At 51.5% G+C, this 60,948-nt stretch overlaps 2 protein-coding genes across 3 annotated transcripts; one reads left to right on the top strand and one right to left on the bottom strand.

The window, feature by feature from the left end:
- The first annotated feature begins 10,429 nt into the window (after positions 1-10,429).
- Positions 10,430-16,434, top strand: SLC3A2 (solute carrier family 3 member 2). Of its 2 annotated transcripts, none has more exons than XM_079708865.1 (9): positions 10,430-10,867; positions 11,276-11,449; positions 12,036-12,130; positions 13,749-13,817; positions 13,923-13,981; positions 14,134-14,314; positions 14,427-14,570; positions 15,711-15,794; positions 15,921-16,434. In XM_079708865.1, exons 1-9 carry the CDS (start codon positions 10,435-10,437, stop codon positions 16,281-16,283), a joined length of 1,602 nt encoding a protein of 533 aa, XP_079564991.1. In that variant the 5' UTR covers positions 10,430-10,434; the 3' UTR covers positions 16,284-16,434. The 2 variants fall into 2 exon arrangements, with proteins under 2 accessions (XP_079564991.1, XP_079564992.1); XM_079708866.1 differs by having other exon boundaries at positions 10,431-10,867; positions 14,469-14,570.
- Positions 16,435-33,647: 17,213 nt separating this feature from the next.
- CHRM1 (cholinergic receptor muscarinic 1) lies at positions 33,648-35,030 on the bottom strand (the record flags this gene model as incomplete). Its single annotated transcript, XM_079709096.1, has 1 exon — positions 33,648-35,030. One exon carries the CDS (start codon positions 35,028-35,030, stop codon positions 33,648-33,650), a length of 1,383 nt encoding a protein of 460 aa, XP_079565222.1.
- Between the last annotated feature and the right edge of the window lie 25,918 nt (positions 35,031-60,948).

The raw sequence follows: 60,948 nt of genomic DNA, 5'->3' as shown, positions 1-60,948 counted from the left end.
AAAAAAAAAAAGACATTTTCTAGTTGTTTGCTACTGGTTTACAGAACAGAATTGTTTTTGTATATTATTTTATGTCTAGTATTTTATTGAACTCTTATTCTAATAATTTGTCTAGATTCAGTTTGATTTTTCTGTACAGAATTTTATTTTCTATAAGTAAGAAAAACATTTAGGTATCAGTTTTATTCCCCAAATCAAATTTTAGTTACCTATACAAGTGTTTTGTAAATTATTGATATTACTATTTTAAAGAAACTTGCTATATGGTAATTCAATTCTAATGCTGCTTTCTAAGTTGAGGATGAAAAAGGACTCCCCTTTCCAAACTTGCTATAAGATCCATTTTTCTTAGACTTTTGAGTTTTAATTTTCTCTCTAGTCAGCACCTTTAATAGTACAATTTTTTTTCTTTTTTTCTTTTTTTTTTTTGTGGTACGCGGGCCTCTCACTGTTGTGGCCTCTCCCGTTGCGGAGCACAGGCTCCGGACGTGCAGGCTCAGTGGCCATGGCTCACGGGCCCGGCTGCTCCGCGGCATGTGGGATCTTCCCAGACTGGGGCACGAACCCACGTCCCCTGCATCGGCAGGCAGACTCAACCACTGCACCAACAGGGAAGCCCAATAGTACAAATTTTTGTTTGAGATCATTTACTCTTTTCATGGAAGTGTGATAACCAGAATCTAGATTTCTGCTATTTAAAAATAACTCTCTAAATGTCTACATTTCCGTAGATATTTTGTACCTTTTCTGTTGAGTGAAATGAGTAAGAAAAAAGCTTCCTTAAATAACATTTCCAGATTTGAGTGCAAGGGTCTGTGAAAAGAATCTGCTTTAATGGCCTGTTTACTGCTAACTACCATGATGTTTTCTGCACAGAGTACTTCTGACACAATGTGTGGGTTTTCCACCAAGCAATTCTCCAGTGCTGTGGGGACACCAACTGGATGTCCTACAATTTCATTCAGTTCTAGAATTACCTGGGGTCGCACAGACCCCACAGGTTAAGTAAGGGCTCAGTCTCACAGACTGTCCCCCACTTCACACAACAATCTCAAGTAGTGGATCCGCAAGTTACCCACACTTCTGAGTTGGCTAAAGATTGGGGGTTCCCACAACCCCCTCCTCAGGTTTGAATTTGCAATAACAGCTCATAGAACTCAGGGAAATACTTTACATACTATTATCAGTTCATTATAAAGGATATTGTAAAGGATACAAATGAACAGCCAGATGAAGAGGTATGTAGGGTGAGGTTCCAAGCGCAGGATCTTATGACCCTGTGGACTTGAGGTGTGACATCTGCTTGGCAAATGGATGTGTTCATCAGCCTGGAAGCTCTCCAAACCCTGTTGATTAGGATTTGTATGGAGTTTCCATTATATAGGCATGGTCACTGGCCATTGATGATTACTCAGCCTTCAGCTCCTCTCCCCTCTGGAGGCCGAGGGGTGGCACTGAAAGTTCCAAACTCCTAATTACTCAGGTTCTTCTGGCAACAAGTCTTCATCCTGGAACCCACCCACCCCCGCCCAGGTCACCTTGTTAATATACAAAATGACACTCTTTACTCTAGAGATTCCAAAGGTTTTAGAAGCTCTTGTGCCAGGAAAGAGGGATGAAGACCAAATTCCTTCCTTCCTTCCTTCCTTCTGTTGGCCGCACCGTATATGGGTTCTTAGTTCCCTGACGAGGGGATTGAACCTGTGCTCCCTGAAGGGGAAGTGCGGAGTCATAGCCACTGGACCACCCGGGAAGTCCCAAATACATATTTCTTATATCGCAATATCACAGCCTGGTATTGCAGCACCTCTGGGAACATGTGTTATTGGGGACTTACAATGGTTCAAAAGAAGCTGTGAAAATCAGGCTGTGGTAATCACTGATTGTAAGGAAAAAGTTTATTTCCTTTCTCAGATTGGTTACATTCTAGTTAGCATTTCATTAGTGTAGCAGTTTCTATTTTGAAATAGAAAAGAGGGTTTCCCTTCTTAGTGATGTATTTTAATTTTTTTAAATTTGTCTTTAGTTTATCTGTAGTCCAAATTATTTTACAGAGTTGTTGAAATTAACCACTTTAGGTCCAGAGTGAGTGGTTATTTCAAATTTTAGTTTCTATTATATTCCATACTTGTCCCTAAATGTCTACTTCTCAACACTATATACCCCTTTTTCACCTTACTGAATATAAAAAATTTTTTTAAAATGTAGTCAGGCATCTATTTCCCTGCATGGAGCCCTAAGAGGATTTTTCCTATAATTGACCCAAAAAGGAACATAGGTAGGAGCAGGGGCAGATGTGGGCGGAGCTATTCAAATACCGAGTCACTTGCCTTGAGGGAATGAAGGAAGAGTTTATGTTCAGGAAGTGCGTATTGAAATCTAAGATCCCAATGTCTCATTATGTGTCTTTAGGATTGTAATTTTGGAAAGCTCTGGTAACATTTAGCCATTTTGAATGCCTGTGAAAATCAAAAGGGCTTGAGAGCTTCATTTATTTATTAATACATTTGCTTATGCACATATATTAATACATTGTCTTATATTAAATACAAATGTATTTATTTGTATGAATACATTTATAAGACAGGATTTGAAATACTAAATGCAGGAGCAAGAACTGGCACATTTTAAGTCTGGATGGGGACTTGGAACCATTTCCAACTTGTTTAGAGAATTGTGTGCTAGCAGGCAGCAGAAGTTTCTGTTTTTCTTTAAGTGGAGATACTGTAATTATATGAATCAGGCTACAGAGTTTATACCAGCATCTAGCTGGACAGGGAGGATAGGGAGATGTAAGAGCTAAGAAAATTGCCCAAGTGCTTCTGGCCTAGAAAACTGGAAGAATGCCAGTGTCACTCACTGAACTGTGATACTGAGCAGGGGGGTTGAGGAGGAGAGGCTATAGGGGATTGTGGGAATGGCAAGATAAGATTAATTTTGAATAAGTAGAAATATAGAACTAACTAAAGATGAACAAAGATTTGGGGGTCATTTAGTAGATTTGAGAATAAATGGGGTCCTTGAGGGACTGAGGACATGTACAGCGTTTTACTATTACCAGTTTATTATAAAGGATACAACTCAGGAGCAGGCAAATGGAAGAATGCACAGGGCAAGGAGTGGGGGTGTTTGTGCCACCTCACCCGCACCCTGATGTGTTCACCAACTCGGAAACTGTGAACCCTGTCATTTAGGGGTTTTTAATGGAGGTTTCATTATGCAGGTATGAGTGATTACGTCATTGCCATTGGTGATTAACCCAATCTCTAGCCCCTCTCCCCTTCCCAGAGGTTGGGGGGTGTGACTGAAAGTTCCAACCTTTCAATCATGCCTTTATGATAACCAACTCCCATCCTCAAGCTTTCTAGAAGTCCACCAAGAGTGGCCTCATTAAAACAAAAGACATTCCTATCACCCACGAGATTCTAAGGGATTTAGGAGCTCTCTGTTAGGAACTAGGGACAAAGATTGAATATATATATGTGTTTTAATTGTGTTACAGTTATCCATGTGGAAAAAAAATGAGATAGCCTCTCTACCTTATGCCATAAGTAAACATAAACTAAAGATTGATTAAGGATTGCAATGTCAAAAATAAAACCTTCCTTTTTTGTGTGTAGAAAATATAGATGAGTATTTTTCAGGCCTTGAAGTAAGGAAAGATTTAAAAAATAGGACATTAAAGTCCATCGACAGATGAATGGATAAAGAAGATATGGCACATATATACAATAGAATATTACTCAGCCATAAAAAGAAACGAAATTGAGTTATTTGTAGTGAGGTGGCTGGACCTAGAATCTGTCATACAGAGTGAAGTAAGTCAGAAAGAGAAAAACAAATACCGTATGCTAACACATATATATGGAATCTAAAAAAAAAAATGGTTCTGAAGAACCTAGGGGGAGGACAGGAGTAAAGACGCAGACATAGAGAATGGACTTGAGGACACGGGGAGGGGGAAGGGTAAGCTGGGACAAAGTGAGAGTGTGGCATTGATATATATACACTACCAAGTGTAATATAGCTAGTGGGAAGCAGCCTCATAGCACAGGGAGATCAGCTCGGTGCTTTGTGACCACCTAGAGGGGTGGGGTAGGGAGGGTGGGAGGGAGATGCAAGAGGGAGGGGATATGGGGATATAAGTATACATGTAGCTGATTCACTTGGTTATACAGCAGAAACTAACACAACAATATAAAGCAATTATACTCCAATAAAGATGTTTAAAAAAAAAAGGACACTAAAAACCCCCAAAGAAAAGACTGATATATATATATATATTTAAAAAAAAAATTTTTTTTTTGGCCGCACTGCGTATCTTGTGGGGTCTTAGTTCCTTGACTAGGGATCACACTCACACCGTCAGCAGTGAAAGTGCAGAGTCCTAACCACTGGACTGCCAGGGAATTCCCAAGACTGATATACATGTATATATTTAATAATATATAAATATATAACTGATATATATATATTTAATATATACATATATTTATTAAATAATACAGGCCTTTTATTTATTTGCTTTTTTAATATTTTATTTATTTATTTATTTGGCTGCTCCGGGTCTTAGTTGTAGCATGTGGGATCTTTTAGTTGTGGCATGCGGGATCTTTTAGTTGCAGCATGCAGGATCTTTAGTTGCGGCATGTGGGATCTTTAGTTGTGGCATGTGGGATCTTTTAGTTGCAGCATGCAGGATCTTTAGTTGTGGCACGCAGGATCTAGTTCACTGAGCAGGGATCGAACCTGGGCCCCCTGCATTGGGAGTGTGGAGTCTTAACCACTGGATCACCAGGTAAGTCCCAAGACTGATATATATATATTTTTTAAATTTTTATTTTATTTTATTGATTTATTTTTGGCTGTGTTGGGTCTTCGTTGCTACACATAGGCTTTCTCTGGTTGCGGCAAGTGGGGGCTACTCTTCGTTGAGGTGCAGGGGCTTCTCATTGCAGTGGCCTCTCGTTGTGGAGCACGGGCTCTAGGCGCATGGGCTTCAGAAGTTGTGGCTCGTGGGCTCAGTAGTTGTGGCTCGCAGGCTCTAGAGCACAGGCTCAGTAGTTGTGGCACACGGGCTTAGTTGCTTCGTGGCATGTGGGATCTTCTGGGACCAGGGCTTGAACCTGTGTCCCCTGCATTGGCAGGCGGATTACTGAGACTGATATATTTTTGATGGATAACTTTTGTTCATCAAAGGACACCTGAGGGACTTTCGTGGTGGCGCAGCGGTTAAGAATCTGCCTGCCATGCAGGGGATACGGTTTGAGCCCTGGTCCCGGAAGATCCCACATGCGCAGCAACGAAGACCCAACGCAGCCAATAAATGAATAAATAAATAAATTTATTAAAAAAAAAAAGACACCTGAGTGCCCATATCTTGATTTCTAATACCATTCTCCAATAAAAGGGACCAGGGCTCCTTGGAGAAATGGCTGATTCTAGGGCTGGGGCCCTAGAGAATATACAAGATGAACCTGGAGCATCTTGCAGTGCCAGAAAGCAGAGAAATGCTACAAAAAAGGGGGGGCGGGGAAGGGGGAATGTATTAAAAGGACACAGTGGCCAGACTGAAAGAGCTCACAGTGGCCAAAGCTGGAATAATTTGAGCAGCAAAGCAATATGGTGTTGGATTCTAACCCAAAGTATAAAATAAGTATCCAAGAATACATACATATGTTGACTTATACTGATATAAATAAATAAATAGATAAATAAATAAATGAGGGAAAATAGATAAATCTTCCATATAGAAAAATCCAAGATAATTTATGAAGATACTCCCAGCTCTGGGAGGCAGAGCTTAACTTCATACCTCTTGAGTGTGGCTACACTTAGTGTCTTTCTTCCAAAGAATGTGATGGTAGAAAGTTTTGAGGAGCACTGGAGATGGGGAAGATGACAATACCCACCAGTATTGTGTGACTAGGACTGCAGAAGGAGCTGACGTTGGAGTACTTTGGTGATCATTTAAGGAATCATTTAATCTCTTATTACCAATTAGCCTTTTGATGAGATCAGTATTCTGTCTCTGATCAGTTGAATCTTTTTTTTTTTTTAAGTTGAGATTTATTTTTTTTTAAAGTTGAGTTTGTTTTTTTGTTTGTTTTTTGGCTGCGTTGGGTCTTTGTTGCTGCGTGTGGGCTTTCTCTAGTTGCGGTGGGCGGGGGCTACTCTTTGTTGCGGTGCACGGGCTTCTCATTGTGGTGGCTTCTCTTGTTGCGGAGCACGGGCTCTAGGAGCGCGGGCTTCAGTAGTTGTGGCTCGTGGGCTCTAGAGTGCAGGCTCAGTAGTTGTGGCGCCAGGCTTAGTTGCTCCACGGCATGTGGGATCTTCCTGGACCAGGGCTGGAACCCGCGTCCCCTGCATTGTCAGGCAGATTCTTAACCACTGCGCCACCAGTGGTTAAGAAACTGATCAGGGAAGTCCTGATCAATTGAATATATGATGTCATCTATCCAAGGGTAATATGTTAAAAGTACTTCTCTAACTCTTCCATAACTTGATCTGCTGTATCTCTGGTGTTTCTCTTTTAATACTTGGTTGCATTAGAGAGAATGGCTTGCTGCAGTGTTGTTCATTTGTCCATTGTGAGTATGAGATACTTTTCAGATGTTTTCATTTCTCTTCTTCTAAGAGAAGGCTTTGGTTGCGTTTCCTTTACTCTTTCTGGCTTTTATCCCCCCTCACGCTCCTCACCCTTCACTAAGACAGCTCTGACAGTTCTCTTCAGCAGCCAGTGTCCCTTCTGCAGGATTTGTAGTAAAGTAATACTTCAACATCGCTTCTTCTAATAACAGCTGCCAAGTGGGCCCCTTTGGTTGGGGTAAGCCTCCTTCTCTGCTTTCATCTCAGCTGCACTTTGGCTTCCAAATTCTTGGTTCCTTAACTTCAGCCGTCATCCATTTTTCAAATGGCTAAACTTAAGGCTGATGGGTAGTTTAGAGGCAGAGCCTGAATGCTTTTTTTCTGGGTTTTTTGGAATTATGCCTTCAACTTTGGCAGCGTTGCCGTGTCTGTTGGACAGTCTCCTAAGTTTCTAACTATCCTCCCATCTTTGCTCTGTCTTTGGAATTCTTTCTTTTACACACTGAGGGGAAAAAACTTCCATATCTTTTGGCTAAGATCAAGTAATCCTTGCTTGTTGGGAAACAGGTGACATGAATTTTTTCAGCAGGGGATTAGAAAGGAACTTTCTCTGTACACTTGGCCCTCTGAACTTCAGGGCCCCACCCCCATCTTCTGAGTGAGTGTAAAGTCCTGAAGACTTGTGGCCTCATTATTTGTCCTTATTGGCCTCTGGACTCTTGAACTGCTTTTTTCTTTGCTTTGTCCCAGCCTTCTCTTGAAGGCTAAATTCTTCTTGAACACATTATATACTTTGAATTCTGTAGTAAATACTAAGATTTATATTTAGCAACATACATTGTAGGATCTGAGGATCTCTAGTCACCTTCAGCCCTCTTTCTCTTCAGTCTTGCCCTGTTGCTTTTCTGTCCTCTCCTTCACCCAGATTTATTCTTTGTTTTATTTGGTTGAACAGTTACAAGTTTTGGTTTGTTTTCCTACATAAACAGCTTCATCTTGATACCATACAGTGTTGTTTCAATTCCTTTTCACTTTTATCCCTTTACCTTCACATGCTACTTTTGTTTTTGCATTTTATTTTTTTAATTAAAAAATTTAAATACAATTTTAAAGGTTACTTTCCATTTTGGTTATTACAAAATATTGGCTATATTCCCCATGTTGTATAGTACATCCTGGAGCCTACCTTATGCCCAGTAGTTTGTATCTCCTGCTCCCTCACCCCTATATTGCCCCTCCCCGCCACTGGTAACCACGTTTGTTTTCTATATCTGTGAGTCTGCTTCTTTTTTGTTGTATATTTACTAGTTTGTATATATTTTAGATTCCACATATAAGTGATATCATACAGTATTTTTCTTTTTCTGACTTATTTCACGTAGCATAATGCCCTCCAAGTTCCATCCACGTTGCTGCAAATGGCAAAATTTCCTTCTTTCTTATGGCTGAGTAGTATTCCATTATGTGTGTATATATGTATATGTGTGTATATATGTATATATCACATCTTCTTTATCCATTTATCTGTTGATGACACTTAGGTTGCTTCCATATCTTTGCAATTGTAAATAATGCTGCTATGAACACTGAGGTGCACATTTCTTTTCAAATACATGCTACTTCTGTTGAACTGTTTCTAAGAAGGGAGCACTTTGGGTTTGATTGATAATAGTTCATCCACTCGTTTACCAAACACTTACAAAGTGCCTACTATGTGCTACCCCTGAGCAGGCACGTCCATCAACAAATAGCACAAGGCCCCTGCCACTTGTCTTGAAGTGCCGACACTCAGACAAGGAAATGTAATGAACAAATGAGACATGAATTGTAGAAGAGATAGGTGCACGGTGGATGGAAAGTAATCCTTTCGGGGGAGTTGAGAAAAGCTATCATTTGAGCTAGGTCTGGAAGGAATTGGGGCTTAGGAGGCAGAGTGGCAGAACACAGGGAATGGCACGTACAAAGATGCAGAGGCCTGACAAAGCTGGGTGTGTTGTGGGACTGACAGGGTGTTTGAAGGCTGATGTTGCTGGAGGGTGGTCCCTGTGGCAGGCGTGGTGGGTGATAAACTTGGGGAGGTAAGTTGTTAGCTTATTTACCGCATGCAGGAGGGATTTATTTCATCTTTCTGGAGCCATGGGGGGCTGTGAGTGAGATACTATGTGTATGTATGGGGGTGTTATGTTGGACTATCTCAAGGAGAGTGTCTGACCCCACAGTTCTTAACTTTGAGCTTTCATGCTGGTGATAAAGTCTTTTCACAGCCTTGCCACTTACTGGCATGCCCAGGGCACCCTGGACTTCTTATCATCATTGAGCACAGGTCTGAACTCCAACCTCTGCCCGCTTGCCTGGGGTGAGGGATGGGGATGGGCTCTGGTATGAAGAAGGCAAGGGGAATGGCACGGGATGAGCCTTTTCACTCTCTTGGCTCTCCTTTGGTACCTTTTCTATTTCTTCAGATCTTGGCTTCTGCTTTCTTCCAAATACACAGCTATCTTGGCTTCCAGCCCAGGTGGGAGAGGGAGAAAGAACTTATTTCCTTCAGCGCCTCTCTGAAAATAACCCAGCTGGCACTGCTCAGGAACAAGAAGTTCCTGAGAGTGTTGGCACCTCATGGTGTTGATGTCTGGCAGTCCCTGCCGTGAATTGTCTCACTCTCAATCCAAGGACCTCTGTGGGGAGAAGTTGGGTGGTTTTCAAGGCCTCTGCAGTACCAGCTGCCTCCAAGGCCTAGCATAGTGAAGGGGTAAGGGAGGTAAGGGAACCATGGCACCCTGGGGAGATTGGGCTAATGTGTGGGAGGCCCTGCAAGGTGGGGGAGATTCTGGCCATGGCAATCTTCTGATCTGGTGTAAGGAAAAGGTGGGTGCCTCTAACTGAGGCCCAGTCCCAGAATGTTGTCAGCCCCGAGGTTGTCCATCCGTCTCTTCTGGATGTCAGATTCCTAGCTGCCCGACATCCTGGGGCCAGAAAGTGGGGGTGGGGTAGGGTAAGATGGGGAGTGTCAGCAACTGTCCTGTCCAAACAGATTTATCATAAAATATCATGGGGAAGACTAGATTAGGGTTAATTCACTAAAGTTAATAAAGCACAGTACTGTAGTGGGCACTCAGTAAATAGTTGCCGCATGATGAATTAATTGAACTAAATTCAAGATATCTTGAAAGAGTGGGAGTAGCCCTGCGGGGAATCGGAGGTCTAGCGCCAAGTCCCAGAGGCCTGAGAAGACAAGGTCTGGTGGGGGAAAGGGCTGAGTTGAGTTTGATTGGCTCTGAGAGGACAAGTGGCCATGCGAAGTTGGGAAGACCAGGCGGTGGCCTGAGCCCTGGGTGGTGTCCAGGGAAGTCACAAACCTTCGGAGTGGGCAAAGAAGGGCCTGGGGACCCCCCCCCGCAGTGCTGGATATCCCCTTTACTCCCACTTTCCGGCAGCGCGAGGGACCAGCGGGGACCTGAGGCGGGACAAAGCACAGACCCCCGCCCACCTAAAGGTGGCTCCGTGCTCAGCCTTCTTTGTGTCCGAACCTTAGGGCTAGACTGTTCGAGGTGAGGAATTGGACCACACGGCCGTCGGAAGCGAGTTCCCAACATTATTCCCTCGGCCGCCGCCCACACTTTCAGTCCCTGGAAGAGCAATCCAGGATGTTCCACTTTAAGGGGCGGGCCGGGGCGGGGCTTCCGTGCCCAGTCCCAGAGACCGCGCCCGCCCGGCCGCAGACGCGGTCGCGGAAGCTGAGCGGAGTCACGGAAACCTGGGAGAGTGTTCAGGGGCCGGGAGGTCCGGGCAGCTGTCCAGCCACCAGCTGACCGCAGGCTGCATCGTGTTGCCGGTTTCGCAGGCACCATGAGCCAGGACGCCGAGGTGGACATGAAGGAAGTGGAGCTGAACGAGCTGGAACCCGAGAAGCAGCCGATGAACGCGGCGTCGGGGGCGGCTGTGGCTGTGGCCGTGGCGGGCGGCACCGAGAAGAATGGTCTGGTGAAGATCAAGGTGGCCGACGACGAGGCGGACGCGGCGGCCGCGGCCAAGTTCACAGGCCTGTCTAAAGAGGAGCTGCTGAAGGTGGCAGGCAGGCCCGGCTGGGTACGCACCCGCTGGGCGCTGCTGCTGCTCTTCTGGCTCGGCTGGCTGGGCATGCTGGCGGGCGCCGTGGTCATCATCGTTCGGGCGCCGCGCTGCCGCGAGCTGCCCGCAATGAGCTGGTGGCACAAGGGCGCCCTCTACCGCATTGGCGACCTTCAGGCCTTCCAGGGCCGCGACGCAGGCGACCTCGTGGGTGAGTCCGGGGCTCCCCCAGGGGCTCCCCCACCCCCACCCCCACCCCGCGCTCCCCCGGTTTTACTGGTCACCGGCTTCGACCCCTGTGCCCAGATTGACCCAGGTGGTTCTCCACCCTTCCTGGTACTGGTGACCGCCCCCTGGGACGTAGCCCCTCCTTCTTTCTTCGAAGGAAACCGCCCTCCACTCCCTCTTTCCTGAGGGTGGCTGACTCAGCATCCTCCCTTCCCCCTCCCGGCGCCAGTAGCCTATCGCTGCAGGTTTCTGAAGCAATGTGCTAGTCTCCTTACAACAGCTTCTCTCGTGATCCAGCCAAACCGCCCCCCCCCCACTTCGTCTCGGGGAGAATAGGGGCGATCAGGGGCCTCAGGGAGGCGTCACTTTAAACTCTGCTTCTCCATTTCAGGCCTGAAGGGGCGGCTTGATTACTTGAGCACCCTGAAGGTAAAAGGTTTTGTGTTGGGCCCAATTCACGAGAACCAGAAGGATGACCTCACAGGGACCAACTTGGAACAGATCGACCCCACTTTTGGCTCCAAGGAAGATTTTGACAGTCTCCTGCAGTCGGCCAAGAAAAAGAGTGGGTGTCCTAGAGCTCGGAAGGGCTTGGCTAGGAAGGGCTTGGCCTTCTGGCCAGAGGAAAGGCCGGGTAGCTTTATTGTCTGGTTTATTGCTGAGTGGCTCAGAGTTTTCCTAGGGCGGGTACAGGGGAGGTTTGTTAGGCTTCAGCCTCAAATGGACTTGTCAGGTGGTTCAGAGACTTTCTATACCTGGACGTGCAGTTATTTAACTTCTGGGCTTCAGTGCCCTTATTTGCAAGATGTAGGTTTTTGCTAAATCAGTGGTTTTAAAACTTGTAAAAGAGTGGGTCCTTTTGAAAAAAAACCCAAGTAACATCTTTTCTTGCATTGAACAGGGTTTGCTTTGGGGGTGAGGGGCCCAGGGCCTCATAAGCTCAGCCTTCGCTGTTACACTACCCTCCTCCCGCCTCCCGCCCCGCCACTTGCTCATATCTCTGTTTCAATGGAATGAGTTTTGCCAGGGTTCAAATCTAAGCTTTTGTACCAATACGTAGGAAATACTCTGCCGACTTATATTTGTTGATTTCCTCCTTTCCCCTCCCCCCAGAGTCTTTGTATCAACTGCCTCCTCCTCCATTGTTCTAGGCATCCGGGTCATCCTAGACCTCACTCCCAACTACAAGGGCCAGAACTTGTGGTTCCGCTCCACTCAGATTGACACTGTGGCCACCAAAGTGAAGGTGAGTGTGTTGGTGCTTGTGGCATGTGGGAGCGGGATGCTGGGGCTGTTTGGTCCTTTCATAGCAAGTTCTATAAACGTAGCCCGGTGCCAGCCAAGGGGCCCCTTGCTCCTTGGAGCCAAGCAGGCATGCTCCTCCCACAGGCAGAAGGATAGGCAAGCATTGCACCCTTATTTTTGTTTGTTCCTTTTCTGACCACTCATTTTCCTTGTTTCCCTGACTCTGAGGGTGACAGTGCCAGGAAGGGAATTTCTCAGATGTGAATTTTCTTCCTTTTGGGAGAGGAAGCCCTTTCTCTATGGGAATTCTGTCCTGTCTGGTTTCCCTTTTCTTATTTGATGTGTTTCGGAGTGGAGCCCAGTCTGAAATTGTAAGCACTGGGGTCTTCCTATGTGTCTGGGAGTATGCTGAGTACTTTATATACCTTCTTTAATCCCCTGTATAACCAAACAAGGTCCCTGTCAGTATCCCTAATCTGTAAATGAGGAAGCTGAGGTTCACAGGTCTTTAATGTGCCCTGGGATTTGATGTTCCAACTAGTCTTATCTCTCTAACCTGCCTACTCTGAAGGCCTAGGCTCAAACTCTGTACCCTGCAGGCTGGGAGTGGGGCTTTGAATGTCATTCCAGCCCCTAATGCCTGGGTTCTAGGAAACTGACCAGTTCAGAAAGGGTAGAACAAAAATGGAGGCAGACTCTGACACTTTGCTGGCAGCTGTGATTCTGAGGTAGAATTCTGTAGTCCCAGTTGACTGATTTCAGTTGACTCTTGGGGTCATTCGGTTCACTCCTTGCTACTTGCTGGAAGACCCTTTAAAAGTTACTGAGAAGGGAATGTTTTCAGATGGTGTGGCATGAGGTGTGGTAGCCTCAGATGAAGATGGAGACTAGAGGAGAGAACACATGGATCAGAGAGAGAAAGAGGAAGAGAGGGGCAGCAGGAGTGGGGTTCTATGTCATGTGCCCCATGAATGCCAGGGCTTCAGGCCTGGGCCTGTTCTGCAGAGCTGGCTTCTCTTTTCAAATCTTTGGCTAAACTGCCCTGGGGCTGTGCTTTGAATTTCACTTTTTTATCTTTGGTCTTGGCTCTGACTAGCTCTTTTACTTACACCCTCCGCAGGCTCCAGGAAACTGGGAGTGGAGTAAGTATACTCTTCTTGGGATCTTGGTTAGCATTTTAGGTCCCATCTCTGCTGCTCTCTGATTGTGGCCTTGGGCACGCCTTCTTGCTTCTCTGACATTGTTTCCTTATCTGTAAAATGAGTATACCAGCATTCCATACATGCTAAGTGTTAAATGAAGTTACATGTATGAACATGAACACACTTTTCTCATAGGTCTTTTCTGTAGGGGTCAAAGGTAAAGCTTTGTGATTCATCATGAGGAGGAGTAGAGAAGTAGAGCGCTATATCACTAAGAAGATCAGTGATAGGTTAGAATGGAAGGGAACTAAAGGCTACCTACAGGTTTCTAATAGAGGCAAGAAAGTGAGACCGTTCAAGGCAAGTGACTCTCCAGAGGCCACGGGAGAGTGCATGGTAGGCAAGATTTAGTGTGGGCTGAGCCTTTGCATCAGAGCGTTGATATCTTTCCTCTATTCTTTTGCCTCCCTCCTATAGGAAGCTCTGAGGTTTTGGCTGCAGGCTGGTGTGGATGGGTTCCAGGTCCGGGATGTGGGGAATCTGACAGTGAGTACCCTTTCCATGCGAGAAGCAGAGCCTGGGTGAGAACAGAAGCACCCGCCAGGGCCTGACAGTGTTCCCTGCTTCTTGCCTCTGCTCTTTTCCTTCTAGGATGCGTCTTCATTCTTGGCTGAGTGGCGGAACATCACTAAGAGCTTCAGTGAAGACAGGTGGGTCCCAGACCCTGGCTTCCCTAACTCGGCTCCTTTGTGGGAACCCCTCAGTGGAGTACTAGCCCCAGGAAGCAGAGTGTTCCTAGTCCAAAACACCTTCTTCCTTTCTTGTCCGGTACTAACCTTGACTCCTGCTCTGCTCTGTGCAGGCTCTTGATTGCAGGCACAGACTCCTCCGACCTTCAGCAGATCCTCAGCCTGTTCGAATCCACCGAGGACCTGTTGTTGACCAGCTCTTACCTGTCAACCTCCAGTTTCACTGGGAAGCATACAAATTTCCTGGTCACCCAGTATTTGGACGCCTTTGGCAGCCGCTGGTGCAGCTGGAGTGTGAGTACCACCGTGGTAGGAGAGGGAGCAGGTGGCCTTTTGGAAAAAAGGAGTGTTGGTGGGTGGAGGCAGAGGCGGGCCTTGGGGCTCACCAGTGCTGCCATTCCTGCAGTTGTCTCAGTCGGGGCTCCTGACTTCCTTCGTGCCACCTCAGCTCCTCCGACTCTACCAGCTGATGCTCTTCACCCTGCCAGGGACCCCAGTTTTCAGCTACGGAGACGAGATTGGCCTAGAGGAAGCTGCCCTTCCTGGACAGGTACCGCTTGCTGCCTGCCCAGCACAGTGGGGGAGGCTGCATTCGTCCGTCAACGGTGGTTCTGTGGCTGGCGGTGGACAGGCAAGGGCCTTGGGGAGGAGCCTGCGCTGGATTGCTAGTCAGCCAGCTGGTCAGTCGCTGTGCGGCCTTGGCAGGTTATTTCACTTCTCTGACTCTTGGTCATCTCTGCCGTGATACTACCTTTTTTATAGGGTAGTTAGGACTGAATGAGGGCGTATTTTAAAATGCAGTACCTGGCTCCTGGTAGGAGTTCAGCATGGTAGCCATCCCTCGGTAATTCGTTCGTTCACTGGACAGCGGGTACTCTGTGTTAGGCTGTGCTCTCCAGGGACTCAGAGTTGCGTGGGGGAACCAGATGAGTAAGAGAAGTACACGCAGCGAGTGCCTTGGTGGGGTAAGACCATGAAGGCACCCGGTTAGCTTTAGCCACAGGGCTGGAGGTTGACACCTAAGCTGATTATTTATTTATTTATTTATTTATTTTGCGGTCCGCGGGCCTCTCACTGTTGTGGCCTCTCCCGTTGCGGAGCACAGGCTCCAGACACGCAGGCTCAGCGGCCACGGCTCACGGGCCCAGCCGCTCCGCGGCATGTGGGATCTTCCCGGACCGGGGCACGAACCTGCGTCCCCTGCATCGGCAGGCGGACTCTCAACCACTGCGCCACCAGGGAAGCCCTAAGCTGATATTTATAGAACCTGTCATTCACTTATTCCACAAAGCTTTATGCAGTAATTCCTACATGCTAGGCATGAAGGAAACAAAAATACAGCGGTGCACCAAAGAGCTGGAGGTGGTGAAATTAGATAGTAAGCACATATTGATAAAGATGCCAGGTGCTGCTATGTGCAAGAAAGCAGGGTAAGGGGCCTAGAGAGTAGGGGACGTGGGCGGTTTTATATCAAGTGGCCACAGGAAACCCAATGGAGGCACCTGAGCAGGGATCAGAGGGCAGTGAGGGGCTAGCTTGTGGCTGTCTGGGAGAAGCACCCTCTAGGCTAGGGGACAGTGTGTGTGAGGCCCTGAGGTAGGGGAAGTTATACTTCTGTGGGGCTGGAAGCGGGACGAGGAGTTGGAGAGCGGCCCAGGTCTTTCCAAGCCCTGTTTGCCCTGCCTTTTAGCCTGTGAAGGCCCCGGTCATGCTGTGGGATGAATCCAGCTTTCCCAACACTTCAGGACCTGTAAACACCACCATGACTGTGAAGGTAAGGGTTTCAGATGGGCAGGGCCTGATCAGCAAGGGGTGAGGGCAGGTGGCCGGGGGGAGCTCACGCCCCGGGGAGCCCTTCACCCCCTTCTGCTGTATCTTTATCACTTTATACCGTGTGCAGGGCCAGAGCGAAGACCCTGGCTCCCTCCTCTCCCTGTTCCGATGGCTGAGTGATCAGCGGGGCAAAGAGCGCTCCCTGCTGCACGGAGACTTCCACGCGCTCTCCTCGGGGCCTGACCTCTTCGCCTACATCCGCCAGTGGGACCAGAACGAGCGCTTCCTTGTAGTGCTCAACTTCGGGGATGTGGGCCAGCCCGCCAGGCTGGGGGCCTCCGGCCTGCCTGCCGGCACCAGCCTGCCAGCCAGTGTGGATCTGCTGCTCAGCACCCAGCTGGGCCGCAAGGAGGGCGCCCCTCTTGAGCTGGAGCACCTGAACCTGGAGCCCCACGAGGGGCTGCTGCTCCGCTTCCCCTACCTGGCCTGACCTGGGCCCACTACCCTTCCCCTCCCCTCCCCAGGCCCTTTGAGTTCTGGTTTCTCTCTCTCTTCTTTTTTTTTTTTTTTTTTTTAACTGTTACAGATGAACCCCCAAATAGGGTGTTTTCTGGTTTCAAATAAAAGTCACCCCTACCTGGTATGGCCTCGCCTTCCCTGTACCCACTGTCAACGGCAGGAAATTCTCTCCCCTTCGTCCCCTCTTCCCCCACTGGACCCCACCAAGTGATCAGGACCAGAGAGGAAGGGGCCTGTCGAGGTCACAACAGCAAGGTGGTGTCAGGATGAACTAGCACCCCGCCTCCCACCCAGCCTGGAGGTCTCGGCTCCGGCTGACTTTCCTTACCTCCTCAGCAGTGGTCTCCAGCCAAGCGTGGTCACTTTGCCTGTTTTGCAGACTTCACCTTTCTGGGAGAAAAAGTGGGAGCGGGGTGGCCTGTTTTCTAAAAGTTACTTCTAAAAGATGCTGCAGATTCTTCATTCAACAAGAATTTATTGTGTGCTCAGCATGTGCCAGGAGCTGTTCTAGTCCTGGGGTCACAGGAAGGAACGGAGTACAAAGATCCCTGTCTCCTTGGGGCTTATATTCTCGTGAGGAAGTGGAGAAGAAAGAAGATGTATAAAATTAAGCGTATGGTGGACACGGTGGTAGTGTTCAAGAGGAAAAAGTAGAGCGGGGAATGAGGTAGGTGTGTGGCATGGGGGGAGTTCGGGGTGAGGGCTAGAGGAGGCCTCACCAAGGAGGTGACATTTGAATAAAATGTCTGAAAGAAAGGAGGGAGTTAACTTGCTAGATGTCTGGGAAGGAGCTTTCCAGGGCCCTGGGTGGGAGCACATGTGACTCTTGTGAGGAATGAGGTGGGGGCGAGGTGGAGAGGCCCAGGGATGAGGTCTGGTTGGCAAGGGGTGGGCAGGTGGTGAAGGGTATAGTAAGGCACATAGTAGGGGGGTGGCAGGGGAGGACAAACAGTTGGCAAACTGCACCGTTGGAAGGCACGGTCCCCAAAAGACTGCCCTCATTTCAGACACCAGCTGCAAGTTCTGGGTCCCCATGACCATCAGTGGGTTATTTGCTAGAGAGGCTCACAGAATGCAGGAAAGCACTAAGATTATGGTTTTATTATAGAGAAAGGATACACATTCAAAAACCAAGGACGGAAGCACAGGACCCATCTGGGATTGGGAGGGGTCCCAGCGTGAAGCGTCTGATGGTCCTTTCCCAGTGGAGTGGAGTCCTGTCACAGACCTCCTGACTATAACCCACAGAGTGTGGTCAAGCAGGGAAGCTTGCCTAAACCTTTGGTGTCCAGAGTTTTTCTTGAGGCTTAATCACATCTGCCCACGTGGCTGACGTTTATTCTCCAGCCCCTCCCGGGGGTTCCGGCTAATAGCTTTAGTCTCCAGCCCCTCCAGATGCCCCCGTGTCCCAACGCCCTCATCATAAATCACATCATTAGGGACTTCCCTGGTGGCAGTGGTTAAGAATCCGCCTGCCAATGCAGGGGACATGGGTTCGAGCCCCAGTGCGGGAAGATCCCGCGTGCCGCGGAGCGGCTAAGCCCATGCGCCACAACTACTGAGCCTGCGCTCTAGAGCCCAAGTGCCTACAGCCCGTGCTCCGCAACAAGAGAAGCTACTGCAATGAGAAGCCCGCGCGCTGCGATGAAGAGTAACCCACACTCACCGCAACTAGAGAAAGCCCGCGTGCAGCAACAAAGACCTGACGCAGCCAAAATAAATAAATTTATTAAAAAAATAATAAATCACATCATTAGACTGTCTGATGTCTGAAGGCCCCAGACTAACAAAGACACTCTTATCAGGCAGGACATTCCCGGCACCTAGATATCACCTCCCAGTAACTGAGGGCAAAGGCCAGACTTTGGTGGTGGTAAGAAGTGTTGGGAACCTGCATTTATTTTGCAGGTAGAGCCACAGGATTTGCAGTCATAATGATTTTTAGGTTGGCCTCACAGCCTCAGGGTGAGCTTGGCCCTCTTAGGGAAAAGAACACTTGTTCCTGTAGGATGGGGCTTCGGTCGGGACTGGGTGTCTGAAGGGTGTCTTGATGTAAGGGACAGATCAAAAGGATTAGAGGCCCCAAATTAAGGTCCAGTCCTTGGCTGCTGACCCTTGGCCTGAGGGCTGTGAGGGAAGGCGTGCACAGGGCATGTACTCTGAGACTTCTGTTCCTGAGAAGACACACCCTGCAGCCTGCCAGTTGGACCTGAGCTCTCTTCTGCCTAGAATTTGCCTTCCCCTCCTCGTGGCCCCTCCCCCTTCTGGCCCACGTCTAATCTGGGCCTCTCCTCTTCCTGAGGCTCCCCACCCCTTCCCTCCTCGGTCCTTTCCCCCTCTCCCTCGGCCTCCTGGCCTCCCCTCTGATCCACAGTTTGTATCATGGGGTCACTACAGATGGAGCCTCATCATGATTGTGTGTTTTGCAACTTACTGTGGGCTTGACCCTTAAAATAAATTGTGGTAAAATATACATAGCATAAAATTTACCATTTTAACCATTTTTAGGCATACAGTTCAGTGGCGTAAAGTACTTCACAGTGTTGTGCAACCATCGCCACCAACCATCTGCAGAACTTTTTCATCACACCAAACTGAGACTGTCCATTAAACAATAACTCCCCCCATATTCTTTTTTTTAAATAAAATGAATAAACAAAAAATTAAATGAAGACATTCAAATTTCCAGTGGTGCTGAGTAATCCTGGTAATACTCTGACCTCTGTGCTGTGGAGGAACAAGTGAGAACATGAACTTGCAGGCCCTCTGAGATCTGCAAGAACTGTACCATTACGTAGTCCTCCCTGACTGCCCACGTTAAGGACAGAAGGAAATAGAGCCAGGTGCAGTCATAGGAGCTGTCTCTTCAGCCCTGCAGCTACCCTGTGATGAAGGAATTCTCACCCTTATTATCACAGATGAGGAAAGTGGCCAGAATGCCTCTCCCCAGGGCAGTCGGAGCTGACAGCAAGACTCCCCTGAAATGGAGGCAGAGGGCCAAGGGCAGGTGGCTTCCACAGAAAGGCACCTCTGCTGTTCATTCACTCAACTAACAGTTTTTGAGTTACTGCTCTGTTCCTGGTACCATCCTCATTTCTGGATTCAGGGTGAACAAGAATACGGTTTCTAGTCTCCAAAGGACCACATGCTTGGCCTTCTAAGCACTGGAGCCACCTCTTATGGGTTAAGCACACTTGTGTTTAAATGAGATAATCGGTTAAATAAGGTTTCACTTTTTAATTTTTCCTTTTTCAGTCATTGTGATACATCTATGAGGATTGTGGGGACCTTGTTTATAGGGTAAGGGACCTCTGCTCTTGGACACAGCAGTGGAGCTGCCATGTAGACCCAGGCCTTAACCCCATAGTCAAGGCCCCGTGCCACCAGACTCGGTCTCTCCCCAGGGCCTCTAGCCAGTTATCTGCGGGTCGGGGAGGGAACTGACATTTTCCATTCGTCTCAGTACCAATCAATGTGCTATGCCTTGGGGCATAAAGGGGACTAACAGACTGCCACTGTTCTGGGCCTCACTGATTGGAGTGGAAGCAGATGTGCAAATAATCACAGTTCTGAGGTAAAGGCTGTGGGGCAGCTGTAAACTGGGCCCTGTGGAGTGCAGACAAAGTGTTTAACCAAGGAGAGATCAGGGAAAGCCTCTTGGAGCCTTCATTTGAGTTGAGACTGAGCGACAAGCAGGCAATCGTGAGATACACGTAGAGGACAGGGCCACCCGGCTAGAGGGGACATTATGTCTAGCCACTCAGTTGAGACACCATGGTGGGTGTGGTTTTGGACCACACTAGCTTGGGAGAGTGGTGACAGCCAACCGGAAGCTGAAGCACCAAGGCCTTTAACAGCCATGCTCAAATTAGCTATACTTTGCCTGTTTGTAGATTAGTGGTTCCCACCCTGGTTATGCAGAATCCTCTGGAAAAGTCTCCCCCATTTAACATTCACTGAATTGGAATCTCCAAGGGAGTGAGCCTGGGAGTCTATTTTTAATTAACTTTCTTAAATGATTCCCACAGCAGTTTAGGAATCACTAGCGCAACGTTTGCCTTGCTTAGTTATGCCCAAGGACGATGATTAGAAAGAAAAGTCCTGGTTTTTCTCCTGAATATTCTGTTTCAGAAGGTCTGGGATAAAACACGAGAGTCTATAAGAAGCTCAGATAAGAATGAGAAAGGAAACCCCTGAGATGTGCTTGGTAGGGAGTGATACGGTCAGGACTGAGTTCTGGGAAGCTCACTCTGGCTCGGCTGCTGGAAGAAGCTGAGGGTGGTCAGGACTGGGCGCCGTTTAGGAGGCTGGTGGAAGCTTTGGAAGAGAGAGGCAGAGGCTGTGGGGTGGCAGAGGAGGGGATGGCTTGGACAGATGTTTCGAGAGAAGAAGCTCCAGGATTTCGTGATAGTCTAGGAGGGATAGACTTGATGTGAGGGGAGAAGGTTGCTGTGTTGTGACTCCTGAGTTTCTAGCTTAGGAGACTGGAGGAGCAGGCTGGGGCCATGGAGCTAAGCGGGGGAGGCAGGAAGAGAAGCAGCTGTGGGCGGGAAGGTGATCAACTCCATGCACATGTGCTGGGTTTAGGTGCCCTTGGACTTGGCAGGTGGAGGTTTCCAGTGGAGGAGGGTCTACAGCTCAGCAGAGTGGTAGAGGTGGGGGTACCTACGGTGGGTGTGAATGATGTGATGGTGAGTGTGCAGGGTGAGAAGGGCAGAAAGGAGAGGCTGGAGCCCTGAGAACTGGCAACATTCACGGGACAGTGGAAGAGGGACCCGCGGAGGAGGAGGAAGAGGAGAGAACAGAGCCCTGGGGTGGGGGGATGGGGAGGCAGGAGAAAGAGGCCAGGTCAGGGTCAGAGCAGAGCTGTCCCTGGTGGCCTGCAGTTTGGTGACAAGGAGATCATTGGTGGTCTTCTCCAGAGCCCTTCCAGGGGAGGGTGGAGAAACGGATTTTTCTAATGTTAAGGGTGGGAGGTATTGGTAAAAGTTTCGAGATAGTATCTGTCAGAGTTCCTGGTTTTCTTAAGCAGCAAATGAACCCATTGAAAGGCCGTCCGGACCTGCCAGGAGGAGGCAGGACCAGATTTGGAAAATGGGCAGGAAGCGGGCGCCAAGCAGCAGGAAGTACAATTGTCTTCTAACTGGAACTGCCTGGGAGGCTGCCACTGGGGACACGCTGCCAATGCGTGTGCGGTTGGGCACAGAGTCACCAGACGCGGGCGTTGCTGAAGGGCAGAACGTGCTCCACCTGCAGTGGTCCTGAGTCCGGGATGCAGGGGGATCACCTTCTCCTTCTCACAAAGGGCTCCGTCTGGTTGACAAGTCACCCACGTGGTACTGTGTCTGCACTGAAGGGCCGCCCTCTTCTAGTTCACATAAGGGTGCTGGTGAGCCTGGAGGAGGGGGGAGTGCCTAGCTATAGAAGAGTCAAGGATGCTTTTAAGGTTTTCGGCCTGAGGAGCTAGAAGATTGGATTTGCCACTTACTGAGGTGGGGAAGATGGCCGGAGAAATGGGATTTAAAAGGGAACTGGCAGCTCAGTTTGGGCCCTGATGCTTTTGAGGTCTAGCAGACATCTAAATGGAAGCGTCAGGATGTTCGTCGGACATGCTGCTCTGGTGTTCATGGCGTTCTGGGCTGGAGATGGGGATTTGGGCATCATGCGCACGGCTGGCATTTAAAGCCACGAAACGACAGGAGATGACCAGGGGAGTGAGTGTAGGAAGGGAAGAGAAGAGGACCAAGGACTGAGGGCCAAGCCCTTCAGAGGGGAGAGAGGAGGAGGAGCCAGCAGCAGAGGCTGAGAAAGAGGGCCAGTGAGGTAGGTAGGAGAGTGTGGCCTCGGGACAAAGGAAGGAGGAAACGTCAAATGCTTCCGGGGACCAAGTAAGGGGACAGAGCCTTGGCCACGGTGTTGATCAGGGTGAGGTCTTTGGTGACCTTGACAAGAGCAGTTTTGGTTGAGGTTAGGGCAAAAGCCAACTGGAAGGGGTTTAGAAGGATCAGAGGAGGGAATTTGGAGTCAGTGACTAGACAGTGTAGCTGTTAAGGAAGATAGAAATGAGGCACTAGCTGGAGGAAGAAGAGGGCCAAAGGCTTTTAAAAATTATTTCACTATTTAATTTCTTTTTAACATCTTTATTGGAGTATAACTGCTTTACAATGGTGTGTTAGTTTCTGCTTTATAACAAAGTGAATCAGTTATACATATACATATGTTCCCATATCTCTTCCCTCTTGCGTCTCCCTCCCTCCCACCCTCCCTATCCCACCCTTCCAGGCAGTCACAAAGCACGAGTTGATCTCCCTGTGCTATGCGGCTGCTTCCCACTAGCTATCTATTTTACATTTGGTAGTGTATATATGTCCATGCCACTCTCTCACTTTGTCCCATCTTACCCTTCCCCCTCCCCATATCCTCAAGTCCATTCTCTAGTAGGTCTGTGTCTTTACTCTCGTCTTGCCCCTAGGTTCTTCATGACCATTTTTGTTTGTTTGTTTCTTAGATTCCATATATATGTGTTAGCATATGATATTTGTTTTTCTCTTTCTGACTTACTTCACTCTGTATGACACACTCTAGGTCCATCCACCTCACTACAAATAACTCAATTTCATTTCTTTTTATGGCTGAGTAATATTCCATTGTATATATGTGCCATATCTTCTTTATCCATTCATCTGCTGATGGACACTTAGGTTGCTTCCATGTCCTGGCTATTGTAAATAGAGCTGCAATGAACATTGTGCTACATGACTCTTTTTGGATTATGGTTTTCTCAGGGCATATGCCCAGTAGTGGGATTGCTGGGTTGTATGGTAGTTCTGTTTTTAGTTTTCTAAGGAACCTCCATACTGTTCTCCATAGTGGCTGTATCAATTTACATTCCCACCAACAGTGCAAGAGAGTTCCCTTTTCTCCACACCCTCTCCAGCATTTACTGTTTGTAGATTTTTTTTTTTTTTTTTTGTGGTACGTGGGCCTCTCACTGTTGTGGCCTCTCCCATTGCGGAGCACAGGCTCCGGACGCGCAGGCTCAGCGGCCATGGCTCACGGGCCCAGCCGCTCCGTGGCATGTGGGATCTTCCCGGACCAGGGCACGAACCCATGTCCCCTGCATCGGCGGGCGGACTCTCAACCACTGCGCCGCCAGGGAAGCCCAATGATGGGAACTTTTAAGATGTAGTTTCTTAGCAACTTTCAAATATGCAACACAAGGCTTTTTATTTATTTATTTAAGATGGGTGCAATCACAGCATATGTGCTTCAGTGGAGAGGGGAAAATGCTGGAGAGAGGAGCCTTGCTGGATGGATGCCTTTGAGGTCCGGAGAGCGGGTGGGATCTAGTGTGGGGATGGGGTGGGGCTGGCCTTTACTGGGAGCTGGTCACAGAGAAGGTGGAGTAGCGAGTTTAGAATTGGTGGGTAGATGGGGGAGGGGTGGGGTGGGGGTGGAATTTGTGGAATTCCACCGCACATTGCTTTTGTTTTCTCAGCCAAACAGGAAACATGGTCAATAGCTGAGAGTTCAGATTGGGGCCTCCTAAGTGTTGGAGATTTGAGGAGGGGGAGGAAGTATGAATAAATATCCAGGACATAATTCACAGTGTCTGTTTGGGACTAAGTACATCATCTAGTTGTTGGAAATGCAGAATCTCAGGCCCTCGCCGACCTCTTTTTTTGTTTTTGGCTACACCATTCAGCTTGTGGGATCTCAGTTCCCTGGCCAGGGATTGAGCCCAGGCCACGGCAGTGAAAGCCTGGGATCCTAACCACTACACCATCAGACAACTCCCCTACCCCAGACCTCTTGAATCGGAATCTGAATCTGCATTTTAGTGCCAGATGACTCATGCACACTGGAGTTGGACCAGCCCTGACGGAGTGGAATGGTAGGGCCACCGTCTGAGGGAAATGTAGATGGATTGCCAGGCAGTGTGAACAGTCTGCTTCAGACCTGATTTTGTTTCTCTTGGTGCTAACTAGTGGAATTTCAGCACTTGGCCTTGAAAACTCCAGGCCCCTTAACATGGTGGCCAAAAAAAAAAAGAAAAGAAAAAAAAATCTCAGTATGATAAGAAGATGTTCCTCGTCTTCTTCTGAAGCAGCAGAAATAAAAGTAGATTCTTTCCTGAATCATAAGACCAACCTTGCAAATGTTAATTCTAACAAGGGAGTCTTGTCAAACAATGAAATTTAAGAGGCTGTTGCTTTGTCCTGTGAAAGTAACCTTTAACTTTTAAAAAGCTTGTAATTCTGATTGCTTGTCTTCCTTAATGATGTGTTGCCCTGGCAATAATATTTAAATTCACATCTCTGTTTTGTAAAAGGTATAAATACCTGTGAGTTTTTTGTGAAGCCAGAAGGGGGGCACTGGCACATGCCTATTCTCCCACGTGTGGGAGGTAGAATAATTGCTGCAGTGACTGCAAGATTTCTTAAACAGAGTTTGAGTGTTAGCTCTTTTAAATGAACACAAAGGAGGCAAGGTCACTTGTGAGCACGGAGGGTAGGGAAAGAGGAGAGGAGAATGAGGAGAGAAGGGGAAAGCTGAGAACACCTTTGGGAATAAGGCAAGGGAGCTGACTGAGGACAAGTACCGGGGTAGTTAGATGGCACCATGAAGCCCATTGGCTGAGGTCAGGAACCCTGCATTGATTCTGGTGCCAATCTGCAAGGTGGCAGGACTTTTTTCCCAGCAGTGCTTGACTGCCCCTGTGTAGGACAAGGGAAGATGGATGGCTGGTGGCGTTGGTCCAGGGTGGTGAGTTTGCAGTGGAAAGCCAGGGGCTGGGGGATCGTGGATATTTGATGAAAGAGGGCCCGGTTCAAGGAAAAGCCATGGCAGGGGAGAGGGTTGAAGGACTGGGACAAAAAGGACAGGGCCTGGCGGGGGCGGGGAGCAGGAGTGAGGACGCTGGAGGGTAAGCTCTGGAAGAGGGGGCAGCTGAGGACTGGGTGTGGCTGACGTGAAGTGGAGAGTGAGGTCCCTGGGGCTGAGGAGGTCATGCCAACAGCACTGATAAGATGAGTGAGTCATCCAGGTGAGGTGGCCGTCAGGGTTAAGAGGAGGAGAGCATGGCTTTGAAGGTCATCTGGGGGATGGACTCCTGCTCTATCCAGATGAAACATCTTAACCTCAGTTTCCTCATTTGTGATATAGTCTGAACTGGTTTTACACAACACTTATGACACCACGCACGTGTGTTTGTGTGTGTTTATGTGTTGTTTTTTCCCCCTCACTCCAACCAATTCTCTGGACACTAACTGGGAGTCCTACAATTCAATTCAACTCTGACACTAGCTACCAGGAGTTAGCACAGATACCACGAGTTAAGGGCTTGTTCCCCCAAGACTTGTCCCCATTTGAGGTGCCAGTTGCAGGTCCCAGGTTGTCACAGGCACTATAAATTCAGAGTGTTCCCACAACTCCCTCCTCAGGTCCAGTTATTCTTTAGGACAACTAGAGACAACCAGGACAGCTCAACTCAGGAAAGTGCTTTACTTAGTACTACCAGTTTATTAGAAAGGATACAACTCAGGAACAGCCAAACAGAAGAGATGCACGGGGCAAGGTATGGGGGAGGGAAGGTGTGCGGAGCTTCTATGCCCTCCCTGTGTGAGTCACCCTCCAGCACCTTGCTGTGTACACCGACTTGGACGCTCTCTGAACTCTGCTGTTCAGCAGCTTTTACGGAGGTTCCATTGCATAGGCGTGATTGAAGACATCATTGCCCATTAGTGATCAACTCAGTCTCCCCGGAGGTCAGTGATGTGGCTGAAAATTCCAACCCTCTATTCACATAGTGGATTCCTCTGGTAACCAGCCCCCATCCTGAAGCTATCTAGCTCCCCGCCCCTCGAATGCCCTCATTAACACAAACTCAGGAAAGGTTGAAATGGGCTCATTGTGAATAAGCAAAGACACTCCTCTCACCTCTATCGCTCAGGAAATTCCAAGGGTTTTAGAAGCTCTGTGTCAGGAACTGGGGACAAAGACCAAACACATATTCCTTCCCTGGTGGTCCAGTGATTAAGAATCCGCCTTCCAATGCAGGGGACACAGGTTCAATTCAATAAGAGGGACTTCCCTGGTGGTCCAGTGGTTAAGAATCTGCCTTCCAGTGCAGGGGATGCGGGTTTGATCCCCGGTTGGGGGACTAAGATCCCACATGTCGCGGAGCAACTAAGCCTGCGCGCCACAACTAGAGAAGCCCACGTGCCGCAACAAAGACCCAGAGCGGCCAAAAAAAAAAAAAAAAGATTCAAAAAGAGAGTTTGTTCACATGTCAGAGGGGAAGAATGCTAATAGGAGTCAGAGAAACCTATGGGCTTCCTGTCTGGTTCCCAGTTGTCTAAGGCAAAATATAATAATAAGCAAAAATATAATATACTAATGATCATTTATTGTCTACTGTGTCACAGACAATGTGTCCAGTACTTTACTGATCCTGAGGGCTGTGGTGTAATGTGTGTCCCCCTGCCCCGCACCCCCCTCCCCCGCCCCCCGCCAGTTGGCTGGGCAGAGGCAGAGGAGCATGAGAAAGGGAAAGTGAAATGCTTTCACCCACTGCAGACGTGGGGAGAAAGCCAATGCTTTCTGAGTGTTTCATATGTGACAGGCCCAGCATGAGTATACGTCTTTTACAGATGAGGAGGGGATTGGAATAATAAAGCGATTTGTCCAAGTTCACAAACTCTGGCTCCCAAACTCTTGCCTTGTAATTTCCTGAGTGATAGGGGTGCTAGGAGCATCTTTTTTTTTTTTTTTTTTTTTTTGCGGTACGCGGGCCTCTCACTGTTGTGGCCTCTCCCGTTGCGGAGTACGGCTCACAGGCCCAGCCGCTCCGCAGCACGTGGGATCTTCCCGGACCAGGGCACGAACCGGTGTCCCCCTGCATCGGTAGATGGACTCTCAACCACTGCGCCACCAGGGAAGCCCTAGGAGCATCTTTTGTTCTAGTATTTGGTTTTTGATCCTGGTTCCTGACTCAGAACTCCTAAATCCCTTAGAGCTTCCTGGGTGATAAGGAGGAATGTCTTTTGTTCTATTGAGGTGACTCTAGACAAGTCCTGGCTGGCTCTAGGAAGGGGCCTGCTCAACAGAAAGACCAAGCCGTGATTAGATGCTTGGAACTTTCAGCCCCACGCCTCATCCTCCAGGGAGGGGAGAGGGGCTAGAGATTGAGTTAATTAACAATCGATCACACCTACATGGCGAAGCCTCCATAAAAATCCCTAAAATTTGGGGTTTAGAGAGCTTCTGGGTTGGTGAACACATCCATGTGGTGGGAGGGTGGTGCATCCCAACTCCACAGATACAGATGCTCCCACACTTGGGACCCTTTGGACCTCACCCTTTGTAACTCTTCATCTGGCTGTTCATCTGTATCCTTTATCATATCCTTTATTATATAACTGGTAAATGTAAGTGTTTCCCTGAGTTCTGTGAACAGCACAGCAAATTATTAAACCTGAAGTGGGGTCATGGATTTATAGCCAAAGCAGAGAGAAGTGTGGGTAACCTTGGGACTCACTAATTGGGACTGGCGTCTGAAGCGTGGGCTGTCTTGTGGGACTGAGTCCTTAACATGTAGGATCTGATGTAAATTTCAGGTAGATATTTTCGGAATTGAATCGTAGGACACCCCTGGCTCATGTTGGAGAATTGGTTGGTGTGGGAAAAAACCCCCCACATATTTAGTGTCAGAAGGTTTGTGAGTAGAGTGTAAAGGAAACAGAACTTTTTCCTTTTTAGGGTGAGAATACTCCAAGCAGAGGAGTAAACGCATGGAATGAGCTTGAGGCCTGTGTGAGGACCAGGAGAATTTCAGAGGCTGGGAGTAGGGTCTGTGTGGTGAGGTGTCCAGACAGAAGAGGCTGAAGAAGGAAGCAGGTCTTAATGTGAAGGTTGTTGGAGGCTAAGGAGCTTGCTTTTTAATCTCAAGCTGTTGGGACTTCCTTGGTGGCATAGTGGTTAAGAATCCACCTGCTAATGGAGGGGACATGGGTTCGAGCTCTGGTCCGGGAAGATCCCATATGCCACAGAGCAACTAAGCCTGTGCGCCACAACTACTGAGCCTGCGCTCTAGAGCCTGTGAGCCACAACTACTGAGCCCGTGTGCCACAACTACTGAAGCCCACATGCCTAGAGCCTGCGCTCTGCAACAAGAGAAGCCACCACAATGAGAAGCACGCACAACACAACAAAGAGTAGCCCCTGCTGGCCGCAACTAGAGAAAGCCCATGCACAGCAACGAAGACCCAACGAAGCCAAAAAACAAACAAACAAACAAAAAAATCTCAAGCTGTTATTGGCTAGTTGTTAGCAAGGAATTGACAGCGTCAGATCTGTGTGTTGGCAAAAGCCCTTTGGCTGAAGCATGGCGAATGGATGGGGGTGGGACTGACTTAGGCAGGGGTGGGCAAACTATGGCCTGTGGGTCTGTATCCCCTGTGAGCTAAGAATGGATTTTGCATTTTTAAATAGTTGAAAAACAAATCAAAAGAATAGTAATATTTTGTGTCATAGGAAAACTATATGAAATTCAAATCTCAGTGAAATTCAAATCAAGTTTTACTGGAACACAGCCCCGTTCATTTACTTATGTGTTGTTCATGGCTGCTTTTGACCCTAATGGCAGAGTTGTGACAGAGACTGTATAATATACAAGTACCTAAAAAAATATGCTTCTTTTTTTTTTTTTTTTTTTGCGGCACGCGGGCCTCTCACTGTTGTGGCCTCTCCCGTTGCGGAGCACAGGCTCCAGACGCGCAGGCTCAGCGGCCATGGCTCATGGGCCCAGCCGCTCCGCGCGGCATGTGGGATCTTCCCGGACCAGGGCACGAACCCGTGTCCCCTGCATCAGCAGGCGGACTCTCAACCACTGCGCCACCAGGGAAGCCCAAAAATATGCTTCATTTTGCCTCTTGGCTCACAGACCCTCAAATACTTACTATCTGGCCTTTTATGGAAAAAATTTGCTCACCCCTGAATTAAGCGATTATTAGCATTTCAGGCAAGAGGCCTGCATTAGGATAGTGACAGAGGGGAGCGGGGGGGATGGAGAAAACTGAATGAATTTGGGAAATATTCAGATTTCTGGGTTGAACACTCCATGAATGGTGGTGCTAGTCAGGCCAGAAATACCAAGATGAGGAGTGGAACTGGGGGGCAGAAGAAGTACGGGGCCAGGAGAGAAGAGTGAGAACCGTTTTCAGGCCGACTTTGTGTGAGAGTCTGATTCCTGGAGTTACAGTTTGTGTGTGTCACCAAAGATGCTGAGAACAAAAGCATCACCTCAAACTCTTTAGAGGCTGGAGGCCAGCGTGGGGCACCTGGCATTCAAAAGGCTTTTGTGCTGTAAAGGTGAGCAGGGGACTTCCCTGGTGGTGCAGTGGTTAAGAATCCGCCTGCCAGTGCAGGGGACACGGGTTCAAGCCCTGGTCCGGGGAGATCCCACATGCCACGGAGCAACTAAGCCCGGGCGCCACAACTACTGAGCCTGCGCTCTAGAGCCCGAGAGCCACAACTACTGAGCCCGCACGCCACAACTACTGAAGTCCATGCGCCTAGAGCCCATGCTCCACAACAAGAGAAGCCACCGCAATGAGACGCCTGTGCACTGCAACGAAGAGTAGCCCCCGCCCTCCACAACTAGAGAAAACCCGTGTGTAGCAACGAAGACCCCATGCAGCCAAAAATAATTAAAAAAAAAAAAAAAAGGTGAGCAGCTACCTGGGAGAATTTACAGTTTGGTCAGCACCAGTTCTGGGAGAGGCCCAGGAGAATATGGCGCTGTCCGTAGATGCCAGTCTCTCCTCATCCATCTCCTAGTTGTCTGGGGAGGTTGACATACTGGACAGAGGTAGGGCCTGCCTCAGAGTAGTATCAGCCAAGTGAGCTGATCCTTCGGGGACCTAGGGCTCCTGTTGAGGTGTGGAGGTAGGCGCTGAGGTGGCCAAGACCATCTACTCTCTCATTTGGCCTGTTTTCCTTCCTATTCTTTGGGAAGCCGTCCAGGCCGGTTCTAAGTGCCTCCTTTCTTGGCAGGGCTATTCCCCTGACTGCCTGCAGATGGCGCTAAAGCGACACGATGGGAATGGAGGGGTGGGGGCCGGCGGGAGGAGAAATACTCCTAAGTCGCCCGCTTCTCTAGGTCTGCTCCAGCCTGCTGGCCAGAGGAGGTGGCATTCACAAAACCACCCCATTCTTTCCCTACTTCCTGCTCTGGCACAAAACGCCCTTGTTTCTGGGGCAGATAAGTATTCCCTCAAGGCGGGAGGGGGTGCAGTGTTTGGGGTGGACGATGCCATGTCCAGCCATCCTCTCCTGTCGGGCTCCAGCCATCTCCTCCAACTTCTGGCCGCTGGCTCTGAAGGAATCTTGCTTCAGAGGCTTTCGGGGCACAGACGCCATCTCTGGGAAGCCTTCTTGGATTGCACACTCTCCCCCACCCCTATTCCTTTCTCCAAGCCCTGTATCTTCTCCCTGGGCTGGGGTGATGGGACTCTGGACTCTTTTAGAAGCCCAGGCTGGAGGAGAAGGGAAAGGTATGGACCTGAAAATGGACTTGGTGTCTGGCCTTCACCTGCGAGCAGCCTGGTTCTATGGTAAAAGCCACTGAGGTGCTTTTCCTACAGTCTCTCTCATCCTCTTAAGGCTCCGGGAGGGCTCCTTCCCCTTTCAGAGCTGAGGACCCTGAAAGTAAGAGACATGCCTGAAGGGAGGGGGCACGGGCCTGTGCCTGGGACAAGGGACACGTGACCCGCTAGCCCCATTCCTCACCCGAATACCAGCTTTGACCGCCCCCCCGCAACTCCTGGCCTCCAGTAGAGGTCAAGCCAGTCTGATTCCAACACCCCCGCTCTCCCAATACTGCTTGGCTCCCTCAGTCTCCCCTGCAACCCCTCATCCGTGTCCCAGGACCAATGCCTTCAACACAGGGCAGGGCATTTAACATGAAAGGGGGCTCAGGGCTAAGCGGTGGCCAGGGAGGGACCCTCTCAAGGTCTTGATCTGACAACCCAGGAAGCTGTGCTGTGGGAGAGCGGGATGGGCTTTGTGTCCTACAGTCATTCTCCACAGTGCTGTGTACCTGGCAGCCCTGGGCTGGGCTGTCCTGTCCACCTCTCGAGTGGATTACCCCTGCCCATAGCGTGGGAAGCTTCCTTTTCAAAGGGTTCTGGGAGTCCTGACAGCTGTGTGTGGGGTGAATCTTCACTCTCTCTCTCCGTAAGGGTTTAGCCCCACCTGGGACCTCATTCCTCTAGGCCAGCATTTCTCAAACTTTAGCCTGCATCACAATCACCTGGACGGCTTGCTGAAACAGATGGCTCGGATCCACCCCTAGAGTTTCGGATTCAGTAAATCTGGGGTGACCCTGAGAACTTATACATCTAATGATCTCCCAGGTGATACTGATGCTACTGGACAGGAGCACTGTGCACTGAAGGATTAACTCAGCAGGTCTGGGTTGTCCAAACACCGCACATTCCAAAGAAAGGTTTGGCCCTTGCCTGGCTCCTGGGAGACAGCCCCTAAACCCTTGGAATATCTTGCCTGGTAAGAGTGTCTTTGCTTATCTGGGGGCCATGGGCCTCTCGGTATCAGTTTAGCCTCTGGAGGGGCTGGAGACTAATAAGGTCAGCTATGTGGGTGGTCAGGAGCCTCCATTAAACACTGGACAGCAAGACTTGGCTCAGCTTTGCTGGTTGGCAATACTTCATGCAGCTGGAAACTGTGTTTCCTGGTTGGTGACTCGTTGCTGCTGGGAGAGTTCAGTGCTGTCCCCACAACTCCACTGGGAGGGGACAGTAGAAGCTTGCAGCTGGTCTCTCCTGGACTCTGCCTGTGCACCTTCATCCTTTGGTGACTCTAATTTGCATCTTTCACTGTAGTAAAATATAACCACTCAGCAACTTTGCTTCCGGGAGACAGCTCTGCCCACCGCAGCCCTACTCACCTGAGCCGGGGACCCTAGGTGCTGGGCCCACAGGTTTCAATAGATCCAGCCACTCTGTGCTGCCCCTCCTGAGACCACTCTCAGGGCAGTGACCCATTTCTTATGGTGCTTGGACCCTGCCTGTCCCATCCTGCCCTGGTTTAAGACCAGGTCCTCGAGGGAATACCCTGGTCCAGTGGTTAGGACTCCTCGCTTCCACTGCAGGGGGCATGAGTTCCATCCCTGTGGGGAACTAAGATCCCGCAAGCTTCGAGGTGCGGCCAAATTAAAAAAAAAAAAAAAAAGAGCCAACACAGGGAAGAAGGCCCCTTAGCGCCCGCTGGTTATGTGGCTTTATTCACAGACTCAGCACTTGCTGAGGTCAGGAGGAAAGAACATTTGGGACCAGGCTGGGCCTGGAGATAAGGGCGCCTGGGAGGCCATGCATGGGTCGGATTGGGGAGCTCACAGGAGAGAACCTGTTGGCTGGGCCAGGCCGGTGTGGGGTGGGGCCGGAGGCAGGCAGCATGCGGGAGGCCTGGCTAGATCTGATGGAACAGATCTATCCAGGTGGCGTCTGTGAGCCAGGGAGGGAGGGACTGAGGGTTTCTCTGGGGCAGGGGGTATAGGTGTGGGGCTGGACAGCAGGCACCCCTGCCCCTCACTCCCAGGGAAATGACATAGTGGGACAGTCGGGACACCTGGCACCTGGTCCTGCTGCTGCCTCGGGACTTGGACGGGGTGACTAGCCATGCTGGTCCCCTCTGGTGTCATTGTCCTGCTGATGCTTGGACATTTGCCTTGGGGGTGACCCACCTAGGGACACTCTGGGGACATGTGTAGAGAGGCTGGATAATCCCGGAGAGTGTGCCTAGGGCCCAGCAGAGTGGGCTGTGCCTGGGGAGGGAGGGGGTCCCCGGGGAGGGCAGGGGATGCTCCCTTTGAGCCAGGCTTCTGTCTCAGTGGTCGGTGTCAGTTCCCTGCTGGCAGGGGGTGCTGTCTCCCGCTCAATCCAGGCCAGCCCCTGGGCCAAGGATGACTGCACGGTTAAACCTCCTCTCTCCCGGCCCGCACTGCTGGCCCTGGACGGACTTCCTGTCTAAACACAAACAAGGAAGCCAAAGCCCGGATCCTCCTCCTGGGCTTTCTTCCTGGTGAAGGGCCCATTCCCACCCAGCAGGGAACAGAAAAACCAGTTCCCCGGGTGCCCCTCCCTGCCTGGGAACAGCAAAATTTGGAAAGTTGGCAGGGTCTCCCTGGGCTGTGCAGGAAGGTGACCTAGGGGCCTGGGAAGGCTGGTGGGGCCTGAGCAGGGCCCTGGGTCTGAGGTCACAGCGCCTGCCCGCTTTCCACCGGGGCCTGGGGTGGAGGGACGCAGGCGAGGGGCCATCAGCATTGGCGGGAGGGGGTGCGGTGCACAGAGCCGGGGCGCTTGGGGATCTTGCGCCAGCGACGCTTGTCCCAGCGGCAGAGCAGCAGCAGGCGGAAGGTGTCCCGGAAGGCTTTGTTGCAGAGCGCATAGCACATGGGGTTGATGGTGCTGTTGACGTAGCACAGCCAGTAGCCCAGCTCCCACAGGGTCTCGGGAACACAGTCCTTGCAGAAAGTGGACACCAGCACCATGATGTTGTACGGTGTCCAGGTGAGGATGAAGGCCAGCAGGATGGCGCTCAGGGTCCGAGCCGCCTTCTTCTCCTTGACCAGCGAGAAGGTCTTCCGCTTGGCCAGCTGCTCCTTCCCACGGGGCTTTTGACCCTTGCCCGCTCGCTCACGCCCCTTCCGGGTCGGCCTCTTGACCGTATTCGGGGAGCTCCGGGGCGGCTGCTTGGCGGGGGCCTGCGCCCCGGGGTCCACCATGGGCATCTTGATCACCACCTCAGAGCCGGGCTCCTCACCCTCCGAGGACGTGAGGGACTCCATGGAGGCTTCATCCTCCTCCTCCTCCTCTTTCCAGCTGTAGGCCTGGAGTAGCCGGGGGGCCCGGCAGCAGCGGCAGCAGCGCCCTGGAGGGGTCTCCGGGGAGCCCTCAGCCCCTGGCTGGGACCTCTCTGAGCTGCTGCTGCTGCCGCCCCCCTTCCCCGGCGTCTCGGAGCCCTGCAGGGCTGCCAGCTCCCGGGCCCGGTTCTCTGTCTCCCGGTAGATGCGCCAGTAGAGCGTGCACATGACCGTGACAGGGAGGTAGAAGGCAGCCATGGCTGTGCCAAAGGTGATGATGGGCTGGGAGAGGAACTGGATGTAGCACTGCCCGGCCAGCACCGTCCGCTCCCCTACCAGGTACTGCCAGAAGAGGATGGCTGGGGCCCAGAGGACGAAAGAAACCAGCCAGGCCAGGCCGATCATCAGGGCCGCCCGGCGGGGTGTGCGCTTGGCGCGGTAGCTCAGGGGCCGGGTCACGGAGAAGTAGCGGTCAAAGCTGATGAGCAGCAGGTTCATGACCGAGGCGTTGCTGGCCACGTAGTCCAGGGCCAGCCAGAGGTCGCAGGCCAGCGTGCCCAGAGCCCAGTGGCCCATGAGCAGATACGTGGTGTAGAGGTTCATGGAGAAGGTGCCAATGATGAGGTCGGCACAGGCCAGGCTCAGCAGGAAGTAGTTGTTGACCGTCTTGAGCTCCGTGTTGACCTTGAAGGAGATGAGTACCAGCAGGTTGCCGGTCACTGTGGCCAGTGACAGGAGGCCCGTGGTGATCCCAATGAAGGCCACTTGCCAGGGACCCTTTCCCGGTGCCAGGACGGTGATGTTGGGGCTGACGGCGGGTGGGGCTGAGGTATTCATGGTGGCTGGGCGGGGTCGATGGGGGCAGCCCCTTCCTCTAGTCACAGTACAGGCCTTCCTTGGGGGCGATCATCACCTGAAAAGAGAGGACACGGGCTTGGGTTGGGCTGCTGGACGTCTCCCAGAGTCCAGAGTGGAAGGTGCTGGGAGCAAAGCCTCTGCCCTCTCAGAGCTGCAGGCCAGACAGCGTCACAGTGCCCTTACTGGTGCCCACACCCGGTCACTTAGAATGCACTTTCCCAGCCTTGAATGGATTTACCAGCAGCACAGGGGGAGGGGAATGGCTTTGGAATCCAGAGATCTGAGTCCTCGTTCCCACTTCACCATTCAGACTCCGAGCCTCAATTTTCTCATCGGGACATCGCTACTAATGCTTGTCTTGCTCATGTGGCAGGAGCGGGGAGACTCGCTTTGTATACAGGACTGCCAAATTTTCAAAGCATTTCACTCAATTTTATTAAAGCTCTCATTTACTGAGTAGTTACTACATGCCAGAAGCAGTGCTAAGCACTTAACTGAATTACCTAATTTAATTGTTGAACATTTGTAGGAGGAGGTCTCTTATGGTCCCCATTTCATTGAGGCAACCGTGGCTCCGAGCAACTCCAAGACCTGGCCGTGGCGACACAGGTGGTGAGTGTGATCAGAACCCACTTCCCTCGCTCACTCTCGGAGCACGTGAAGATCCGGTGGGATTCTTCCATCACATAAGGAGAGATGGGAAGGCAGGGGAGGGCTCCAGAGAAGACAGGGGAAAGAGATGAGAGCAGAGGGGTGCTGTGTGTGTGCGCCTGCGTGTGTGTGCTTGTGCGCGGTTTGGGGCTGGATCGCACCCTCTGTGGGGGCAGCAGGGGACGTTGTGCTGGGCCCGGACACTTGTCGGTGGTTGACAATCAAGAGTAAAAGCAGGCAGCAGGGACAAGGGCCTCAGCTGCCAGATAAGCGGGGCCTGGCCCCAGATGAGGCGTGGGAGGACTCCTCTACCTCCCCACTCAGTTCCCGGGCCCCAGCTGAGTGGAGGGCAGCAAGGGGAACCAGAAGATGCCCCAGACTTTTCCTGAAGCTGGAGTCCAGCTCAGACACTAAGGGTGGGAAGAGAGAAAAGCCACAGCTCTTAGTGACTACTGGCCGGGCAGAGGCCTCCACCGCTCAGCCACGGCCTTGCTGCTGTATGTTTCGGCTGCTTCCTTCCTGTTCTGGGCTTCAGGCATCCTTCTGTTTGTTGAAGAGATTGGGGTCTCCTCCTACCTGCAGCTGTGGCTTCAGGGGCTGTATTGTTGGAAAAATTCCAAGGGAGAGACGTTGGGCAGGGGCCCAGCAAGCCCTGGTGTTTCTTGGGACCTGGTCTGCGACAGAGAGACTAGAGTCTGTGAGGGGGTCGCTGCATGATGGATACCTTGGTGGTGTGTGACTTGGGTGTCCTGTCAGTGTGTGTGACAGCGACTCTCAGCGTGAATTCAGAGTGTGACAGAACAAGCAAGAAAAGCTGTGGCTGTCACTGCTTGTGTGTCTGGGACAATTTGCACGTGAGGGGGCACAGGTGACATCCCGGTTGAAGGACCCAGACTCTGGAGTCAGACTGTCCGCATTTGAATCCAGGCTACATCACATACTGGGTGTGTGGTCTCCGCTAGCGATGTAACTGCTATGTGCCTCGGTTTCCTCAACTGACAAACGGGGATAATGTTAGTCTCTAGCTAATACATCGAGGAATTATTGCGAGGCTTAAAGCGTCAATAGATGTAAAGTACTTAGAACAGCCCTGGTCCATGGTAAGCACTAAGTTCCCATTGACTCTTAGCACGGGTAGTAACGAGGGCTCCCTCCTGCCTAGAAGTGTCTGCTTCTTTGATTAAAAATTTCTAATACTATGGGGAATTCCCTGGCGGTCCAGTGGTTAGGGCTCTGAACTTCCACTGCAGGGGGCATGGGTTCGATCCCTGGTCGGGGAACTAAGATCCCGCAAGCCGAGTGGCACAGCCAGAAGAAAAAAAAAATCTCATACTGGAAAAAAAAAAAAAATCTAATACTGGGACAACAGCAACTAATAATAACGGTCATTGCTGTTATTTAGCGTCCCTGAGGGCCAGTCGCCGCGCAGAGTACTTATGTGCCGTATCTCACTTAACCTTAATGGGGAACCTATGACCTAGGGATTGTTTTTCTCTCCATCTTACAGATGAAGAAACTGAGGCTGAGAAAAGCATGAGAATATGCACAAGATCACACAGCTAAGGTAGGAACCAGGATTGGAGCCCAAGCAGTATGTTCCAGTGAAACTTTATTTATAAAAACTGATGGTCGGCCTGGGGGCCATAGTTTGCCAATTTGAACTAAGAAATATTACATTAAAATATGATTTATCTTGCTTACTGAGTTTTTTTTTTTTTTTCTTTTTTTTTTTGCTGTACACGCGCCTCTCACTGCTGTGGCCTCTCCCGTTGCAGAGCACAGGCTCCGGACGCACAGGCTCCGCGGCCATGGCTCGCGGGCCCAGCCGCTTCGCGGCATGTGGGATCTCCCGGGATCGGGGCACGAACCCGTGTCCCCTGCATCGGCAGGCGGACTCTCAACCACTGCGCCACCAGGGAAGTCCGCTTACTGAGTTTTGTTGCATCCTCTTCCCTTAACCAAAGTCAGGCGCTGGGCGGGAGGCTGAGATCAGACTGCGGGCGCTGGGGCTTTTCCCCATGAGGCCGCTGGTGGAAGCCACCCTTGACAAGGTGACTCTGAACAACTCTTGTCCCTTTGATATTCTGGACTCAGTGCTGTTTGTGCCCATTGCAGAAATCGAGCAACTGAGGCCCAGAGAAAACAGGGAAGAAGGCATTGTGTAGCTCAAGGTCTCCTGACTCCTAGACTGGGTGCTGCCTCACCCCCCAACCCCTGGGTGCCCTGGAGCAGCTCTGTAGCCCCCAGTGGCTTCCTGGGCCAAGATGTGCAAAGGCTGGGTCAGAAGAGGAGCTTGAGGGCGTGAGAGGCTGTACCCTCCACAGCTGTAGGGGCCTCCCGTCTGTCTGGGCATGTTGTGGCCAAGCGTTCTGCCATTGTACTTGGCCCTTATGCCACAGCAGGGCTAGGACTAGGGCAGGGGGAGTGAGGCACTTGCCTTGGGTGCAAAATTTAAGGAGATGCCCCAAACTCAGCCAGTCAAGAAAATAACATTTTAATGCAATATTTAAAGAATAGAAATCAATGCAAAACATCCATCATGAACACAATTTTAAGCCGAGACAGGATCTAACCCCGCACTTGCACAAACACCCCTATCACCCATACCTCGCACTAATCCTGGCCCTGGTTCTGACAAAACTTGATTTACAAAAGCAGACCACCTGTGGGCTGTAGTTTGCTATTTGACTTTTAAAAATATTACATCATAATATTATTTATCTTGACTAGTGAGGTATTTTTGTGAGCCCCCCACCTTGAAATTTTGCTCCAAGGCGAGTACCTCACTTACCTCACCCTAATTCCTTCATTGCGGGCCACAGCCCTAGGTTTGAATCTCCAAGCTGTCCCTTCCTAGCTGTGTGATCATCGGCAACGACTTAACCTTTTCTTCCCTGCAGCCCTGCATCCCTGAGCTGATGGGGATAATAGTATCCAAAGTGCCTGGCACTGAAATGACACTCAGTCAGAGGCCTCTGTTATTATTCCCATCTCCTCATTCCGATCCACTGCTCAGCGAACTCTCACCTGCCCCTCTTCCCCTCCAGACCCCAGGCACAGCCCCTCTCTGGTCCCCAGACTGCTCATTTGTACAGTGGAGGAGTTGGACCAGGCTGACATCTGGGGAGATTTTACAGGCTCCTGAAACCAAGATCTCAAGATGGCTCGAGAGCATCAAGATCTCAAAATAGCTTGAAAAATAGCCAAGAATACCCTCATCTGTGAAATGGACCACGTCCCAGAGGTGAGGCTGCAGAGGCTGAAGCCTCCCTTGGCTTCTCTCAGCCCGGGACCTGCAGGCTCCAATGCCTGCACTCTCTCCGCTTGGTGGACCCTCTCTGCCCCACCTATGGGCTCCCATCGGGGACAGCTCGGGGAAGGAGAAAGGCAGAAGTTCTGGGGAACTGGACCCTGGTTCTTGCCACCCCCTGGACCTTCTGAGCCCCTGAGATTCAGCCCAAGAACAGGGCTGTCAATGACTCTGCCCCTCCTCCACCATCAGAAGTGGGAGTCCTCCCCCAAACCCCTCTTGGACAGTAATTTGCTCCAGAGAAGGTTCCTGCTCTGGTCCTTGCTGTGTGACCTTGGGTGAGTCTCCTGAACTCCTTACTGGGGACAGTCCTCTGCCTCTTCAAGGCTACTGAAGGGTCAGGGAGTTGATGGCTGAGAAGGAACATGGCTTCCAGTGATTGTGGCTGATTCCCCTGCGGGGACGAGCTCTGGGCTGAAAGTCAGCGTGCCAGGGTTCAGCTGCAGCTCCAGAATTTCTACGAAGGAGGGGCTTAGGGTTAGCCGTCTGGTTGAAAGGGGGGCTGGAAGCTGTATTTGCATAGCATATTCTGTGAAAACATCCATGGGGTTGGGGGAGTTGGTAAATGATGATTGCAGGGCCTGGGCGGGAGACTCCTCAAGGAAGTCCTTGCACTGCCTCTGCTTCAAGCCCCGTCCCTGCTCTTGTCTTGCTGTGTGACCTTGGGCAAGTGATTGTCCTGACCCGGCCACCCTCCTGTAGGATGAGTGTTTGTATGTGAGGGTGTGTGCATTGCTGAGTGAGAATAAGAAATGATGAGGGTGAGTCTTTGTGAGGATGGGTTGGGACTCATCCTCTGAGGGTGTCTGGGGTACAGGAAGGTGGAGAGGAAGCAGGAGGTGCTTTTCTGCCCAGGGCTGTGGCTTCCTGATGAAGGTTGTTGGGAGCTTTTAATAATATTATTAATATTCTCACAGCAACTAATATTTACAGACTGCTTACTATAACCAGACATGGCTCTAAGCATTACGTACCTGATTTAATTGACCTGTTAGAAACCCTTGGGAAGTAGGTTCTATTATCTTCAATTTGCAAAAGGGGCAATGAGGCTTTCAGATCTTAAGAACCTGACAGCTCATCAGTGACGCAGTCAGGATTTGGACCCAGGTAGTCTGCCTCTGGAGCTAACCTCTTGGGCCCCTACTCTAAACTGCTGTGGGGATTGGGGGGTGCAAAGCCTCCTTGCCCACTTTGACTGGCTAGATTGGCCAAACCCTAGTTTGAATCAGTCAATAGGGAGGAATAAGTCCTTCCTTTAGAATCTTGGCTGTGTGTGTGTATGTGTGTGACAGCGTCTGTCATCTCTCTGGGTGATGTATGATCACAGTGCTATGGGAAGGGGGTGGTCCAGCTGTAGCTCTTTGCTTGGCACACATCAGTTGCTCAGTAAATGTCTGTGGAATAAATCCATGAATGTGTACACGGAATTCTGATTGGCTTCAGGACTTCGCACATGAGGATGAGCCTGCAGTGGTGGGGGTGAGGGGATGGCGGCTTGAACTGGCTGCAGAGTGTGGTCTCTGCTCTGCCCAGTTCCTGCATCCCTTCACCTGCCAGGCCCCTGTCCCCTCGGTGAGGCCCTACCTGGCTTGAGAGCAAAATACCCAAGAACATCCTTATCTGTAAAATGGACCAAGGAAACCCTGCCTCACCTGCTGCAGGGAAGTTGAGTGAGGTAACAGGACAGGCACAGGCATGGGATGGTGCCTGTCAGCGTTGGGGAGGAAAACATCAGCCTGGGCTCAAAGAGTTAAGGGATGAGCTCAGAGCCTCTAGCAGAGCAGGCCAGACTGTTGACCGCCAGCGTCCTGGACCAATCCCCGGGGGCCGGGCATCTGGTTGGTGAGAGGAAGGGGGAGGGGAGAGATTGCTGGGGAGAGGGATTCCTGAACACTAGGGCTTCCTGAATCTTACCACTGGCCAAGGAGAGCAGAAGGGGAGACAGAGAATGAGGGGGTGCTGGGGAAGAGATTCAGGAGGGGGGAGTGAAGCCATCTTGTGATTCTGGACGTGGAAGTCGGCAGAACCCTCCCTGGCTGGAGAGCACGGACAATATTGGGGAGAAGGAGGTACGAGGTGAGGGCTGTGGGGCTGGGCACCTGGGACCTCACACGTGCATCGAGGGCACTCCTCTGGCCAGGCCTCCGGACCTGTCCCTTCTGCTGGGGCCTTAACCCAGAAGCCAGCCTGTCAGAGGTGGCTCTCTCCCCCGGGCTTAATTTTTCTCTGAAGGTAGCACCATTAAAGGTGCATAAAACTTCCACCTCTGATGTCTGGCCTTGGAAAGGAAGGGGTGAACTGATACAATTTATCACCTTTTCAGGCTCAACAGTCACCACTGGGAGTGCCAACTAGCCCTGCGGAGGGCAGCAGCCATCAGTTAAATTTTCATAAACGCACGGCTGAACCGGAAGAGGAGCATCAGCCTTAGAATCAGTGCCACATACTCTCACTGTTGATGGACCTTAACCAGTTGCCCAACTTTAGCCAGACCACGTTGGAGCCTGGCAGTTAGCAGGCTGGGCCCTAGACCTCCCTCTGCCAGGTGGCATCACAAGTGCCCTGCCCCTCGTTCTACACGCCGCATGCCCCATGCTCTTCACTCCTTGCGCTCCCCTCCCCATTTCCTTTCTTGTCTCTCCCTCCCTCCCTCCCTCCTCCATCTTTCTAGGCATCACCATGGCATCACAGCAGAACGGAAACCTAGGGAGATATTCACCCACCTCTCCCCCGCCCGCCCAGGAGCCCAAGCTCCCGTTCACAGAGCTCACTGCTTCCCCCACCCTGGCATCCTGCTCAGGGAGGTAGGAGTTCAGCGCTGTGCTGAGGGTGAGAAGAATGGGGTCCAAGCCCCAGCTGCACCCCTAAATGTCCCTTCTGTGACCATGAGCATGTCCCTTCCCCTTCCTCAGCCTCAGTCTCTCCATCTGTACAATGGGGAGGCTCCTTTTTAGTCTGATGTGACCTCTACCTACTCCCTTCTTGACACTCTTTGCACTTGGGAATCTAGTTCTCAGACCTCCAGGCCCCAGCCGAAGAGCCAAGAGTCACATCTTCTGCAGCCCCATTTCGTCATTTCCTCCCCTGCCTTCTGTAATGCAGTGGCGATCATGGCTTGCCTGGTGGCTGAGGTCAAGGGGCAGAGAACTAACTCGCACCTGACAGCTCAGCGAGCAGCTGATTTCTCAGGGGCAGGAGACTGTCCGGCTGCTTCCGGCCAGTTGGGCAGGAGGCCCTGTGTCAGTCCACAGGTATGTTTTGTGGGAAGCAGTGAACCCCTGTCCACTGGCACTGATAACCCCCAGGCAGCATTTGTCTGAGTGACCCAACGAACGCCGCCCAACCCCTCCCCAGCTGCCAGCTCAGGAGCTGGCACCCTGCAAGAATCAGAGCTCCTGGCCTCCAGCCCATCCCCACATTGTACTCTGGGGGTCCTAGGATGGGTACCTGGCATGGGTGCCCAGTAGTAACTATGCATTACCTGGACTTAGGGTCGAGACCGGCCCTGTGGGAGCCCAAGGTGCTATGGACATAGGGAGGGCCCTCTGGGTGGTTGCACACATCGGGACCATGTTCCCTGGCTGGCATGGCCACCCATGTGCCCATATCCCCCAAGAGCCCGGGAGCTCTTGACCTGGTCTCCTGCTGGCTTCTGGCCCGGCACCCACCTTGGTATCCTGCTTGTCCATTGGGCCAGCAGCCTGGTTCAGTCCATCTTGGAGGGGTTGAAGGTGGATGGGGGTGGTGGGATTCAGGGTTCCCTGAGGGAGGAGAGGAGGAGGTTCTGGGACTGGCACCCCAGTTTGGGGGGGTCAACTTCCCACAGGATCCTGGTGGCAAGGGCTACTCCCTGGCCCCCTGCCCTCCCCACTCTGTCCCTGGGATTTGGGGATTCTGCCTGCTATGTGGCAACCTAATCCCTTCTGGGCTCCAGGTCCAGTTTCCTAAGGGGGTTTCCATCTCCTTTCCCAGCTGAATCCCAGAAAAACATTAGGTGTATCCACTCGAAGCCAGGAGATGGGGTACTTGGAGCAGCCAGTGTCCAAAGCTACAGAGCCCCCTTGGCCTCTAGAGCCCTCCCTGGCCCCCTCCTCTGTCTAGGGTCCATCCCCATTTCCTTCTGGTTCTGGTCCCTGCCTTGCTCAAGGACCCTGCTTCTCCTGCCCCCACCTCAGTGGAGCCCCTCCCAAATGTACTCACCATGGGGCTGGAGAGAGGTCTGAAGGTTCCTCAGCTCCACTGCCTCTCCGGGGGCCGACGGTGTCTCCAGGGACCCAAACACCTGGCTCCTGGGGGGAGCTGCGCCCTGTGCTGGCAGCCGGAGAAGCACAGCTAGTGATTGGCATGTCCCACCCCCTGGCACGCCAGCCTGGGTGGGGGGGAGGGAGGAAGAGAAAGAGAGGGAGGGAGAAAAGAGAGGAAAGGAAGGGAGGGGGAGCTGGAGGGAAGCCTCAGGCAGCGTCCGGGGTTGGACTGGGTCCTGGAGCGTGGCCCCCTTCTCCACTAGGGCACCAAATTCGAGCCCTGAGAGGGAGGGTGTAGGACATGAGGAAGATGAGCCCAGGAAGGGTAAAAGTCCAGAACGGGAGAGAAGGCAGATACAGGGAGACAAACACCCACACCCAATGCACACAGACTCGGCGGCACACACACACACACACACACACACACACACGTACACCCTCACAAAGGCATACTGTTTCCCGGGATCCTTCCCCCACCCAACCTTAGAGACCCCAACCCGCGTGCACCATGCCCCACCATACACACCCCGGCATTCGCATGCCTGTTTCCCTCCACATACGCCCTGCCCCCTGCACATGCCCACGCGCTCGCCCGCCCAGCCCCACACCCTGCTCTTCCTCCCTACTGTGAAGGAGCTAGATTCCTTCTGTTTGGATATGACACATTGGGCCTCACGTGAGAGGCTCCAACTTGGAACAGACCCAGAGGGCTGGCTCACCCGCCCGGGGCCGGACGGATGAGCCCGCGTGCCGGGCGGTGCGCTGATTTCTGTCCCTGCCACACAGCTGGGTGTGAGGGCACACGGGTGTCTGGTTTGCGGGGACGAGTGGGGGGCCGTATGCCTGCTCCACGCGTTGCTGAGTGCCCCGCACATGTGTGTCCCTGAGTCGCATGTCATCACGCAGCCGGTGTAAATGCAGGTGTCGCCCTGTGGGTCTGGAGCCAGGACGTGTGTGTGTCTGTATTCGGTGTGTGTCTGAGTGTTGCCCAACTGTGGAACTTGCTAATTCTGACAAGGGAGGCAGCCTCTACCACCCTGCCTGTTCCACCCCCAGCTTCCACTTGGAAGACAGACAGGCAGACAGACAGCTCTCCTCCCAGCTTGTCAAACTCTGTCTCCCCTGACTCCCACTCGGGGCTCACAGGTGTGCACCTGGCAAGTGGTGAGCCTGCCCTTCCTCTCCACATCCCTTAGCCCAACTGCTCGGCCAGCACCCCTCTCCCCCAGTCCAGTTTGGATCTCTCCGGATTTCTTCTCAGAGATAGAATCCCTGGGGGCCTTTAGCTATAGAGACCTGGGTCCTGCCCCACCCTCACCTGGCCCTTGAGACCTCCTGGGGAGCTGACGGTGGAGCAGACATGGGGAGGCTGCCGCTGGGCTGCTGGGCCTTTGCTTCACTGGGCCATGCTGAAGCCCTGGGATGGAAGGTAGGAAGGACCAGGATCAACTGTTATCCCCACGATGTAGATGAGAAAACCGAAGAGCAGAGGCGTGTTGAAAACGTGGTTGGCATGTGTCTGCACTCAGGTCCCTGGCTCTGAGCCCACGGCTCTGGAGTGGGTCAGGCAGTTGGGACCTGCCCCACCACTTGCCCTCTGCCCTTTCCCCCACCCAGCACCCCCTCTTAATCCTGATGCCTGAGGGTAAACTGGGGCTTCCTCAGGCTGGAGCCCAGTTGCCAAGGGAGTCCGGTGGAGCAGAAACTGGAGTCCCTGGGGCGTGGCCAGCAGCCATCATGCCAGTGGTGGGCACACGTGGCAGGTACATGTGGGGGCATCTTTGCTTCTCGAAGCCAGCTGAGGCAAGAGCAAGCGCCCAGTACCCCTCCCTTCTGAAGTCCAGGAGACGCTCGCTGCCGCTTGGAGAGGAATCTGAGCAACCCCCTCCCACCCCGGAGTCAGCTGGCGGGTCAGGGGTGGGTCAGAGCTCGGCCAGTCCCTGCCCGTGGACGCGGACTCCCGATGCCCCTGCTGGGTTGTGCTCGGTTTGCGGCTGCGGCTTGTGCGCGCGGTGGGGCTGCGTGTACTTGTGCGCGTACACGTGGCTGAGTGTGTGGGTGTTAGGCCTCCACGCTCAACATCCATTTCCGAGTCTGAATCAGGCTCTCTCCTTGCCCCCTCCCCCCAGTCTCCTTGGTCTCCCTTCTCTTCTCCCACCGCCTCTGCACACGTCCCTTTAGAAATAAAAGCACTTATTTTGTAGGCGGGAGAGGAGAGTGTCCAGCTTTCCCTTGCCTCCTCCTGAGCGCCCCTCTTGTCCCAAGAGGTTTTTTGCGCTTTAAGTCCGTGCAGCCGCGGAGGCAGGGGGATGACGCCCCCCGCCTCACCCCCGATTGCATGGCTGTTGAAGGCCCAGGCTTGGCTGGGTCCCCTTACCAGATGGGGAAACTGAGGCAGGAAGGGAGAAGGGAGGTAGGGCCGGGAGAAGCTCTCCCACCCGGCTCTCTCACCGCCCCCGCACCCGCGCCGGATTTAGCCGCAGGGAGGCTGGGAACATTGTCTTTATTTTAAGCCACCGAGTGCTGCACGAACGCGGCTGCTCCCGACAAAGGGCTCGGCTAAGCAGCGGCAGGCGGCGCACGTGGGGGTCCAGACGCGCCCCCACGCGCCCCCCAGCCGCCCTCGCGCGGCCCGGCCTGACCCCAGCCAGTTCTCTTTTCTCTCCGGCCGCGTGGGACCCCGGTTGGTACAGGACCCCTGGGAATCGGCTCCTGTCGGCTGCTGTTTTTGGTCGCTGGGCGGAGGGGGTCACTCCTCCAGGCCACCGAGGGAACACGGGGTCGCCCCGCGTGGCTGGACCCCTCTCTCAGCTTCCTCACGTGGGGGAAGAGAGAAGCTGCCTTGGGTGCGAATCCAGGTTTGCCTCTTCCAAGTGGAACCGCGCAGAGCAAGTTGGTGCCCCTCTCTACGACTGTTTTATCAGTGACGGCACTTAGAACTACTTTCCTGACAGCGCTGTTTGATCATTAGCTGCAGGTTAAACTTGGCACTGGCGTTTGCTACAAGTGAAAACCATTAACATCGTTATTCATAACTCGTATTGAGCACTTACTACGTGCCAGGCGCTGCTAAGGGCTCTTAATTCATTAACTAGTTTGTGTCTCACAACAGCTCGCTGAGGGAGGTTCTATTATTATTCCCATTTTACAGATGAATAGATGTATAAGCGGCGCGCATCCCCCGGGGGTTTCGTGTGGGGTGCGGTCAGTGTGCCTGGGGGCATCCTGGGACTGGGGTCGGGGTGGGAGCGTGGAGGCTGCAGTTTCAGGGATGCCAGAAACCTGTGACAGCATTTTTAAAAGGTCGGGGATCCCGTCTGAATGCCGCGCGGGGGTGGGGAAAGGAAGTGAGCGCGCTCATGCTGCGCGCTCGCAGGCCTTCAATTTAACCCTCCCCCTCGGCTTGAACTCACTTTAGGACCTCAAACCCAGATAAACTTGCCGCTTCTCAGTGCTGCTTCCTCTGTTCTGGGAGAAGGAGGCGGGAGTGGGCTATCCTCTTGGCCCCCACCAGACCTATGAAGCTGAGCTGGTTGGTCCACAGTGCCCTCTGGAATGGGCCTGGGTTGGTGGTCTCACTTGCGATGGGAAGTGACCTCCATTCCGACCCCAGGAGGGAGGCAGCCCGTTGTCCTCAGGGCACCCTTCCTTGATCCGCCCCCATCCCGCCCCCCACCTCCCAGCCCCCATTGCTTTAGGCCCTCAGTGTCGTTACCCTCTCGGTCTCATCTTCCCGACGGCGGGGATTCCGGGAGGGACTAATTCCCAGATTTAAAAGGAGAAACTAAAATCCAGGGCGGGGCTGCGGATAGAGCAGGCCTAGAAAGGGACCCCCGCAGTCCCTGCTGCCCGAAGGCCGGGATGAAAGTGGCCACAACAAAGGCATCATCTTGAACAGGAAATCGGAGTTTTCCGAGTCTAGTTCCGAAGTTAAGCCTCTTGGAAACAATCTCCCCTTCACCTCCCGGGCGCTTCACCTCCCCGGCCTGGCTCTGTGCTGGGAGCCTCGGGGCACGTGGAGAGCCCTCAAGAGCCCCGCTCCACCAGCCCCGAAGCCTCGAGGTCAGCTTCCGAAGAAAGGATGGGTTCGGGCGGCCGGGAGAGAGGCTCCTCGCGCGGCCTGAACCTGCGGGGTCTGCCTAGTCCTTATGGTGGGTGGGGCTGAGTTAACAGGACGCCCGGGGTCGGACGGTGGTTGGTGATCGCTGAGAACCGAGGCAAAGCATCCTGGACGAATCTCTGGATCCCGGCCGGACTGGGCCGCGGGGAGGAACTGTGTTCCCACAGGGCGCCGGTTAGCATTCTTTGTCCTGCCTATGAGGACAGGACCTCGGAGTCCAGGTCACTTGCTGCCGCCTAGGAGTTGGACGCAATGTGGACGTGCGGCCCGGATGGAGGAAAGGCGCACTTTTCCTCGCACTGTGGAGGCCCGTGCTTCTCGCTCAAATCTCAATGTCCAAAAACAGCTCGAAAAATCTGATTAACAGAGTCGACTTTGCTACGCTTGGTCAGTGGACATTGGGCACCCATGTTTCCCGCCACATGGTATAGGGGCCCCGGCCCAGTACTAGGACGACATGAGGCTGCTGGAGAGAAATCGTATGGAGCTTTGGGCGGAAACTTCAGGCGGGATCCCGGCCCTGAGGTCCGGATGCCCAAGGCTTCTCCCAAACTCTCTGTAGCTGAGTCCGCGCGCCCAGGGAGTGACAGGGGAAGGCAGACCGATTTCGGGGTCCCCTGCCCCCGACCCAGCTAAATTTGCCTCTTTTCCTGATAACACCCCTCCCTCCGACTCCCGTGGGCGTGTACGCTTTGTCTTCGAGTTCCCCACCGAGGCGGAGACCGAAGCTCGAAGCCCACGAAGGCGAGGAGTGGGACGGAGCCAGGCGAGTGGAGACGACGTCGGCTCACTCTCCCACCAACCTCTCGGCGATAGCCTAGCCCCCGCGCGGGCGCAGCACGTCCGTCGGTGGGCAGGGGGCTGCCTCTCACCCTTCTCGCCTGCCGCATCGCGGACCACCCAGGCTCGACTCGGGGTCCTCCCCTCAGGGCCGGCTGCCCGGGACGCTCGAGCAGTACCCACCACGCTCCTCACCTCCCGCAGCGCCCCCTAGCGGCCCTCCCAGCTCTGTGCCCGGGAAAGGGGCAGCGAGAGGCCGGGGTGCCAGGGGCTGGCGTGTGCCTGGTGCTGAGCGCCCCTTTTCCTTCGCAGGGAGAGAAATGATAGTACATATTCATCCTTCATGGCCTACAGTGCGGGCCTTTCGTTGGCAGGGGTGGGTAAAGGGTGGTGCAGATCCAGCTCTAGGAAGAAATAGGAGCTGGCTTCCTTGCAGCGCTTGCTACTGGCTACCGCATTCGTAAACGCTTTCAGGAACTTTCTCATTTAATCCTCGTAACAACTCCATGCTATAGGCGCAGTTATGATCTCCATTTGACAGAAAACTGAGGCCCAGAGAGGTTAGGTTAACCCATTCTGCCCTCCTGGCTCCTCCAGAGTTTTCAGGTTTTGCAGTCTAACTGATGAGAACCCTTTAGGCCATTTATAAGGCAGAGGAGGATTGCCGGAATTTGCTAAGCCGGTGTCTCTCCCAGTCATTCATTCTGTTGTCCCATTTATTTAACAAACACATAGTCCCAACTGTGTGTGGGCACCGTTCTCAGTGTTTTACATGTTTTCACTAATTTAATTTTCATAGCAACCCGAGGAAGTAGGTAGAATTATTATCCCCATTTTATAGATGAGGAAACTGAGGCACTGAGAGGTTCTGTAATCTGTCAAGTTCAAATGGCTAGTAAGTCCCAGAGCTAGGCAGTTGATTCCCGATCATTGCTTTTGCCCCTATCCTAAAGATCCCCCAAATGTCAATGTCGGTGTACCCACATCTCTCCTTTCCTCCTCACCCATATCCCTGGACTGTGGGGCAACCAGGCTTTCTGCCAGGGTCTAACACGACCCTGATTCCATGGCCCCCCTTCCCCGCCCCCTTGGCGCCTCCTGCCAGCCCCAGCGCCAAAGGAGGCCTGACCAAGGCAGGGATTGATGAGTTTGAGTGGACCTCGGAGGCCGCCTGTTTACTCCACCGCCGGCACACGCTGTGATTAACAGTGCACAATCGAGTTAGGGCCCGTAGCTCCAGGGCTGAGGCCAGGGTGGAGGAGGGGCCTGCTGGCTGGAGCTGCCTTTCCCTCGGGCACATCGGTGGTTTGCTTGAAGCTGGAGTCCCCTGGGGAGATGGAGAAAGGGATGTGCCCAGCCAGCAGGGGTAGGGAGCACACAGCCCTCAGCGGTGGGGGACCAAACTTCCCCGCCCTTCTTCCCCTTCCCACAGAGGACCAGAGACTCAGAAAGGGAGGGATTGGGTGCATATCAGAGGAAGGAAGCCCTTGTCTGAAGGGAGACCTCCCAACAGAAAATGGCGGCAGTGCAGGGAGGGAGGGAGGAAGCCGGGCTGGGTCTGGGTTTTGGATGGTGGGAAGCAGCCTTGCTTGGGCCTCAAGCTGCCTCACTTCTGGGGTGAGTATTTATCTTTGTGTTTTTCTCCCAGGGATGTGAACCTCTTCCTTGAGCACATGCTCAGCCTGCTCTAGCTTTCCTGCTGCCAACAGCCAGTGGGCTGACTCTGCAAACCACCTGGGGTGGGGGGAAGACAGGAATAAAAGCCCACTCCAGTTCAGCCCTCCTCCTGGGGATCTTTTGCTCCCTTGCCCTACATTCCAGGGATAGGCCTCCAGGGCTGTCAACCAGCAGTCCCTGTTTAAAAACCACACAGTGCAGCCTATAACATATCCTACTTCCTCCAGATTGATAATGCAGCCCCATCCTGAGGGAACAGTGTGGAATCTATGCCCAGCACTGTGTTCAACACCGGGGAGGGAACAGGAGAAACCAGAACCCAGAAGCCGTGGGGTTGGTGAATGAGCTGAGGAGATAAAATGATCCTGAGAAAGGTACCAGGACAGATCAGAGTCCATGAACTTCCTAAGAATAGGAAAAAAGGTGAAGAAAGGTAGAGGGATGGTCAGTGGGAGCTGGCCCTAGTGGGGCGAGTGTAGGCCTGGCTGGGGAGGATGATCTGGTTCCAGAGTTGTCAGGGTACCAGACTCAGTCAGGTTGGGGGCCCAATCTAGACCCTGTGGGAGAGAAATAGTCATGGCCCCTCTCCCAGCCTCAGTCTACCTATCCATAAATGGAACTGAGGGCAAAGGCAAGGAGGGACTCGATGCACTAGATGGTCCCAGAGGACTTTCCCAGCTCTGATGTTCTTTGAAAACGGGACACCTGGGGTTTTACTCAGCTCTGCCTCTCCTGGTCATGAAACCTTGGGCACAGTACTCCCCTTCTCTGAGCTTTGGTTTCCTGGAAGTAAAATGGGAGGCTAGTCTACTGTTCCTCCAAGTCTATGTTGCAGGACATTAGTAGGTGTAAGTTATAAGAAAAAAGACTTCCATGATAAAATAGAAAATTAATTAGGCGTTCTTTACTGTAGGAACCTATCAGAACCTTTAAGTGGCAAATGTACACTAAAAATCTCTGAGAGGCACAGAGAACATGCAGTTTTCCAAACTTACTTCACCACAGAACCATTTTTCTGTAGAGCATATTTTAGGACTGGCATCTGAGGAACATACTTGACTCACTCTGGACTAGCTTATCTAGAAACCCTCCAGCCCCAGTATGTGATCATTTTAGGCATTCCCTCCATCTTTCAGTCCCCTGGACTCCTGGCCCTTTGAGGACTTGTTTCCTTGCCCCAGCCTTTCTTGGACACTTCCATCTCTGGGCCCTTGCTCTACTCAACCTTAGTGTGTCCTTCTTTGTGCGTGGCCTCCTGTGACTTTCCCTGGCTCAGCCCTGGAGAGCTCAAACTCCATCCAGCTGCCTCTTCTCTCATCTTTTCTGGTCCCCAGAGGCCTGAGGGGTGCTGTCTGGGCCCTCCTGGCAGGGTTCAATGTGATGGCTTCCCATGGCCCCAAGTTGTGTTTTCCTGGTTCCCAATCCCATGCCCCAGCCTCAAGTTTCCCACACCCAGCCTCCAGCCTCTAGTTCTCAGTCAAGAGACCTTATTCCCCAGCCTCCTATGAGGCCTCTGGCCCCAAGTCTCCTGGTTCCCAGCCTCAGACCCCTGCACCTTGAACCTCAGCTCCCGGCCCTAGTCCCACTTCCCACCCATGGCTCCCAGACTTCCTCTCTAAAGCCATGTCTGAGATTTTGGGTTCTAAGGAGTTGAAGTTGAGGCAGCACTTTCTCTCTCCCTAGCTGCATTTCTTGAGTCTTTGGGCCCAAGCCAGGGTCAAAGGAGAGCCAGGGCCCAGAGGAGAGGCAGGATGGGAGGTGAACCCTACAAGCATTTAAAGTAATTACCCTCCTCGCCCCATCATAAGCCTGGTTCAAGATGAGGGAACACCTTGGAGGCAAAAATATAGATTATGAACTAGAACATTCTAGTGAGGCAAGTGGCAAGGGGTGGGGGGATGGTGGGAAGGTCAATGCAGAGGGATGAGGGTGGTAAGCCTAACTCAGCAGGTGGTCCGGGGATGAGACTGAGGATAAGGACCAGTCACAGGGTGTAAAGATCCATTTTCCAGATGTGGGAGCTGATGCCCTGTGACTTGTGGTAGGCTATATAGCCATTCAGTGGCTAGTGACTAACCCCAAATTGTCTCCTGTCTTGAGATCTCAATTTGCAGTTTCCAAAGTGCTTTCTCTTCATCATTTCTTCCTTCTAGAAATATTTTCTGTACAGAGCCTCTGAGGACCACCCCCCACCCCATTTTTTCTCCTGCTACATCCCTGGCTGTAGTTCCTCAAACTCCTTTGCTGATCTTCCTCATCCTCCCACTGCCTAAACTTTGGAGTATCTGGGCTCAGTCCTTGGACCTTCACACGTACTTCACAGGTGACTCATGCCACCCACACATTGATAACTTACACATTTATGTCTCCAGCCCAGCCTCTCCTCTGAACACCAGACTCGTATATCCAGTATTTCCTCATCTGTAAAATGGGGATAATAATAGCTCAACGTCACAGGGTTGTTATGAGGATTAAATGAGTTAAGACATATAAAGCGTTGGAAGAGTGCCTGCCTCCGATTAGTACTACTGCTGGAGCTATGATTATTGTTATCGCTGTCATTGTTGCTGCCTGCCAGCTCCACTTGGATATCTAGAATCATCTCAGACATGACTCATCCCTAACCTAAAACTGCTCTATCTTCAGCCTTGCTTATCTCAGTAGATGGCAACCCTGTCCTTCCAGTAGCTCAAGCCTCAAACCTTGCAGTCATTCTTGACTTTACTCTTTCTCTCACATCTTGAATCTAATTCATTAGAAAATCCTGTTGTCCCTTCCTTACATATATCCAGGGTGCAGCTACTGTGGTCTCGGCCAGTGTCATCTCTCACCTGGATAACTGCCTCCACACTGGTCTTCCTGCTTCTACTCTGACTCATTGTACAGTCTGTCCTCAACATAGCATTCAGAAGGTTCCCTTTGACATATAAGTCAAATCATATCCCTCCACCATTTGAGATGCTCTATCAAGTTATCTTTTTCAGAGTAAAGCTCCAGGCCTTATAAGTACCTGCAAGGCCCCTGTGTGATCAGCTTCTTCTCCCTCCTTGATCTAATTTCCTTCCACTGCTTCCTTGCCACTCTGCTCCAGCCACATGGGCCTTGTTATTCCCAGAAGATGCCAAGCACTTTCCTTACTAGATGACTTTGCACTACTGTTACCTTTGCCTGGTCATAGTGAACAAACCATCAAGTTTCTGCAAGATAAAGATGATAATGAGATCATACAAAGGGCTAGGGCTTGGGGCAGTGGGCACAGAGAGAGGAACCCAGAGACCTTGGCAGGGGCCAGATCATGAATGTCCCTGAATGTCTCCCGAGCAGTGGGCAGCCAAGGAAGGTGGTGTGTGCAGGGCAGGGCTGGACTCCCCTCAGGTGCAAAATCTCAGGGGTGCCAAAACACTCAGTAATCAAAATATGTAATATTTTAATGTAATATTTAAAAGAATCAAAATTAATGCAAAAAATTCTACGATGAACAAAATGTCAAACTTGAAAAAAAATTATTTATTTATTTTTGGCTGCATCAGGTCTTTGTTGCTGCGCGTGGGCTTTCTCTAGTTGCGGCGAGCGGGGGCTACTCTTTGTTACGGTGCGTGGGCTTCTCATTGCGGTGGCTTCTCTTGTTGCGGAGCCCGGGCTCTAGGCGCATGGGCTTCAGTAGTTGTGGCACGCAGGCTCAGTAGTTGTGGATCACTGGCTCTAGAGTGCAGGCTCAGTAGTTGTGGCGCACAGGCTTAGTTGCTCCACAGCATGTGGGATCTTCCCGGACCAGGGCTCGAACCCGTGTCCCCTGCATTGGCAGGCAGATTCTTAACCACTGTGTCACCAGGGAAGTCCCAAAATGGCAAACTTTGAAGGGAAGACAGGGGCAGGGTGAGGCAGCAGAGGTGAGTCCAAGTGCCTTCCATCCTAGTCCCAGCCCTGGACTCAAAATCCTTCTGGGAGGATGAACTGGACATGGATACCACTGGGAAGGCCCAGGGAGAAAAAGAGGTGCAGAGACCTGGCCCAAGGACTGGACAGGACTTTCCTGGCTTGTAAAATGCGGATAGCAGGTCTTGTCCCGCAGGAACCCCGTAGGATTAGTGAGATAATGGAGAGAAACCCTGCGTTGGTGGTGGTGCAGGTTGGGTTGGGAGGCAGGTAAAGGCCAGAGAGGGGTGGGGCATGGCACAGGGGCGGGGCTGCGTGGGGGAAGGGGCACTCACCTGGCTCACTCAGGTGAGGACGTTCCCGAACCAGTCATCCGGCCAGGAAGGGAGGAGTGCAGCAGGTGAAAGTCCTGAGAGGTGGGACCAGGTGATGAGGCCTCAAGCTCGAACCCGGGGCCAGGTCTCAGGGGCAGCGCCAAGGCCGAGAGCCGGGCCAGGCTCAGAGACGCAGCTGAGGCTCTGAAGGCTGGGTTGGTAGGATGAGGGGGCGGGGCCAGAAGCCAGGGTTGGGGCAGGGCCAAGGCTAAGGGTCTGTAGAATCAGAGACCAGGACCAGTGGGATTCTGGCGGGTACCTGTGGTTTCGATGCGCGGTTGCACATTTGCGCCAGCAGCTTCAGAGGCAGGTACAGGTCGCACGGGCCCTCCTCCGCCCCTCCCTGGGGCTGGGGCAATAGGTGCCTGTCTGTGGATGCGGCAGGAGGCAGGCTTCCTGGGCCAGTGTAGAATCCCATTAGCTCAGGAAGGAGCCAGAGCAGGACTTGGGTAGGCAGCTGAGCATGGATTAACTGTTAGCTTTCCGGGCTGGGCAGCCACAGCTTGCGTCCACCCGCTCCTGTCTCTCTGCAGCTGCTGCCAGAGCCCCTCATTACCTCCACCCCCAGCCCAGAACGGGTACAAGGACCAGGAATCCTGGGTTCTCTTCTGGACTGCAGATCATGCCATCCTCCATCCGTCTTTCACATGGTCTTCCCAGTGCCATCAGTACTGGTTCCTGCCATCCCGGGAGAGGCAGGCAGAGGCTGAGGAGGAGGAAGGTCCTGAGGGATGGAGGGATGAGACCAGATCTCAGTGACTCCTCTTGCTGTGTTTTGCCTTCTTGGGCCTCATCAGTGCCAACCCAAGGCTCACTGGAGGCGGAGAAGCAGAGGAGAAGAGCCTGGAGTCCAGCAGGAAAGCTTGGATTAGTTGGGAGGCTGAACTTCCTGGACAAGAGCCCAGGTGTAAGTGGCACACTGCTCCAGCAGCCGGGATCCGGCCTGGAGGGCTGAGACTAGCCTGCTTCAGCATTCTTCTCCCCTTTCTTCTTTTCTCCTTTGTTTCCAGATGTTAGCATCTGCCTCAGGGAGGGGGAAGAGTTTCACAGCCTCCTGATTGGCTGCGTTCATTTTAGTCCCTTCTCTGCTTCCAGGAAAGACTGAATAGGGAGGTGGGGGAGCAAGATGCATAAAGGTTTTCAGTGTAACTAAAAGAAAGCCGTGAAGGGAGCAGAGAAAACTGGCGAGAAACGTGGGAGCAGTGTGTGTGTGTGTGTGTGTGTGTGTGTGCGTGTGTGTGTGTGTACACATACATGAATTCTGCTGTCAAGTCAACTGAGTTCAAGTGGGGGCTCTGTTGTTTCTTAGCTGTGCCTCACGACCTTCCTCAGCCTAAGGATAATATTACTACTTACCTTGTAGCTTATCAAGCATTGTGGCACATATAATGACATTATAGTGTCATATAGGATAGTTTTCCTGCCCTAAAAATCCCCCGTGTCCCTCCTATTCATCCTTCCCTCCCTCTGAGCCTTGAGCAACCACTGATATTTTTACTGTCTTCATAGATTTCACTTTTTTTTTTTTTTTTTTTTTGCGGTACGCGGGCCTCTCACTGCTGTGGTCTCTCCCGTTGCGGAGCACAGGCTCCGGATGCACAGGCTCAGCGGCCATGGCTCACGGGCCCAGCTGCTCTGCGGCATGTGAGATCTTCCCGGACCGGGGCACGAACCCGCGTCCCCCGCAGCGGCAGGCAGACTCTTAACCACTGCGCCACCAGGGGAGCTCCAGATTTCACATTTTTGATGCTACTGTAAATGGTATTCTTTTTAAAATTTCAAATTCCAGTTGTTTATTGCTAGTATATAGAAATACAATTCTTTTTTTAAAAAATGAATTTATTTATTTATGTTTGGCTGAGTTGGATCTTTGCTGCTGAGCACAGGCTTTTCTCTAGTTGTGGCGAGCGGGAGCTACTCTTTGTTTCGGTGCGCCGGCTTCTCATTGCGGTGGCTTCTCTCTCTCTCTCTTTTTTTTTTAAAAATAAATTTATTTATTTTATTTATTTATGTTTGGGTGTGTTGGGTCCTCGTTGCTGCGTGCAGGCTTTTCTCTAGTTGCGGTGAGTGGGGGCTACTCTTCGTTGCGGTGCGCAGACTTCTCATTGCGGTGGCTTCTCTTATTGTGGAGCACAGGCTCTAGGAGCGCGGGCTTCAGTAGTTGTGGCACGCGAGCTCAGAAGTTGTGGCTTGCAGGCTGTAGAGCGCAGGCTCGGTAGTTGTGGCGCACGGGCTTGGTTGCTCCCCGGTATGTGGGAGCTTCCAGGGCCAAGGCTTGAACCCGTGTCCCCTGCATTGGCAGGCGGATTCTTAACCACTGCGCCACCAGGGAAGTCCTAGAAATACAATTCTTTAAAAATATTGATCTGATAGCCCACAACCTTGCTAAATTTGTTTTCATTGTGGTAGCATTTGTGTAGATTCCATTGGATTTTCTACATAGACGACTGCTGCATGAGTTTTTGGACAGAGAGTTAGCTGAAGTGGAGCAGCCTCTGTGGGAACAGTGCATAGCTACTTTTTTTTTTTTTTTTTTTTTTTGTGGTACGCGGGCCTCTCACTGCTGTGGCCTCTCCCGTTGCGGAGCACAGGCTCTGGACACGCAGGCTCAGCGGCCACGGCTCACGGGCCCAGCCGCTCCGCGGCATATGGGATCCTTCCGGACCGGGGCACGAACCCGTGTCCCCAGCATCAGCAGGTGGACTCTCAACCACTGCACCACCAGGGAAGCCCAACATAGCTACTTTTAGTGAAATGGTAGGGTGCGTCTGGCTAGGAGTGGGGGGCCCAGGGGAAGTATTCTCTGGAACCACAGGTCCGGTAGAGGTCCCGCCCATCTTCCGCTGGCTGCCAGTTCTCCATTCCTCCACTCGGTGTGGACGTACGGGAGATGCAGAGGCTCTGTCCACTCTCTGCCCCTTCTCAGTTCTCAGGAGGACTGGAGTGGGACCATCTGCTGCTCTGCTGCTTGTGCCCCGATTTCTCTTTCCACCTACGGGGGAAGGAGAAGCAGGGTGTGGGAGTAGAGATGGCGGATCCTTTTTAGGTGTTTGTGCTCAGCTGTCCCGTTTTATGTCCAGATCTCCCACTGTTTCTAAGAGTCCCAGAAAGGATTCTAGGGGACTCAGCCTACCTCTGAGGACAGGACCAGGAGCCAAAGGAAGGAGGAGGCCTGGATTCTGGCTTTGGCTCCACCAGAGTCCAGCTGAATGACCCCAGGTAAGTCCCTGCTCTCCCCTGGGTCTGGCCTTTTTTTGTTAAATGGGGCTGGATCAAAGATTTGTGAGGGCCTGATAGCTCTGAGTGTAGGGAGGGTAGGGGAGGGGGCAGCGTACCTTCTCTCCAGGTCCTGCAGTGTGTTGGGCAGTGGCAGCCCCAGAGTCTCTGGCAGGAGAACAGTGTTGGGGCAGGCAGCCACAAGGACCGCTCCATAGATGAAGAGAGGCAGGGAAGGGTAGAGCTCAGAGGTCATGCCTACCAGTGGGCTCAGAATGCTGTCTATGTTGGCCAAGGTGGTTGTCACACTCGGACCTCTCTGCCTGTGGAGAGGAAGAGCACCTTGGTGAGGCCGGTGAGGCTTGTGGGTGCCCTAACTCTGCTTGCCAATGGTGTTTTCTTTTTTCACATTCCGTACAGGGCCAAATGCTTGCACTTACCTTGGCTAAAAGGAAAGTTGGAAGCAAATGGTTTTGGAACCAGGAAGCCTGGGTTCCAGTTCCAGTTTGAACCTGCTGTATAACTGAACAAGTCCCCAACCAACCTCTTCCCCAAGCTCCAGATGCTATATCTAACTTCCTACTTAATACCTTAATTTGGATGTCCAAAAGGCCCCTCAAATTTTATATGGCCAAGAACTTTTCGTTTCTACCTCCAAGTCTGCTCTTTGCTCAGATTTCCCCATCCTGGCACAGGGCACTTCTAACCACCCAGTTGCTCAAGCTCAAGTATCTGTAATTATCCCCGATACCTCCTGTTCCCTTATTTCCCCACATCCAAAATATGAATTTGGTTGGCTCTTCTTCCAGAACACATTCAGAATCAGTTCCTTTTCTCCATCTCTACAACCACTGCCAACCAGTTCATGCGAAGCCATTTTCACCTTTTTTTTTTTTTAAAGATTTTTTTTGGATGTGGACCATTTTTTTAAAAAAATTATTATTTTTATTTTTATTTATTTTTGACTGCGTTGGGTCTTTGTTGCTGGGCGTGGGCTTTCTCTGGTTGCGGCGAGCGGAGCTATTCTTCATTGCAGTGCGTGGGCTTCTCATTGCGGTAGCTTCTCTTGTCGCGGAGCACGGGCTCTAGGTGTGCGGGCTTCAGTAGTTGTGGTTCGTGGGCTCCAGAGTCCAGGCTCAGTAGTTCTAACGCACGGGCTTAGTTGCTCCTCAGCACGTGAGACCTTCCCAGACCAGGGCTCGAGCCCGTGCTCCCTGCGTTGGCAGGCGGATTCTTAACCACTGTGCCACCAGGGACACCCGTATGTGGACCCTTTTTAAAGTCTTTTATTGAATTTGTTACAGTATTGTTTCTGGTCTATGTTTTGTTTTGTTTCTGGCCACGAGGCATGTGGGATCTTAGCTCCCCGATTAGGGATCGAACCCTCACTCCCTTCATTGGAAGGTGAAGTATTAACCATTGGACTGCCAGGGAAGTCCCCATTTTCACCTCTTGACAGTACTATTGCAGTAGCCTCCTGACTGGTTTGCCCATTTTCACTCTTGGCCCTTCTATCCCCAGCCTATTCTCCATGAGGAAGCCAAAGTGATCTTTAAAACTGTAACTCAGATATTTTCACCCTCTGCTTAAAAACATCCTGTGATATCTCATCATGCTAGGATAAAATCTGACCTCCTTCTAAATCCCTACATGATTGCTCCCTGCCTACCAAGTTCTTATCTTGTGCCCTATCCCTTTGTTTCCTCATTTATTCCTTAGTGTTTGCCTTTGATCTTTACCAAGGAGACCTACCCTGATCATCTTATCTAAAGCTACACAGTCACTCTCTTTTTCTACTTTTTTTTGGACCTCAGAGGCAGAGGGTTGAGTTACTCATAACCCTCAGTTCATGACGCTCACCCTCTATTATCATTTGTCCTTGAAAGGCTCCCTTATTTCCCCCCCTTAATTGTTTACTCCTTTTATTGTCATTACCCACTCCTAATCCCCTCCTTGCCAAAGTCAACCATTCTATTGCATTTGATGTGCATTTTTTTAAAGGTTTATTTATTTATTTATTTATTTATTTATTTATTTATTTATTTGGCTGCGTTGGGTCTTTGCTGCTGCATGTGGGCTTTCTCTAGTTGTGGCGAGCGGGGGCTACTCTTGGTTGTGGTGAGTGGGCTTCTCATTGTGGTGGCTTCTTTGTTGCGGAGCATGGGCTCTAGGCACATGGGCTTCAGTAGTTGTGGCACACGGGTTCTGTAGTTGTGACGCATGGGCTTAGTTGCTCCAAGGCATGTGGGATCTTCCCGGACCAGGGCTTAAACCCGTGTCCCCTGCACTGGCAGGCGGATTCTTAATCATTGCTCCACCAGGGAAGTCCCTGCATTTTTTATTTGTATATGTTCTTGTAAAATGTGTATTGTTTTGTGTGCAAATATTTTAACTTACCTAAATGGTAGAGGTAATAGATCATTCTATTTCTCATTTCACTCAGCACTCTCTTTCCTGACCAGGGATTGAACCTGGACCTGGCAGTGAAAGCGCCGAGTCCTAACCACTGGACCGCCAGGGAATTCCACTCTGTTTTTAAAATTTGTCCATTGTGTCTTTCAATAAGCAGAAATCCTTTTTGATATAATGAAATTGATGTAGCTGCCATGTTTCTCTCTTCCTCTTCCTCCCTCTCCCTTTCCTTCCCCCTCCTTTCCCCGCTTCCCTCTCCCCTCCATCTCCATCTCCATCTCCATCTGCGTCTGCATCTCCATCTCTATCTGTCTATCTCCAAGCCCTCTCTTCAATTCTGCTTGTCTCTTCTTGCACCAAGAAAGCCATAGACATGCCATGGCTTTGTTGTATGTCTTAATAGATGGTAGAGTGAGACTCTCTTCTTTGCTTTTCTGTTTCAGAATTGACTGGCAATTGTGGTCTTTTTTCTTCCATATAAATTTTAGAGTAAGTTTTTGGAGTTCCTAAAAAATGATCTAATTGAAATTCTGATTAGATTCTGTTGAATTTCTATAAATTTCTAAAAGTTAACTTTGAGAGGATGGACATCTTTTTTTTTTTATTCATTTTATTTATTTATTTATTTGGCTGCATTGGGTCTTCGTTTCTGTGTGAGGGCTTTCTCTCGTTGCGGCAAGCAGGGGCTACTCTTCATCGCGGTGCGCGGGCCTCTCACTGTCGCGGCCTCTCCTGTTGCGGAGAACAGGCTCCAGATGCGCAGGCTCAGTAGTTGTGGCTCACTGGCCTAGCCGCTCCACGGCATGTGGGATCTTCCCGGACCGGGGCACGAACCCGTGTCCCCTGCATTGGCAGGCAGATTCTCAACCACTGCGCCACCAGGGAAGCCCCAGGATGGACATCTTTATTATGTCATTCTAAACAAAGGTGTGGAATGTCTCTCCACTTACTAAGGTAATCTTTGTGATCTTAAAAATGTTTCAGAAATTTTCTCCATGGAAGTCTTGGATGTCCTCTGTTAATTTCCTGATACTATTTAGCTTTTGGTGTTATTCTGAATGGTGTCTTCATTTTCAAAGATGTTCTATGTTATTTTCTGGATTATTTCTCTAGATTATTGCTTCTAGGTTATTGCTATTGACATTTTGGTAATTTGATTTTGTATCCAGCATCCTGCTGAACTCTTTTATTAGTTTTAATTGCTTATTGATTTTATTGGTTTATCTAGGTAAATGAT

This window comes from Hyperoodon ampullatus (assembly GCF_949752795.1).
Source record: "Hyperoodon ampullatus genome assembly, chromosome: 7".
Taxonomy (NCBI): domain Eukaryota; kingdom Metazoa; phylum Chordata; class Mammalia; order Artiodactyla; family Ziphiidae; genus Hyperoodon; species Hyperoodon ampullatus.
The sequence above is the reverse complement of the archived record's forward strand: the minus strand, read 5'-3'. Positions and strand labels throughout refer to the sequence as shown.

What these genes read in the sequence shown, in the direction of transcription:
- SLC3A2 (XM_079708865.1), top strand. Translation starts at nt 10,435, where the DNA reads ATGAGCCAGGACGCCGAGGTGGACATGAAGGAAGTGGAGCTGAACGAG. An exon ending in GCCGCTGGTGCAGCTGGAGT is followed by an intron (nt 14,315 to 14,426) that starts GTGAGTACCACC and finishes CCATTCCTGCAG; the next exon opens with TTGTCTCAGTCGGGGCTCCT. An exon ending in AAGCTGCCCTTCCTGGACAG is followed by an intron (nt 14,571 to 15,710) that starts GTACCGCTTGCT and finishes CCTGCCTTTTAG; the next exon opens with CCTGTGAAGGCCCCGGTCAT.